We start from the raw sequence: 72,089 nt of genomic DNA, 5'->3' as shown, positions 1-72,089 counted from the left end.
GAAGGGAGAGAGAAACACGGGGCACGAGCGGGGGTGGGGTTTAAGGGGAGAGACACACGGGGCATGAGCATGGGGTGGCGCAGAGAGACACACGGGGCATGAGAGCGGGGTGTGGGGGGGAAGGGGAGAGACACACGGGGCATGAGCGGGGGGAAAGGGGAGAGAGACACGGGGCATGAGCGGGGGGGGGGGTAAGGGGAGAGAGACACGGGGCATGAGTGGGGGTGCGGGGGAAGGGGAGAGACACACGGGGCATGAGCGGGGGTTGCAGAGGAAGGGGAGAGACACACGGGGCATGAGCGGGGGGTGGGGGGAAGGTGAGACACACAGGGCATGAGCGGGTGGTGAGGGGGAAAGGGAGAGACACACAGGGCATGAGCGGGGGGTGGGGGGAAAGGGAGAGACACACAGGGCATGAGCGGGGGTTCGGGGGAAGGGGAGAGACATGGGAAATGAGCGGGGTGTGGGGGGTAACACAAGGGAGACACGGGGCATGAGTGGGGGGTGTGGGGTAACAGGGGAGACAGGGCATGGGTGGGGGGTAACACAAGGGAGACACGGGGCATGAGCGGGGGTGGGGGGTAACACGAGGGAGACACATGGTATGAGCAGGGGGTGGGGGTAACACAAGGAAGACACAGAGCATGAGCTGGGGGTAGGGGGTAACACAAGGGAGACACGGGCATGAGCGGGCGGTGGGGGGGGAACAGAGGAGACACGGGGCATGAGCGGGGGGTGGGGGAAAGGGGAGAGAGACACGGGGCATGAGCGGGGGTGGGGGGAAGGGGAGAGAGACACGGGGCATGAGTGGGTGGTGCAGGGGAAGGGGATAGACACACGGGGCATGAGCGGGGGTTGCGGAGGAAGGGGAGAGACACACGGGGCATGAGCGGGTGATGGGGGGGAAAGGGAGAGACACACAGGGCATGAGCGGGGGGTGGGGGGAAAGGAGAGAGACACGGGGCATGAGCGGGGGGTTCAGGGGAAGGGGAGAGACACGGGGAATGAGCGGGGAGTGGGGGGTACACAAGGGAGACACGGGGCATGAACGGGGGTGGGGGGGTAACACGAGGGAGACACGTGGCATGAGCAGGGGGTGGGGTAACACAAGGAAGACACAGAGCATGAGCTTGGGGTAGGGCAGGGAGTGGGGGGTAACATAAGGGAGACACGGGGCATGAACGGGGGTGGGGGGGTAACACGAGGGAGACACGTGGCATGAGCAGGGGGTGGGGGGTAACACAAGGAAGACACAGAGCATGAGCTTGGGGTAGGGGGGTAACACAAGGGAGACACGGGAATGAGCGGGCGGTGGGGGTAACAGGGGAGACAGGTCATGAGGGGGGGTGGGGGGGAACAGAGGAGACACGGGGCATGACCGGGGGTGGGGGGGAAGTGGAGAGAGACACAGGGAATGAGCGGGGTGTGGGGGAACAGTAGGGAGACATGGGGCATGAGCGGGGGGTGGGGGAAGGGGAGAGACACACGGGGCATGAGCGGGGGGTGGGGGAAAGGGGAGAGAGACACGGGGCATGAGCTGGGGGTGGGGGAAGGGGAGAGAGACACGGGGCATGAGTGGGGGTTGCAGGGGAAGGGAAGAGACACACGGGGCTTGAGCGGGGGTTGCGGAGGAAGGGGAGAGACACACGGGGCATGAGCGGGGGGTGGGGGGGAAGGGCAGAGACACACAGGGCATGAGCGGGTGGTGAGGGGAAAGGGAGAGACACACAGGGCATGAGCGGGGGTGGGGGGAAAGGAGAGAGACACGGGGCATGAGCAGGGGTTCGGGGGAAGGGGAGAGACACGGGGAATGAGCGGGGGGGTGGGGGGTAACACAGGGGAGACACGGGGCATGAGCGGGGGGTGTGGGGTAACAGGGAGACAGGGCATGGGTGGGGGGGTAACACAAGGGAGACACGGGGCATGAACGGGGGTGGGGGGTAACACGAGGGAGACACGTGGCATGAGCAGGGGGTGGGTGGTAACACAAGGAAGACACAGAGCATGAGCTGGGGGTAGGGGGTAACACAAGGGAGACACGGGAATGAGCAGGCAGTGGGGGTAACAGGGGAGACAAGTCATGAGCGGGGTGTGGGGGGAACAGAGGAGACACGGGGCATGAGCGGGGGGTGGGGGGGAAGTGGAGAGAGACACAGGGAATGAGCGGGGTGTGGGGGAACAGTAGGGAGACACGGAGCATGAGCGGGGGGTGGGGGGAAGGGGATAGACACACGGGGCATGAGCGGGGGGTGGGGGCGAAAGGGAGAGACACTCAGGGCTTGAACGGGGTGTAGGGGGAAGGGGAGAGACACTCAGGGCATGAGCGGGCGGTGGAGGGGAGGGGAGAGACACACGGGGCATGAGAGCGGGGTGTGGGGGGAAGGGGAGAGACACACGGGGCATGAGCGGGTGGTGGGGGGCAAAGGGAGAGACACACAGGGCATGAGCGGGGGTGGGGAGAAAGGAGAGAGACACGGGGCATGAGCGGGGGTTTTGGGGGAAGGGGAGAGACACGGGGAATGAGCGGGGGTGGGGGGTAACACAAGGGAGACACGGGGCATGAGCGGGGGGTGTGGGGTAACAGGGGAGACACGGCATGGGTGGGGGTAACACAAGGGAGACACGGGGCATGAGCGGGGCTGGGGGGGTAACACGAGGGAGACACGTGGCATGAGCAGGGGGTGGGGGTAACACAAGGAAGACACAGAGCATGAGCTGGGGGTAGGGGGTAACACAAGGGAGACACGGGCATGGGCGGGCGGGGGGCTAACAGGGAGACAGGTCATGAGCGGGGGGTGGGGAAGAACAGAGCAGACACGGGGCATGAGCGGGGGTGGGGGGAAGTGGAGAGAGACACGGGGAATGAGTGGGGTGTGGGGGAACAGTAGGGAGACACGGGGCATGAGCGGGGGGTGGGGGGAAGGGGAGAGACACACGGGGCATGAGCGGGGGATGGGGGACGGGGAGAGACACTCAGGGCTTGAGCGGGGGGTAGGGGGAAGGGGAGAGACACACAGGGCATGAGCGGGGGGTGGAGGGGAGGGGAGAGACACACGGGGCATGAGCGGAGGGTGGGGGGAAAGGAGGGAGACACGGGCATGAGCAGGGGGGTGGGGGGAAAGGAGGGAGACACGGGGCATGAGCCGGGGTGGGGGGAAGGGGAGAGACACACGGGGCATGAACGGGGGGTGGGGGAAGTGGAGAGAGACACGGGGAATGAGTGGGGTGTGGGGGAACAGTAGGGAGACACGGGGCATGAGCGGGGGGTGGGGGGAAGGGGAGAGACACACGGGGCATGAGCGGGGGTTGGGGGGGAAGGGGAGAGACACTCAGGGCTTGAGCGGGGGAAGGGGAGAGACACACAGGGCATGAGCGGGGGGTGGAGGGGAGGGGAGAGACACACGGGGCATGAGCGGAGGGTGGGGGGAAAGGAGGGAGACACGGGGCATGAGCAGGGGGGTGGGGGGAAAGGAGGGAGACACGGGGCATGAGCGGGGGTGGGGGGAAGGGGAGAGACACACGGAGCATGAGCGGGGGGTGAGGGGAAGGGGAGAGACACACGGGGCATGAGCGGGGGGTGGGGGAAGGGGAGAGAGACACGGGGCATGAGTGGGGGGTGGGGGGAAGGGGAGAGAGACACAGGGTATGAGCGAAGGGGTGGGGGGAAGGGGAGAGACACACAGGGCAGGAGCGGGGGTGGGGGAACAGTAGAGAGACACGGGGCATGAGCGGGGGTGGGGGGGTAACACAAGGGAGACACGGGGCATGAGCAGGGGTGGGGGGGTAACAGGGGAGACAGGGCATGGGTGGGGGTAAAACAAGGGAGACACGTGGCATGAGCAGGGGGTGGGGGGTAACACAAGGAAGACACTGGCATGAGCGGGCAGGGGGGGGTAACAGGGGAGACATGTATGAGCGGGGGGTGGGAGGGAACAGAGGAGACACGGGGCATGAGTGGGGGTGGGGGGGAAGTGGAGAGAGACACGGGGAATGAGTGGGGTGTGGGGGAACAGTAGGGAAACACGGGGCATGAGCGGGGGGTGGGGGGAAGGGGAGAGACACACGGGTCATGAGCGGGGGATGGGGGAAGGGGAGAGAGACACTCGGGGATTGAGCGGGGGGTAGGGGGAAGGGGAGAGACACACAGGGCATGAGCGGGGGGTGGAGGGGAGGGGAGAGACACACGGGGCATGAGCGGAGGGTGGGGGAAAGGAGAGAGACACGGGGCATGAGCGGGGCGTGGGGGGAACAGTAGGGAGACACGGGGCGTGAGCAGGTGGTGGGGGCGAAGGGGAGAGACACACGGGGCATGAGCGGGGTGTGGGGGGAAAGGGGAGCGACACATGGGGCATGAGCGGGGGGTGGGGTTGAAGGGGAGAGACACACAGGGCATAAGCGGGGGATGGGGGGCAGGGGAGAGACACACGGGGCATGAGCGGGGGGTGGGGGGAATGGAGGGAGACACAGGGCATGAGCGGGGGGTTGGGGAGAAAGGAGGGAGACACGGGGTATGAGTGGGGGGTGGGGGGAAGGGGGAGAGACACACGAGGCATGAGCAGGGTGTGGGGGGAAAGGGAGAGACATATGGGACATGAGCGGGGGTGGGGGGGAAGGGGAGAGACACACAGGGCATAAGTGGGGGCTGGGGGGAGGGGAGAGACACACGGGGCATGAGCAGGGGGTGGGGGGAAAGGAGGGAGACACGGGGCATGAGCGGGGGGTTGGGGGAAGGAGGGAGACACGGGGCATGAGCAGGGGGTGTGGGGTAACAGGGGAGACAGGGCATGGGTGGGGGGGTAAGACAAGGGAGACACGGGGCATAAGCAGGGGGGTGAGGGGAAAAGAGGGAGACACGGAGCATGAGCGGGGGTGGGGGAAGGGGAGAGACACACGGGGCATGAGCGGGGGGTGGGGGGAAGGGGAGAGACACACGGGGCATGAGCGAGGGGATGGGGGAAGGGGAGAGACACACAGGGCAGGAGCGGGGGTAGGGGAACAGTAGAGAGACACGGGGCATGAGCGGGGGGTGGGGGGTAACACAAGGGAGACACGGGGCATGAGCGGGGGTGGGGGGGTAACAGGGGAGACAGGGCATGGGTGGGGGGTAACACAAGGGAGACACGGGGCATGAGTGGGGGTGTGGGTGTAACAGGGGAGACAGGGCATGGGTGGGGGGTAACACAAGGGAGACACGGGGCATGAGCGGGGATGGGGGAACAGTAGGGAGACATGGGGCATGAGCGGGGGGTGGGGGGAAGGGGAGAGACACACGGGGCATGAGCGGGGGTGGGGGGAAGGGGAGAGACACATAGGGTATGAGCAGGGGGTGGGTGGGAAGGGGAGAGACACACAAGGCATAAGCCGGGGGTGGGGGAACAGTAGAGAGATATGGGGCATGAGCGGGTGGTGGGGGGTAACACAAGGGAGACACAGGGCATGAGTGGGGGTGGGGGGGCAACAGGGGAGACAGGGCATGGGTGGGGGGTGGGGGGTAACACAAGGGAGACACGGGGCATGAGAGGGGGGTGGGGGTAACACAAGGGAGACACGGGGAATGAGCTGGGGGAGGGGGTAACATAAGGGAGACATGGGGCATGAGCGGGCGGTGAGGGGTAACAGGGGAGACAGGTCATGAGTGGGGGATGGGGGAACAGGGGAGACACGGGGCATGAGCGGGGGTTGGGGGAAGTGGAGAGAGACACAGGGCATGAGCGGGTGGTGGGGGGAACAGTAGGGAGACACGGGGCATGAGCGGGGGGTGGGGGCGAAGGGGAGAGACACACGGGCATGAGCGGGGTGTGGGAGGGAAGGGGAGAGACACATGGGGCATGAGCGGGGGGTGGTGTTGAAGGGGTGAGACACACAGGGAATAAGCAGGGGGTGGGGGGGAGGAGAGAGACACACGGGGCATGAGCAGGGGGTGAGGGGAAAGGGGGGAGACGCAGGACATGAGCGGGGGGTTGGGGAGAAAGGAGGGAGACACGGGGCATGAGTGGGGGGTGGGGGAAGGGGAGAGACACACAGGGCATGAGCGGGGTGTGGGGGGGAAGGGGAGAGACACATGGGGCATGAGTGGGGGTGGGGGGAAGGGGAGAGACACACAGGGCATAAGTGGGGGCCGGGCGGAGGGGAGAGACACACGGGGCATGAGCAGGGGGTTGGGGGAAGGAGGGAGACACGGGGCATGAGCAGGGGGTGTGGGGTAACAGGGGAGACAGGGCATGGGTGGGGGGGTAAGACAAGGGAGACACGGGGCATAAGCAGGGGGGTGAGGGGAAAAGAGGGAGACACGGAGCATGAGCGGGGGTGGGGGAAGGGGAGAGACACACGGGGCATGAGCGGGGGGTGGGGGGAAGGGGAGAGACACACGGGGCATGAGCGAGGGGATGGGGGAAGGGGAGAGACACACAGGGCAGGAGCGGGGGGTAGGGGAACAGTAGAGAGACACGGGGCATGAGCGGGGGGTGGGGGGTAACACAAGGGAGACACGGGGCATGAGCGGGGGTGGGGGGGTAACAGGGGAGACAGGGCATGGGTGGGGGGTAACACAAGGGAGACACGGGGCATGAGTGGGGGTGTGGGTGTAACAGGGGAGACAGGGCATGGGTGGGGGGTAACACAAGGGAGACACGGGGCATGAGCGGGGATGGGGGAACAGTAGGGAGACATGGGGCATGAGCGGGGGGTGGGGGGAAGGGGAGAGACACACGGGGCATGAGCGGGGGTGGGGGGAAGGGGAGAGACACATAGGGTATGAGCAGGGGGTGGGTGGGAAGGGGAGAGACACACAAGGCATAAGCCGGGGGTGGGGGAACAGTAGAGAGATATGGGGCATGAGCGGGTGGTGGGGGGTAACACAAGGGAGACACAGGGCATGAGTGGGGGTGGGGGGGCAACAGGGGAGACAGGGCATGGGTGGTGGGTGGGGGGTAACACAAGGGAGACACGGGGCATGAGAGGGGGGTGGGGGTAACACAAGGGAGACACGGGGAATGAGCTGGGGGAGGGGGTAACATAAGGAGACATGGGGCATGAGCGGGCGGTGAGGGGTAACAGGGGAGACAGGTCATGAGTGGGGGATGGGGGAACAGGGGAGACACGGGGCATGAGCGGGGGTTGGGGGAAGTGGAGAGAGACACAGGGCATGAGCGGGTGGTGGGGGGAACAGTAGGGAGACACGGGGCATGAGCGGGGGGTGGGGGCGAAGGGGAGAGACACACGGGCATGAGCGGGGTGTGGGAGGGAAGGGGAGAGACACATGGGGCATGAGCGGGGGGTGGTGTTGAAGGGGTGAGACACACAGGGCATAAGCAGGGGGTGGGGGGGAGGAGAGAGACACACGGGGCATGAGCAGGGGGTGGGGGGAAAGGAGGGAGACGCAGGACATGAGCGGGGGGTTGGGGAGAAAGGAGGGAGACACGGGGCATGAGTGGGGGGTGGGGGGAAGGGGAGAGACACACAGGGCATGAGCGGGGTGTGGGGGGGAAGGGGAGAGACACATGGGGCATGAGTGGGGGTGGGGGGAAGGGGAGAGACACACAGGGCATAAGTGGGGGCCGGGCGGAGGGGAGAGACACACGGGGCATGAGCAGGGGGTGGGGAGAAAGGAGGGAGACACGGGGCATGAGCAGGGGGTGTGGGGTAAAAGGGGAGACAGGGCATGGGTGGGGGGGTAACACAAGGGAGACACGGGGCATGAGCAGGGGGTGGGGGGTAACATGAGGGAGACACGGGGCATGAGCGGGGGGTGGGGGGTAACACAAGGGAGACACGGGGCATGAGCAGGGGGTGGGGGGGTAACACAAGGGAGACACGGGGCATGAGCTGGGGGTGGGGGGTTACACAAGTGAGGCACGGGCATGAGCGGGTGGTGGGGGTAACAGGGGAGACAGGTCATGAGCGGGGGGTAGGGGGGAACAGAGGAGACATGGGGCATGAGCGGCAGGTGGGGGGAAGTGGAGAGAGACACGGGGCATGAGTGGGGAGTGGGGGAACAGTAGGGAGACAAGGGGCATGACCGGGATGTGGGGGGAAGGGGAGAGACACACGTTGGGTGGGGGAAGGGGAGAGACACACAGGACATGGGCGGGGGGTGGGGGGGAAGGGGAGAGACACACGGGGCATGAGCGGGGGTTGGGGGGGAGGGGAGAGACACACGGGGCATGAGCAGGGGGTGGGGGGAAAGGAGGGAGACACGGGGCATGAGTAGGGGGTTGGGGGGGAAGGAGGGAGACACAGGGCATGAGCGGGGGTTGGGGGGAAGGGGAGAGACACACGGGGCATGAGCAGGGGGTGGGGGAAGGGGAGAGAGACACGGGGCATGAGCGGGGGGTGTGGGGAAGGGGAGAGAGACACGGGGTATGAGTGGGGCATAGGGGGAAAGGGAGAGACACAGAGGGCATGAGCGGGGGTGGAGGAACAGTAGAGAGACATGAGGCATGAGCGGGGGGTGGGGGGTAACACAAGGGAGACACGGGGCATGAGCGGGGTTGGGGGGCAACAGGGGAGAGAGGGCATGGGTGGGGGGTAACACAAGGGAGACACGGGGCATGAGCTGGGGGTGGGGGGTAACACGAGGGAGACACGGGCCATGAGCGGTGGGGGAGGGGATAACACAAGGGAGACACGGGGCATGAGCTGGCGGTGGGGGGTAACAGGGGAGACAGGTCATGAGCGGGGGTGGGGGAAACAGGGGAGACACGGGGCAGCAGCTGGGATTGGGGGGAAGTGGAGAGAGACACGGGTCATGAGCGGGGGGTGGGGGGAACAGTAGGGAGACATGGGGCATGAGCGGGGGGTCGGGGCAAAGGGGAGAGACACATGGGGCATGAGCAGGGTGTGGGGGGAAGGGGAGAGACACATGGGGCATGAGTGGGGGGTGGGGGAAGGGGAGAGACACACAGGGCATAAGCGGGGGGTGGAGGGGAGGGGAGAGACACACAGGGCATGAGCAGGGGGTGGGGGGAAAGGAGGGAGACATGGGGCATGAGAGGGGCCTTGGGGGGAAAGGAGGGAGGCACGCGCCATGAGCGGGGGGTGGCAGGGAAGGGAGAGACACACGGGGCATGAGCAGGGGGTGGGGGGGAAGGGGAGAGAGACACTGCGCATGAGCAGGGGGTGGGGGAAGGGGAGAGACACACGGGGCATGAGCGGGAGTGGGGAGATGGGGAGAGAGACACGGGCATGAGCGGGGGGAGGGGGGAAGGGGAGAGAGACACGGCCATAAGCGGGGGGAGGGGGGAAGGGGAGAGAGACACGGGGCATGAGCGGGGGGTGGGGGAAGGGGAGAGACACACGGGGTGCGAGCGGGTGGTGGGGGGAACAGTAGAGAGACATGGGGCATGAGCGGGGGGTGGGGGGAACAGAAGGGAGACACGGGGCATGAGCGGGGGGTGGGGGGAAGGGGAGAGACACATGGGGCATGAGCGGGGGGTGGGGGGAATGGGAGAGAGACACGGGGCATGAGCGGGGGGTGGGGGAAAGGGGAGAGAGACAGGGCATTAGCAGGGTGTGGGGGGAGGGGAGTGACACACGGGGCATGAGCGGGGGGTGGGGGGAAAGGAGGGAGAAACGGGTCATGAGCGGGGGTGGGGGGGAAGGGGAGAGAGACATGGGGCATGAGCGGCGGGTGGGGGAAGGGGATAGACACACGGGGCATGAGCGGGGGTGGGGGGAACAGTAGGGAGACACGGGGTATGAGTGGGGGGTGGGGGAAGGGGTGAGACACACGGGGCTTGAGCGGGGGGGTGGGGAGAAGGGGAGAGACACACAGGGCATAAGCGAGGTGGGGGGAGGGGAGAGACACATGGTGCATGAGCGTGGGGTAGGGGGAAAGGAGGGAGACACAGGGCATGAGTAGGGGGTTGGGGGAAAGGAGTGAGACACGGGGCATGAGCGGGGGGTGTGGGGTAACAGGGGAGACAGGGCATGGGTGGGGGGTAACACAAGGGAGACATGGGGCATGAGCGGGGGTGGGGGGTAACATTAGGGAGATGAGGGGCATGAGCGGGGGTGGGGGGTAACACAAGGGAGACACGGGGCATGAGCAGGGGGTGGCGGGGTAACACAAGTGAGACAGGTACTGAGTGGGGGGTGGGGGTAGCAGGGGAGACACGGGGCATGAGCGGGTGGTGGGGGGAAGTGGAGAGAGACACGGGGCATGAGCGGGGGGAGGGAGAACAGTAGGGAGACACAGGGCATTAGCGGGGTGTGGGGGGAGGGGAGTGACACATGGGGCATGAGCGGGGGGTGGAGGGGAAGGGGAGAGACACACGGCGCATGAGCGGGGGGTGGGGGGAGGGGAGAGAGACATGGGGCATGAGCGGCTGGTGGGGGGAAGGGGAGAGACACACGGGGCATGGGTGGGGGGGAAGGTGAGAGAGACAAAGGGGCATGAGCGGGGGTGGGGGGAACAGTAGGGAGACACGGGGTATGAGCGGGGGTGGGGGAAGGGGTGAGACACACGGGGCATGAGCGGGGGGTGGGGGGAAGGGGAGAGACACACAGGGCATGAGCGGGGGGTGGGGGGGAAGGGGAGATACACACAGGGCATAAGCGGGGTGGGTGAGAGACACACGGGGCATGAGCAGGGGGTTGGGGGGAAAGGAGTGAGACACGGGGCATGAGCGGGGGGTGTGGGGTAACAGGGGAGACAGGGCATGGCTGGGGGGTAACACAAGGGAGACATGGGGCATGAGCGGGGGTGGGCGGTAACATAAGGGAGACACGGGGCATGAGCGGGGGTGGGGGGTAACACAAGGGAGACACGGGGCATGAGCAGGGGATGGGGGGTAACACAAGGGAGACAGGTCATGAGCGTGGGGTGGGGGGGAACAGGGGAGACACGAGGCATGATCGGCGGGTGGGGGAAGTGGAGAGAGACACGGGGCATGAGTAGGGGGTGGGGGGAAGGGGAGAGACACATGGGGCATGAGTGGGGGGTTGAGGGGAGGGTAGAGACACACGGGGCATGAGCGGGGGTGGGGGGGAAGGGGAGAGACACACGAACATGAGCGGGGGTGGGCGAAGGGGAGAGAGACAAGGGGCATGAGCGGGGGTAGGGGGAATGGGAGAGAGACACGGGGTATGAGCAGGTCGTGGGAGGAAGGGGAGAGACACACGGGGCATGAGCGGGGGGTGGGGGAACAGTAGAGACACAGGGCATGAGCAGGGGGTGGGGGGTAACACAAGGGAGACAAGGGGCATGACCGGGGGTGGGGGGTAACAGGGGAGACAGGGCATGGGTGGGGGGTAACACAAGGGAGACACGGGGCATGAGCGGGGGGATGGGGGGTAACATGAGGGAGACACGGGGCATGAGCAGGGGGTGGGGGGTAACACAAGGGAGACACGGGGCATGAGCTGGGGGAGGGTGTAACACAAGGGAGACAAGGGGCATAAGTGGGCGGTGGGGGGTAACAGGGGAGACAGATCATGAGCGGGGGGTAGGGGGAACAGGGGAGATACGGGGCATGAGCGGGGGTTGGTGGGAACAGTAGGGAGACACGGGGCATGAGCGGGGGGTGGGGGCAAAGGGGAGAGACACACAGGGCATGTGCCGGGTGTGGGGGGGAAGTGGAGAGACACATGGGGCATGAGCAGGGGGGTGGGGGGAAGGGGAGAGACACACAGGGCATAAGCAGGGGGTGGGGGGGAAAGACACACGGGGCATGAGCGGGGGGTGGGGGGACAGGAGGGAGACTGGGGCATGAGCGGGGAATTGGGGGGAAAGGAGGGAGACACGGGGGGTGGGGGAAGGGAGAAACACACGGGGCATGAGCGGGGGTGGGGGGAGGGCAGAGACACACAGGGCATGAGCGGCGGTGGGGGGAAGGGGAGAGAGACACAGGGCATGAGCGGGGGAGGGGGGAAGGAGAGAGAGACAATGGGCATGAGCGGGGGGTGGGGGAAGGGGAGAGACACAAGGGGTAGTGAGCGGGGGGTGGGGGGAAGAGTAGAGAGACATGGGGCATGAGCGGGGGGTGGGGGGAACAGTAGGGAGACACGAGGCATGAGCAGGGGTGGGGGAAGGGGAGAGACACACGAGGCATGAGCGGGGGGTGAGGGGGAAGGGGTGAGACACACAGGGCATGAGTGGGGGGTGGGTGGGAAGGGGAGAGACACACGGGGCATGAGCGGGGGTGGGGGGAACAGTAGGGAGACATGGGGTATGAGCGGGGGGAAGGGGTGAGACACACGGGGCATGAGCGGGGGGTGGAGGAAGGGGAGAGACACATGGGCATGAGCGGGTGGTGGGGGGGAAGGGGAGAGACATGGGGCATTAGCGCAGGGTGGGGGGCAGGGGAGAGACACACGGGGTATGAGCGGGGGGTGGGGGGAAGGGGAGAGACACACGTGGCATGAGCAGAGGGTGGGGGGAAGGGGAGAGACACACGGGGCATGAGCGGGGGGTGGGGGGGAAGGGGAGAGAGACACGGGGCATGAGCAGGGGTGGGGGGAACAGTAGGGAGACACGGGGTATGAGCGGGGGGGTGGGGGAAGGGGTGAGACACACCGGGCATGTGCGGGGTGATGGGGGCCAAGGGGAGAGACACAAGGTGCATGAGAGGGGGGTGGGGGGAAGGGGAGAGAGACATGGGGCATCAGCGGGGGGTGGGGGGGAAGTTGAGAGACACACGGGGCATGAGTGGGGGGTTGGAGGGAAGGGGAGAGAGACACGGGGCATGAGTGGGTGGTGCGGGGGAAGGGGAGAGACACACAGGGCATGAGCGGGGGGTGGGGGAAGGGGAGAGACACACATGGGCATGAGCGGAGGGTGAGGGAAAGGAGGGAGACACGGGGCATGAGCAGGGGGGTGGGGGGAAAGGAGGGAGACACGGGGCATGAGCGGGGGGTTAGGGGGAAGGAGGGAGACACGGGGCATGAGCAGGGGGTGTGGGGTAACAGGGGAGACATGGCATGGGTGGGTGGTAACACAAGGGAGACAGGGGGCATGAGCGGGGGTGGGGGATAGGGGAGAGAGACACGGGGCATGAGCGGGGGGTGGGGGGAAGGGGAGAGACACACGGGGCATGAGCGGGGGGTGGGGGGAAGGGAGAGACACACGGGGAGGGGGGAGACACACGGGTTGGGGGGTGGGGGAAAGGAGGGAGACACGGGGCATGAGTGGGGGGAAGGGGAGAGACACACAGGGCATGAGCGGGGGGTGGGGGGGAAGGGGAGAGACACATGAGGCATGAGCGGAGGGTGGGGGGGAAGGGGAGAGAGACACGGGGCATGAGCAGTGGGGTGGGGGAACAGTAGGGAGACATGGGGCATGAGTGGGGTGTGGGGGGAAGGGGAGAGACACACGGGGCATGAGCGGGGGGTGGAGCAGAGAGACACACGAGGCATGAGCGGGGGTGGGGGAAGGGGAGAGACACACGGGGCATGAGCAGGGGGTTAGGGAAAGGAGGGAGACATGGGGCATGAGTGGGGGGTGGGGGGAAGGGGAGAGAAACACGGGGCACGAGCGGGGGGTGGGGTTTAAGGGGAGAGACACACGGGGCTTGAGCAGGGGGTGGTGCAGAGAGACACACGGGGCATGAGAGCGGGGTGTGGGGGGGAAGGGGAGAGACACATGGGGCATGAGCGGGGGGGACGGGGAGAGAGACACGGGGCATGAGCGGGGGGTGGGGGGAAGGGGAGAGAGACACGGGGCATGAGTGGGGGGTGCGGGGGAAGGGGAGAGACACGCATGAGCAGGGGTTGTGGAGGAAGTGGAGAGACACACGGTGCATGAATGGAGGGTGGGGGGAAGGGGAGAGACACACAGGGCATGAGCGGGTGGTGGGGGGGAAATGAGAGACACACAGGGCATGAGCGGGGGGTGGGGGGAAAGGAGAGAGACACGGGCATGAGCGGGGGGTTCAGGGGAAGGGGAGAGATACGGGGAATGAGTGGGGGGTGGGGGGGTAACACAAGGGAGACACAGGGCATGAGCGGGGGGTGTGGGGTAACAGGGGAGACAGGGCATGGGTGGGTGGGTAACACAAGGGAGACACAGGGCATGAGCGGGGGTGGGGGGGTGACACAAGGGAGACACGTGGCATGAGCAGGGGGTGGGGGGTAACACAAGGAAGACACAGAGCATGAGCTGGGGGTATGGGGTAACACAAGGGAGACACGGGCATGAGCGGGTGGTGGGGGGTAACAGGGGAGACAGTTCATGAGCGGGGGTGGGGGGGAACAGAGGAGACACGGGGCATGAACGGGGGTGGGGGGAAGTGGAGAGAGACACGGGGAATGAGCGGGGTGTGGGGGAACAGTAGGGAGACACGGGGCATGAGCGGGGGGTGGGGGGAAGGGGAGAGACACACGGGGCATGAGCGGGGGGTGGGGAGGAAGGGGAGAGACACTCAGGGCTTGAGCGGGGGTAGGGGGAAGGGGAGAGACACACAGGGCATGAGCGGGGGTGGGGGGGAGGGGAGAGACACACGGGGCATGAGCGGAGGGTGGGGGGAAAGGAGGGAGACACGGGGCATGAGCAGGGGGGTGGGGGGAAAGGAGAGAGACACGGGCATGAGCGGGGGTGGGGGGAAGGGTAGAGTGTTAGGCGGAAACCTGTGCAGTTCCCTCTGGGACCACTGCAAAAGATTTAGGACTACAGGTGTTTGGCGGTGAACCCACTTGGTAGCAGTCTGTACCACACAGATTCACTTGGTAGCTGTGGCTGAGCAGTTAGACTTCCCTCAAGAAGAGTTGAGCAGTATGTGGAGTATACAAAATAGGGGAATCCTTCACAGCAAGACAAGTAAACACGCAACGAGGCTTAGTGTAAAGATATTAAGGTATCTATTTATAACAAAACGTCTTGGAAAAACAATATGGCACTTTCACGGCAAACAAATCAAACACAATTACTCTACGAAGAAGAAACGATCAATCCCCCTAGGAATATCTCGACAAGTCTAGGTTCTACCGGCACCACTTATTTACAGACAGAGGTGTATACCCCAACCTAGATGACACTCGAATATTAGTTAGGACGGGAGAGAAAAAGATAGGCAGGTTACGAAATCAACGCAGTTCAATACTTCGCGGGTAAAATGCACGGCAAGAAGGCAAGAATCACAATAGATCATAAAGTTCAGAGGCCAGGCCCACTCGGAGAGAGGCAAGGCGCTATGTCCCAAAAAAGTCTCTAGTGGAGATGTATTCAAGTCTTTGTAGCAAATTGTTATCGGCAGATTGAACCAGTTCAGAACAATGAATGAGAAAAGCTTGGAGGCGACCCAACGGAAAGGAGAGGATTAAGACACCTCACTCGAACCGATCGAAAGGGAAGCCAGGCAGACACGGTACCTTGTTGTGGAGGGCAGCTCCGGCGGGGGCAGTTGTTCCTGGTGGTGGATGCACGTCGGGTCTTTGCCAAGAGAAGGGAGGTTCTCGTCGTCGAAGAAAGTGAAGTCAGGTGCACCACCAGGGAAGAGACCAGCTGCGGAGTGCTCCGTCACAAGGCACCACCTTTTGGTCACGGTAAAGGGGTAGTGGCTATCCGGTTGTCGAGGTGCGCTGCACGGGCAATTCGACCACTGCGTCCTGAGGCGAATAAAAAGCAAAGGGGACTGGTTGTTCCCACCAGTCAGGGGAAGAGACTCTCCGGCAGGGAGATCTCCTCTGTCGTCGGGAAGTGGTGAGTCGGCTCAGCAGGGCTCCACCGGAGATGTCGTCGTTGCAGGTCGGCTCAGCGTTCCCCTCGTCGGATTTTAGGTCCTGTGGCAGCTTCTCAAGATCCAGTCCCAAAAGCCCTGCTTTTATGCAGAAAACCCCCATTCATTCAGCCTAGCTGTCAATCAACACATGCTAAGTGGTGAGCGGGAAGGCTCACCACTTGGGCCAATCACTCCAGAGTGCGACCGGAGTTGGCAAGGCAACTCGGTCCAGGGTGCCTAAACCCCCTCCCACACCCCTGTGGTAACCCAGACAGAATGGCACCACTTTGGAGGGTCTCTGTACAGAGCCCGCCAAAAGTGGAACAAAGGGCTCAACCTTTGGTTTCGGAGTCACAGAGACGAACACAGACGCCATTTTACAAACTGAGTTCTGGCAGGAAATACCATCCGATAAACCTATTTAAGATAAGTAGATCGGTGGTACGTTAGAGATTGACGAGAAAAAGTATCAATCTCCAACAATGGGACGAATCCCATAGGGTTAGGTTCGGGGTCGAACTTAACAAGTAGTTTCCACTGCCACCAGCCAAAACTCGACGAGGGGAGACGAGACAGTGCCCCCTCGAGAAACAGGTCCAGGAGTAATCGAATTACCCCTACTAGTACGTCCACAATAAGATGGTTTGTACTAGTACTGTTAGTAAATTTAGGTCTAGTAAAGCCAATGGTGACTTTACATGCCCGGGGAGACAGTAGTCAGTCCCCGGGTATGGAGTCTATGGTGGAGGTCTGCTAGGACGCCCCAGTGTTACGGCACGTAGGGTGCAGTGTAACACACATAGAAAAACATATGAGACCCTATGGAGTAAAAGACCCCATAGCCCATAGAACACATTGACATTCAAAGGGATTACACACATACATGTCCAAGAGTGGGAGGAAAAGGGTCTCACTCTTGGCAGGATGGAAAAAAAACAAACTCCCGAAATCCAGCAAAGCTGCTGGGGGACTCACTATGTTAGGAAATTCAGCCTAAACAGAGAATTCTCCCTAACACTCGCCCCCCCCAGACTAAGGGACAGGAGGATTTAATCCACTCCTGGATGAATCTCACACCTCTAGTCGATGACATACATCCTAGAGAGACCATCAGCATTTTGGTGGTGACATCCTGACCTGTGCTCAATGGTGAAATCAAACCCTTGCAGGCAGATCGACCATCTCAACAGTTTTGGGTTTTCCCCTTTCATTTGCATTAACCATCTCAAGGGTTGGTGGTCAGTCTGAATGACAAAAGTAGAACCATACAAGTACGGCCTAAACTTCTTCAGCGCCCACACGATAGCAAAGCACTCTCTTTCGATTTTTGCCCACCTTGTTTCAGGATCCTCCAGCTTGCGGCTGATGAAGCAAGCGGGTTGCTCCCTACCTTTCCCATCCAGTTGACTGAGTACGGCACCTATTCCTACATTTGAAGCATCTGTCTGCACAATGAAGTGTTGGTGGTAATCAGGAGCTCTGAGTACTGGGGCTTGGCAAAGAGCCTTTTTCAGGTTTTCAAAAGCCTGATTGCACTCCTCTTTCCATCTAACCTTCTTAGGAAATTTGGGCGAGGAGATGACATTCAGTGGAGAAGCTATGGTCCCATAGTTCTCTATGAAATTCCTGTAATACCCAGTGAGGCCTAGGAAGGCTCTCACCTGGGTTTGAGTAGTAGGTGTTGTCCAATTTTGCACAGCTTCAATTTTACTGAGCAAAGGCCTTATTTCTCCACCGCCTACCTCATGCCCAAAATAGACTACCTTACTCTGTCCAATTTGGCATTTGCTCGCCTTTATGGTCAGATTGGCTCGTCCAAGAGCCTGCAAAACATCTCTCAGGTGGGTTACATGTTCTTCCCAGGAATTGCTGAACACTGCGATGTCATCCAAGTATGCCATGCAGAAGTCCTCCATCCCATTCAGAACCTGGTTTACCATCCGTTGAAACGAAGCAGGTGCATTCTTCAATCCGAACGGCATTACCTTAAACTGGTATAAGCCAACGGGGGTAGAAAATGCAGTTTTCTCCTTGGCATGGGCTGTCAGAGCTATTTGCCAATAGCCTGACATCAAGTCAAATGTGCTGAGGAACTTGGCGGCGCCAAGTTTATCCACCAACTCATCTGTTCTTGGCAAAGGGTGGGCATCAGTCTTGGTGACTGCATTAAGAGCTCTATAATCCACGCAGAATCTAAGTTCTTTAGATCCGGCCTTTGGTATTAACACAATTGGGCTAGACCATGGACTAGTAGAGGGCTCTATTACCCCGAGATCAAGCATCTTGCTGACCTCACCTTTGATGTGGGTTCGTACGCTTTCTGACATGCGGTATCCTCTGCTTTTGACTGGCAGACAGTCACCAGTGAGTATGTCGTGCTGGCCCCAAGGGGTCAAGCCTGGTGAAAGCGAGAACAGAGAGGCAAACTGATTCAACATAGATTTGCACTCTTCTTGTTGCTCGGGTGTCAGATTGGAGGAGAGATTTACTCCTTCGATTTTTTCATCTAAAGGTAAGCCTCTGAGGAGATCCGGAAGAGCTTCACTCTCTTCTTCTTCCTCGGATGACGCTAGAAGCGACGCTCCTTCATTAGGTCGCGAGACATACGCTTTAAGTCGGTTGGTGTGAAAGACTGTCGGAGCCTCCTTGGGATTGCCCAAGTCCACCAGATAGTTAACCTCTCCGAGTTTACCCACGACTCGGAAGGGTCCCATCCACTTATCTTGCAATGCCCTCTGCCTTGTTGGGATCATAACGAGAACGAGCTGGTCTTGAGCAAACTCAACCATGTTAGCCTTTTGCTTGTGCCAGTGTTTGACCAATGCTTGTCCAGCTTTCAAGTTATCGCTTGCTTCCGTCATCATGTGTGACATTCTCCTCCGGAGACCTATCACATAGTCAGTCACTCTGACTGGCTTGGGGGAAGGAGCACTCTCCAACCCCTCCTTAATCAGGGCCAATGGACCTCTGACGGGATGACCATAGAGTAGTTCGAAGGGCGAGTAACCTACGTCCTCCTGAGGGACTTTTCTATAAGCAAAGAGAAGGCATGGCAGTAGAAGGTCCCACTTACGCTTAAGAGGTTCCTCTAAAGCACCTATCATGCTCTTCATGGTTCGGTTGAACCGTTCTACCAACCCATTGGTTTGTGGGTGGTAAGCTGTTGAGGACTTGTAAGTAACTCCACAGGTTTTCCACATGGCTTTCATGTAGTTGGATATAAAGTTTGACCCCCTGTCAGAGATTACTTCCTTAGGAAACCCGACCCTAGTAAAAATACCAAGGAGGGCCTTAGCCACAGCCGGAGCTGTAACAGTCCTCATAGGAATTGCCTCAGGATACCTAGTAGCATGGTCTACTACAACAAGTATAAACCTGTTGCCTGAGGAGGTTGGAGGATCAAGGGGACCAACAATGTCAATCCCTACTCTCTCGAATGGGACTCCCACAACTGGGAGAGGCACTAAAGGTGCCACATTCTTGGAGCCAAACTTACCAGAGATCTGGCAGGTGTGGCAGCTGGTGGAGCTGAACTCCCGAAATCCAGCAAAGCTGCTGGGGGACTCACTATGTTAGGAAATTCAGCCTAAACAGAGAATTCTCCCTAACACTCGCCCCCCCCCCCAGACTAAGGGACAGGAGGATTTAATCCACTCCTGGATGAATCTCACACCTCTAGTCGATGACATACATCCTAGAGAGACCATCAGCATTTTGGTGGTGACATCCTGACCTGTGCTCAATGGTGAAATCAAACCCTTGCAGGCAGATCGACCATCTCAACAGTTTTGGGTTTTCCCCTTTCATTTGCATTAACCATCTCAAGGGTTGGTGGTCAGTCTGAATGACAAAAGTAGAACCATACAAGTACGGCCTAAACTTCTTCAGCGCCCACACGATAGCAAAGCACTCTCTTTCGATTGTTGCCCACCTTGTTTCAGGATCCTCCAGCTTGCGGCTGATGAAGCAAGCGGGTTGCTCCCTACCTTTCCCATCCAGTTGACTGAGTACGGCACCTATTCCTACATTTGAAGCATCTGTCTGCACAATGAAGTGTTGGTGGTAATCAGGAGCTCTGAGTACTGGGGCTTGGCAAAGAGCCTTTTTCAGGTTTTCAAAAGCCTGATTGCACTCCTCTTTCCATCTAACCTTCTTAGGAAATTTGGGCGAGGAGATGACATTCAGTGGAGAAGCTATGGTCCCATAGTTCTCTATGAAATTCCTGTAATACCCAGTGAGGCCTAGGAAGGCTCTCACCTGGGTTTGAGTAGTAGGTGTTGTCCAATTTTGCACAGCTTCAATTTTACTGAGCAAAGGCCTTATTTCTCCACCGCCTACCTCATGCCCAAAATAGACTACCTTACTCTGTCCAATTTGGCATTTGCTCGCCTTTATGGTCAGATTGGCTCGTCCAAGAGCCTGCAAAACATCTCTCAGGTGGGTTACATGTTCTTCCCAGGAATTGCTGAACACTGCGATGTAATCCAAGTATGCCATGCAGAAGTCCTCCATCCCATTCAGAACCTGGTTTACCATCCGTTGAAACGAAGCAGGTGCATTCTTCAATCCGAACGGCATTACCTTAAACTGGTATAAGCCAACGGGGGTAGAAAATGCAGTTTTCTCCTTGGCATGGTCTGTCAGGGCTATTTGCCAATAGCCTGACATCAAGTCAAATGTGCTGAGGAACTTGGCGGCGCCAAGTTTATCCACCAACTCATCTGTTCTTCGCAAAGGGTGGGCATCAGTCTTGGTGACTGCATTAAGAGCTCTATAATCCACGCAGAATCTAAGTTCTTTAGATCCGGCCTTTGATATTAACACAATTGGGCTAGACCATGGACTAGTAGAGGGCTCTATTACCCCGAGATCAAGCATCTTGCTGACCTCACCTTTGATGTGGGTTCGTACGCTTTCTGACATGCGGTATCCTCTGCTTTTGACTGGCAGACAGTGACCAGTGAGTATGTCGTGCTGGCCCCAAGGGGTCAAGCCTGGTGAAAGCGAGAACAGAGAGGCAAACTGATTCAACATAGATTTGCACTCTTCTTGTTGCTCGGGTGTCAGATTGGAGGAGAGATTTACTCCCTCGATTTTTTCATCTAAAGGTAAGCCTCTGAGGAGATCCGGAAGAGCTTCACTCTCTTCTTCTTCCTCGGATGACGCTAGAAGCAACGCTCCTACATCAGGTCGCGAGACATACACTTTAAGTCGGTTGGTGTGAAAGACTGTCGGAGCCTCCTTGGGATTGCCCAAGTCCACCAGATAGTTAACCTCTCCGAGTTTACCCACGACTCAGAAGGGTCCCATCCACTTATCTTGCAATGCCCTCTGCCTTGTTGGGATCATAACGAGAACGAGCTGGTCTTGAGCAAACTCAACCATGTTAGCCTTTTGCTCGTGCCAGTGCTTGACCAATGCTTGTCCAGCTTTCAAGTTATCGCTTGCTTCCGTCATCATGTATGACATTCTCCTCCGGAGACCTATCACATAGTCAGTCACTCTGACTGGCTTGGGGGAAGGAGCACTCTCCAATCCCTCCTTAATCAGGGCCAATGGACCTCTGACGGGATGACCATAGAGTAGTTCGAAGGGCGAGTAACCTACGTCCTCCTGAGGGACTTTTCTATAAGCAAAGAGAAGGCATGGCAGTAGAAGGTCCCACTTACGCTTAAGGGGTTCCTCTAAAGCACCTATCATGCTCTTCATGGTTCGGTTGAACCGTTCTACCAACCCATTGGTTTGTGGGTGGTAAGCTGTTGAGGACTTGTAAGTAACTCCACAGGTTTTCCACATGGCTTTCATGTAGTTGGATATAAAGTTTGACCCCCTGTCAGAGATTACTTCCTTAGGAAACCCGACCCTAGTAAAAATACCAAGGAGGGCCTTAGCCACAGCCGGAGCTGTAACAGTCCTCATAGGAATTGCCTCAGGATACCTAGTAGCATGGTCTACTACAACAAGTATAAACCTGTTGCCTGAGGAGGTTGGAGGATCAAGGGGACCAACAATGTCAATCCCTACTCTCTCGAATGGGACTCCCACAACTGGGAGAGGCACTAAAGGTGCCACATTCTTGGAGCCAAACTTACCAGAGATCTGGCAGGTGTGGCAGCTCCTGCAGTGTTTTTCTACTTCGGCCCCCATCTTCGGCCAATAGAAGTAGAGAGAGAGCCTTTCCTTAGTCTTCTTGAAACTCAAGTGACCAGCCAAAGGAATATCGTGGGCTAACTGCAAGAACTGTGGTCTGTTCTCTTGGGGTACTACAAGGCGTTTGTAGTCTCCAGGTGCAGACTCGGTCGGTTCACTGTAGAAGAGGCCATCTTCCCAGTGCAACCTGTATTTCCCAGGCTCTTGCCCTTCAGCCTGAGCTTCTGCCTTGTGGCGAAGACCTTCCAGAGTTGAACATTCTCTCTGTCCCTTACTGAAGTCTGCCCTGCTGGGTCCACCTTCTGCCAGTAAAGACTGCAGCTCAGGATGGTCAACAGGATCCAGATCTCCAATGAGTTCCTGGCCCTCCATTAGCTCTTCCTCAGGGTCTAATTCTACCACACAGGGTTGTACCTCCCTCTCAGCCTCGGCTGGAGGTGGAGTTACGGGTGTAACTTTGGACAACCGCGGGGAAGTCCGTGTTGGCTGCACTGGAATGCTGGCTGCTGGTTTCGGGATAGAAGCCTTAGGTTTCCCTTTCGCTTCTGCTTTCTTGGAGACAGCGGCCGACAATTCCAGTGGAGCAGGAGTGATTTCTTTCTTCATCATCTCCTGGAGAGTACCGCGCATGGTCCTCTCTCTTGCAGGTCTGGTTAGCTCCTGTAACCTTTTACTAGGAGGTCTGGGAGTATGCGATACAACTCCGAGAGTTTTCAAATCGTTACCCAACAGTACGTGTCCTGGTACCTCACTCTGTATGCTGACAGGTATCTTCACAGTCATGTCGTTACACTGGATGACAACTGGTAATTGGGGAAGCATCTGCACAGGCCCTCCAGCTAACTTGGTGAGGCGTTTGGGTGCCTTAGCAACATCCTCAGCCTGAAAAAACGATTTATCCACCACAGTTATGCTGGCCCCAGTGTCCCTAATGGCAGGAGTCTCCTGACCATTCACATGGACACTGTTCTTATAATACTCTTTAGCAATATCGGGGATAGAATTATAGACATCTAAATTCTGTTGTTCCCACAACACCAGAGATACTAAAGAAACGCTGGCCGAGACTGCAATGGGTTCGTCGACAAGCAGTAGAAAGTTTCCACTTGCCATTTGGACTTCCTCCTCTGGAGCGAAGGCTAAGGAGACAAGCTGGACCCCTGAAGGTTTGCCCTTACATCTGGGATCTCCTTTCACGTGATCAGTCGAGCCACAAACAAAGCATTTACCGAATGCTTTCTGGAATGGTGGCTTGTTCTGACCTCCTTCCGGTTTGGCACCAGAAGGCACACTATTCTGCGGTGGCTTTCCTTGTGGCTTACCCTTCTGGTTTTGTTTGGGGCCATCTTTGGAATGTGAGTTATTAGAATTCTCTTTTGAGTCTTTTTTAGGCTGTTTTCCCTCATCCTTTTTCTGAGTTGCCCCAGAATCCTTATGAGTAGCCCGGTTGGCAACCCATAAGTCAGCAGCCTTAGCTAGCTCCCGGGAATCCAATTCCTTCGAATCAGCCAAGTGCTGTCTGAGCTCAGGAGAACAGGCATCATAAATAGACTCCAACATAAAAAGATTCCTCATACCTTCATAAGTGTTCACTTTGTAACCCTTAATCCATCCCTCTAAGTTCTTCAACCCTTCACTCACCCAGGTAGCCCAAGGGGTACCATCATGCTTTTTGAGGGTTCTAAACCTCTTAAGATACTGGGAAGGGGTCTTCCCGAATCTAGCTATTAAAGCTAGTTTCACACTTTCGTAATCCGTTTTATCCGTCTCCCCCAACTCCATTACCACATCAGTCGCAACAGGAGGGAGCCTAGAGAACAACCAGGGAAGTAAAGCATTCCCGGTGATGTCCTGGAGCCCATGATTGTATTCAAACAGTTTCAACCAATCCAACACATCCAATCTCGGTTCATACATACCCACTAATTCCTTCGGCATCCGGGGTCTTTTGGGACTGGAGCTCCTGGAGGAACCAGAGGAGAGAGAAGCATTTTCCATAGACAACTTTTTCATCTCTAACTCCTGATTAAGTTCTATTTCCCTGAGTCTTAACTCAGCTTTTTTCTGCTCAGCCTGGGCATTCATCCATCTGAACTCGAGCTCTTGGTTTCGTTCAGATTGAGCCAAGAACCGTTTGTATTCTAATTCGAGCTTCATTTTTTCAAGTTCAAAATAAGCAGGGTTACTCGTGGGACCTGGTATGGGCCCCGTAGGCACAGCGGGTAAGGCGGGTAGAGGAGCCGGGGAGACAGTTTTGTTAGCCTCGCCGTCCTCGTCAGCCTCTTCATCGCTATCATCAGAATTATGATTTAGATCAACACCATTACTGTTATCTACATTTGCTGGAGAGCTTGGTTCCTCTGAACCAGTACCCAGACTTTGGTTCGCCAGCAATCTCTCGATTAGCTCTAACTTCTTGCCTCTTACAGAAAGGTTCTCTTGCCTACAGAGAGCTCGCAAACTCTCAGTATTTTCACCTGACAAAGACTCTTGACTGTAAGTTTCCATCGTAGACATGTTTTTTGAAAGTTGCTTTTTGTGCAAAGTTTTGTGGTTAGTTATCCTACAGTGTCGAAAAGCACTCTAAACTGTATACTCGATACAAATCCCACTGCTGTACACCAGTGTTAGGCGGAAACCTGTGCAGTTCCCTCTGGGACCACTGCAAAAGATTTAGGACTACAGCCGTTTGGCGGTGAACCCACTTGGTAGCAGTCTGCACCACACAGATTCACTTGGTAGCTGTGGCTGAGCAGTCAGACTTCCCTCAAGAAGAGTTGAGCAGTATGTGGAGTATACAAAATAGGGCAATTCTTCCCAGCAAGACAAGCAAACACGTAACGAGGCTTAGTGTCAAGATATTAAGGTATTTATTTATAACAAAACATCTATGGAAAACACTATGGCACTTTCACGGCAAACAAATCAAACACAATTACTCTACGAAGAAGAAATGATCAATCCCCCTAGCAATATTTCGACAAGTCTAGGTTCTACCGGCACCACTTATTTTCAGACAGAGGTGTATACCTCAACCTAGATGGCACTCATTAGTTAGGACGGGAGAGAAAAAGATAGGCAGGTTACGAAATCATCACAGTTCAATACTTCACGGGCAAAATGTACGGTAAGAAGGCAGAACCACAATAGATCATTAAGTTCAGAGGCCAGGCCCACTCGGAGAGAGGCAAGGCGATATGTCCCAGAAAGTCTCTAGTGGAGATGCATTCAAGTCTTTGTAGCAAATTGTTATCGGCAGGTTGAACCAGTTCAGAACAATAAATGAGAAAAGCTTGGAGGCGACCCAACGGAAAGGAGAGGATTAAGACACCTCACTCGAACCGATCGAAAGGGAAGCCAGGCGGACACGGTACCTTGTTGTGGAGGGCAGCTCTGGCGGAGGCAGTTGTTCCTGGTGGTGGATGCACGTCGGGTCTTTGCCAAGAGTAGAGAGGTTCTCGTCGTCGAGGAAAAGTGAAGTCCGGTGCACCACCAGGGAAGAGACCAGCCGCGGAGTGCTCCTTCACAAGGCACCACCTTTTGGTCGCGGTACAGGGGTAGTGGCTATCTGGTTGCCGAGGTGCGCTGCACGGGCAATTCGACCACTGCGTCCTGAGGCGAATAAAAAGCAAAGGGGACTGGTTGTTCCCACCAGTCAGGGGAAGAGACTCTCCGGCAGGGAGATCTCCTCTGTCGTCGGGAAGTGGTGAGTCGGCCCAGCAGGGCTCCACCGGAGGTGTCGTCGTTGCAGGTCGGCTCAGCGTTACCCTCGTCAGATTCTTAGGTCCTGTGGCGACTTCTGAAGATCCAGTCCCAAAAGCCCTGCTTTTATGCAGAAAACCCCCATTCATTCAGCCTAGCTGTCAATCAACACATGCTAAGTGGTGAGCGGGAAGGCTCACCACTTGGGCCAATCACTCCAGAGTGCGACCGGAGTTGGCAAGGCAACTCTGTCCAGGGTGCCTAAACCCCCTCCCACACCCCTGTGGTAACCCAGACAGAATGGCACCACTTTGGAGGGTCTCTGTACAGAGCCCGCCAAAAGTGGAACAAAGGGCTCAACCTTTGGTTTAGGAGTCACAGAGACGAACAGACGCCATTTTAAAAACCGAGTGTCATGATCTCTGCTTCCAAAAGGTCAGGGTTTTCCCAACTCCCTTGGAAGCAGATCCATAACCCAGGTTCCGAGGGCCAACCAGTTCCAATTGGGACCTTTTGGACCCAGTCCTGGCGCCAGTGGCACCAGGCTCATAAATATGCCTAGTCCCAGCGCTGAAAGCGCCGGGCTCATAATTCTTGGGTGGACTTACCTGCAGCAGACCATGCTGCTTACTTGCCTGCCAGCTGAGCCTCTGATCCTCTTCTGTTTGGAACTACTTTTCCTGTTGGGCGGGTGCAAGGGCCACTCCCTAGATTCAGAACACTGGAACTCTTCTGGAAAGCAGGAACTCTTTTCTTACCAAGGCGTGGCTGTGGAAGGAGACCCCTAAGCACTACAGGAGGCTATTTAAACCACACCCGGTGGATGAATCTTGCTTTGCGTTATTCTGCATCCTCTGCAGCAGAACGCTCATCGTGTCTTCTGCATCGGATCCTGGGCCTAAGGAAAAAGGCTTACCATCCTGAATCCAGTCTTCAGCAACACCTATAAAGACAAGAAAGAACAGGTTAGCATTCCGGCATCTGAAAGACAAAGGCTTACCTACTCTTCGTGCGCTCCGGAGGTCTTCACACTGCATTCCGGCATCTGAAAGACAAAAGCTTACCAACTCTTCGCACGCTCCGGAGGCCTTCGGCGCTGCATCCTGCATCTGAAAGACAAAACAAGGTGCGTTTAAAGACATTGGGGAACTTTAATACTCACGTGCCATTACTCTAACCCAGTGGGTATTCCGGCACCCTGCAGCCGCTCCGAACTCGTACCTGCAAAATAAAAGACAGTTAGAGCACATCGTGAAGCAGGCAACAAGCGCTTACTTACGTGCTTCCAGGTGCTTCGATTCATCACACGAACTCCATCTTCAACTCACTTCAGCCCGTCATCCGCCATCGCCGGAACCTGCAAAACAAGAGACATCATTACTAAAGACTTTAAAGACAATAGAATTACTCGAAACTTACCGTTCGTGCAGTAAACGACGGACAGCAGTCCTCTGAAGTCAAGAGGCCTGCGCTACCGATCCAGTGAAGAAACTGGTTACAGCACCCTGCCCCGAGGCAGATGGAGAGCTCGGCATTCACTTACCTAAGGTGAGAGCGTTAACCTTTGGGGGTCTACAGGAGAGCAAAAAAGGAAAGAGATAGGGACACCCAATAACCCCAGTTCATTAATCCCATATTTTCTATCTGCAGACATCTTACTCTTGAAGTCAGGCATACAGTGTACAGAGGTCCAGCCCAAAGAGCCAACCGGGTGCTACACATCACCATTGAAGATACGGTAGTCGCCCAGTCAAGACCGGCGCCTCTGCGAGAATCAGGTGAGCTTTACAGAACGCAAAGCCTACCGCAAAACTCTCGCCCAGGCGCTATGGAAACCTCGGATACTGACCACCTAGCCCGGTTACTTGGGGAACTAAGGGCGGAAGTGCATGCAGCTCGTCAGGAAACGAATGCTCTAAGAAGGGAACTAATTATTTCCAAGGAGAGAACAGACGGTCTTGCTAGACAATTGCTACAGTCACAAGCCGGACAAACCCCGTTACCCGCATCAGGGGCAAATCTTCCTTCAACATCCTCTATGAATCTAGTGCAGATCAACCTACCTGGGAATGTACCTCTGGCTCCGCCCGAACGATTTTCTGGTGACCCAAAGAGGTTTGCAGTATTTATCAATCAGTGCCGGTTACACTTCTTATGCCGGCCAGCAGCCTTTCCAACTGATCAAGCTAAAGTAGCTTTTGTACTTTCGTACCTTAGTGGCAATGCGGCAGACTGGTCGATCCCTCTAGTTAATCAAGATGATCCGGTTCTCCATGATTTTCAAGCCTTTCAGCTTAGTATGGAAAAACTGTTCGCAAGACATTCACAGGGGCAGGCCTTGGACAATGAGCTTCTTTCGTTGCGACAGGGTAATCAAGAACTTTTGGCTTATATTGCATCTTTCAATAGACTAATAGTGGAAACTCAATGGCCTGAGGACAAAAGGATTACGCTGTTTTATAGAGGTCTACGTGGAGAGCTCAAAGACGTTTTAGCCCAAGTAGTGAATCCCCCACAAGACTGTTCGGATTATATAGACTTGGTCGTTCAAATAGATCATAGACTGCAGAACAGGAAGGCCGACCGTTCCAAGTTTGATGCTCGAGTATTTTCCAAACTGCCAACTCCTTCCAAAGGAGTAGACTCCGGGGAACCCATGCAAATAGGGGGTCTGAAAGGTCCTCTAACACAAAAGGAGCGGGAAAGGAGAAAACAGTTGCAATTATGCCTATATTGCGGAAACTCAGGGCACTTTCTTCGAGAATGTCCGGTGAAACCTGCCAAGAAGGCAGAAGGAGCTGCAGTTACCAAAGTTACAAACTCTGAGCAGGGAAACGACCTCGCCCGACAAGAATAGAAGTCCTCTTGCCGAGCGTGAAAACCAGTTCCGTGACCTTGCATTTCGTGATACCTATGGTCCTCATTAGCCCTGATAATCCGGATCGATTACATGCAATTGAAGCTTACGTCGACAGCGGTGCCATCAGCAATTATGTGGATCATGAAATGGTTTTGAGGATGAATCTAACTCTTTGTCCCAAGGCTGTAAAGGACGTCATTACTACAGTGGATGGTACGGAGATAGCCTCCGGGCCTGTAACGCATACCACTCAAGAGGTGACGCTAGTAAGTCAAGATGGACACCATGAGAAGATCGTGTTCGATGTGATCAAGGCCCCTCAGTTTCAGATTATTCTAGGAATACCTTGGTTAGAGAAACACAATCCTCTGATCGATTGGCGAGCAAGAACGGTCCAGTTTCCAGAATGTGTCTCTACTTGTCACCCTCCACCTGGTGTTGCACTGGCAGCAATTTCTTCAGAGACTCCCCAGTTACCTCCCGAATACCTTGAATACCAAGATGTTTTCCGGAAGGATCAGGCTAACACTCTACCTCCTCATAGGTCTTATGACTGCCAGATAGACCTGATACCTGGATCTACTCCTCCTTGTAGTAGAATGTATGCCCTCACCGAGCCTGAGAACCTTCACCTTCGACAATACCTGGATCAATACCTGGCGAATGGGTTTATTCGTCCTTCCAAGTCCCCTGCTTCTTCAGCTTTGTTCTTCGTTCCAAAAAAGGAAGGAGACCTTAGAACTTGTATCGATTATCGCTCCCTGAACCAGATCACCGTTAAGAATAGATATCCGTTACCTTTGATCCCTGAACTCCTGGACCAAGTCAGAAAAGCATGCATATATACAAAGCTGGATCTTAGAGGAGCTTACCACTTGGTACGAGTAAAAGAGAGCGATGAATGGAAGACTGCCTTCCGCACCAAGTATGGGCTATTTGAATATCAGGTCATGCCCTTCGGACTTTGCAATGCCCCCGCCGCCTTTCAATATTTTATGAACGATGTCCTCAGAGAGCTCATAGATGTGTGTGTTGTTGTTTACATTGACGACATCCTCGTTTATTCTTCATCGGAATCTGAACATCGAAAACACGTGAAAATGGTCCTCGAAAGATTGCGTCAACACAAACTTTTTGCTAAGTTGGAAAAATGTGTTTTCAACGTGACTGAAGTTGAATTCTTGGGATTCATATTATCACCTGGCGGAGTACGTATGGATTCAAAGGTCGATGCAGTTCTCAAATGGCCATCACCATCCTCCGTAAAAGGTGTGCAAAGCATGTTAGGCTTCGCTAACTTTTACCGCAGGTTTATCCCCGAATTCTCTCGAATAGTCCAGCCCATCACTGCCTTGTTAAAGAAAAACAAACATTTTGAATGGTCTACCGAGGCGGAACAAGCTTCCCAGGATTTTAAGACTAAATTTATCTCCGCACCAATCTTAAAACACCCTTGCCCCGAACTCCCCTACATCGTGGAAACTGATGCTTCAAGCCTTGCCATGGGGGCAGTTCTATCACAAAAGGACCCGGTAACCAATCAGTTGCATCCCGTGGCATTTTGGTCCCGCAAATTCTCGCCTCCTGAAATCAATTACACGATTACTGACAAGGAACTTCTGGCTATCAAGTCTGCCTTTAAAGCTTGGCGGCATTATCTGCTGGGGGCCCGACACACCGTTACTGTGATTACGGATCACCGAAACCTGCAATATTTGAAAACCGCAAAAGCCCAATCCTCTAGACAACTCCGTTGGGCATTATTCTTCGCCGAGTTCGACTTCATAATTACCTATCGACCTGGTACAAAGAACGGTAAAGCTGATGCCCTTTCTCGGATGGGAGTGGAAGAACACTTGATCAACCCTAAACCTGTACCAATCATTCCCGAACAAAGAATTCTGGGTGTAATCGCCACAGAATCCATAGAGGAAGTTAAGGATAAAGCCAGGCAATTTGTAACTCCAGCAGACATACAGAATTGGCATCTGCAGGGAAAGGACTTTGCAGTAAAGGACAACTTATTGTATTTCCAAGAACGATTATACCTACCCAGCACAGATTTACAGAAAAAAGTAATCTCCTGTTATCACGATTCTTTAATGGAAGGTCATCCCGGTATGGCCAAGACCTCAGAAAAGATCAAGCGCTACTTCTGGTGGCCGTCTTGGAAAAAAGATATCAGAGACTTTATAATGTCCTGTGGAGTATGCGCCCAAAACAAGAGTCAAAAGGAAAGACCAGCAGGCCTCTTACGCCCTATTGACATCCCACCTCGCCCTTGGCATACGCTTTCTATGGACTTCATCACCGATCTACCTCCATGCTCCGGATACAATACGATTCTAGTAATCGTGGACTTATTCTCCAAGATGGCGCATTTCATTCCGCTCAAAGGCTTGCCAACAGCAGCAACTCTGGCCCGAGAATTTCTTGAAAACATCGTCCGACTACACGGTTTTCCTTCGGTTCTAATTTCGGATCGAGGTAGTCAATTTATTTCTCATTTTTGGCGAAGTTGCTGTCGGTCGGCTCAAATTGATGTGAGACTATCGACCAGTCACCACCCTCAGACCGACGGACAAACCGAGAGGACCAATCAAACTCTGGAACAGTATTTACGCTGCATGCTGCAACAAACTGAAAAAACTTGGAAAGACATCCTTTGGATAGCCGAATATGCCTACAATAACTCTGTCCATTCGGGAACTGGGAAAACACCGTTTTTTCTTTTGTACGGCAGTCACCCTCGAACCTCGGAGTTGGATCCCCTCCAAGATCTTGAAACACCAGCAGTAGACTACCTGCATTCTACAATCACCCAAGCCTTTAAGGAAGCTGTTTCTCACCTTCAAAGGGCTAAAGAACAATACAAGAAAGGAGCAGATCAACATCGGAAGGAAGCCCCTCAATATCAAGTAGGGGACCAAGTCTGGTTATCCACCAAATATCTACCTCTAAAAGGGCCACGCACGTTCAACCCAAGATACCTTGGTCCCTATTCCATCACTACCATAGTAAACCCAGTAGCGGTCAAGTTGGACTTGCCCCCGCACATGAAGATACATCCGGTCTTCCACGTCTCTCTATTAAAACCCGTGCAACCTCAAACCCGACTAACTAAATCTCCAAAACCCATCCTAGTTGATGGAGAACTCGAGTTTGAAGTCAAAAGCATTCTGGACTCCAAGATCTCCAAATCTAAACTATTTTACCTAATTGACTGGAAAGGCTACGGCCCCCAAGAGAGATCCTGGGAACCTGCTGAATATGTCCACGCTCCTCGCCTAATCAAAAGATTTCACCGAACATTTCCTGACAAGCCAAAACCCCCGGAGAAGCCCGGTTTGGGAGGGGCCTTGAGGGGGGGTACTGTCATGATCTCTGCTTCCAAAAGGTCAGGGTTTTCCCAACTCCCTTGGAAGCAGATCCATAACCCAGGTTCCGAGGGCCAACCAGTCCCAATTGGGACCTTTTGGACCCAGTCCTGGCGCCAGTGGCACCAGGCTCATAAATATGCCCAGTCCCAGCGCTGGAAGCGCCGGGCTCATAATGCTTGGGTGGACTTACCTGCAGCAGACCATGCTGCTTACTTGCCTGCCAGCTGAGCCTCTGATCCTCTTCTGTTTGGAACTACTTTTCCTGTTGGGCGGGTGCAAGGGCCACTCCCTAGATTCAGAACACTGGAACTCTTCTGGAAAGCAGGAACTCTTTTCTTACCAAGGCGTGGCTGTGGAAGGAGACACCTAAGCACTACAAGAGGCTATTTAAACCACACCCGGTGGATGAATCTTGCTTTGCGTTATTCTGCATCCTCTGCAGCAGAACGCTCATCGTGTCTTCTGCATCGGATCCTGGGCCTAAGGAAAAAGGCTTACCATCCTGAATCCAGTCTTCAGCAACACCTATAAAGACAAGAAAGAACAGGTTAGCATTCCGGCATCTGAAAGACAAAGGCTTACCTACTCTTCGTGCGCTCCGGAGGTCTTCACACTGCATTCCGGCATCTGAAAGACAAAAGCTTACCAACTCTTCGCACGCTCCGGAGGCCTTCGGCGCTGCATCCTGCATCTGAAAGACAAAACAAGGTGCGTTTAAAGACATTGGGGAACTTTAATACTCACGTGCCATTACTCTAACCCAGTGGGTATTCCGGCACCCTGCAGCCGCTCCGAACTCGTACCTGCAAAATAAAAGACAGTTAGAGCGCATCGTGAAGCAGGCAACAAGCGCTTACTTACGTGCTTCCAGGCGCTTCTATTCATCACACAAACTCCATCTTCAACTCACTTCAGCCCGTCATCCGCCATCGCCGGTACCTGCAAAACAAGAGACATCATTACTAAAGACTTTAAAGACAATAGAATTACTCGAAACTTACCGTTCGTGCAGTAAACGACGGACAGCAGTCCTCTGAAGTCAAGAGGCCTGCGCTACCGATCCAGTGAAGAAACTGGTTACAGCACCCTGCCCCGAGGCAGATGGAGAGCTCGGCATTAACTTACCTAAGGTGAGAGCGTTAACCTTTGGGGGTCTACAGGAGAGCAAAAAAGGAAAGAGATAGGGACACCCAATAACCCCAGTTCATTAATCCCATATTTTCTATCTGCAGACATCTTACTCTTGAAGTCAGGCATACAGTGTACAGAGGTCCAGCCCAAAGAGCCAACCGGGTGCTACACATCACCATTGAAGATACGGTAGTCGCCCAGTCAAGACCGGCGCCTCTGCGAGAATCAGGTGAGCGTTACACCGAGTTCTGGCAGAAAATACCATCCGATAAACTTATTTACGATAAGCAGACAGGTGGTATGTTAGAGATTAACGAGGAAAAGTATCAATCTCCAACAATGGGACGAACCCCATAGGGTTAGGTTCGGGGTCGAACCTAACAAGTAGTTTCCACTGCCACCAGCCAAAACTTGAAGAGGGGGGACGGGACAGTGCCCCCTCGAGTAACAGATCCAGGAGTAATCGAATTACCCCTACTAGTACGTCCACAATAAGATGGTTTGTACTAGTTCTGTTAGTAAATTTAGGTCTAGTAAAGCCAATGGTGACTTTACATGCCCGGGGAGACAGTAGTCAGTCCCCGGGTATGGAGTCTATGGTGGAGGTCCGCTAGGACGCCCCAGTGCTACGGCACATAGGGTGCGGTGTAACACACATAGAAAAACATATGAGACCCTATGGAGTAAAAGACCCCATAGCCCATAGAGCACATTGACATTCAAAGGAATTACACACATACATGTCCAAGAGTGGGAGAAAGGAGTCTCACTCTTGGCAGGATGTAAAAAAACAAACTCCCGAAATCCAGCAAAACTGCTGGGGGACTCACTAGGTTAGGAAATTCAGCCTAAACAGAGAATTCTCCCTAACAGGCGGTAACATGAGGGAGACACGGGGCATGAGCGGGGGTGGGGGTAACACAAGGGAGACAGGGGGCATGAGCAGGGGATGGGGGGGGTAACAAAAGGGAGACAGGTCATGAGCGGGGGGTGGGGGGAACAGGGGAGACACAGGGCATGAGCGGCGGGTGGGGGAAGTGGAGAGAGACACGGGGCATGAGCGGGGGAGGGGGAACAGTAGGGAGACACGGGGCATGAGCGGGGGGTGGGGGGGGAAGGGGAGAGACACACAGGGCATGAGCAGGGGGTGGGTGGAAGGGGAGAGACACATGGGGCATGAGTGGGGGGTTGAGGGGAGGGGAGAGACACACGGGGCATGAACGGGGGGTGGGGGGAAAGGAGGGACACGGCCATGAGCAGGGGTGTGGGGGGAAAGGAGGGAGACATTGGGCATGAGCGGGGGGTGGGGGGAAAGGGGAGAGAGACACGGGGCATGAGCGGGGGTAGGGGGAACGGGAGAGAGACAAGGGGTATGAGCGGGTCGTGGGAGGAAGGGGATAGACACACGGGGCATGAGCGGGGGTGGGGGAACAGTAGAGAGACACAGGGCATGAGCGGGGGTGGGGGATAACAGGGGAGACAGGGCATGGGTGGGGGGTAACACAAGGGAGACACCGGGCATGAGCGGGGGGATGGAGGGGTAACATGAGGGAGACACGGGGCATGAGCAGGGGGTGGGGGGAAACACAAGGGAGATACGGGCATGAGCTGGGGGTGGGGGTAACACAAGGGAGACAAGGGGCATGAGCGGGTGGTGGGGGGTAACAGGGGAGACAGATCATGAGCGGGGGGTGGGGGGAACAGGGGAGACACGGGGTATGAGCGGGGGTTGGGGGGGAGTGGAGAGAGAGGCGGGGCATGAGCGGGGGGTGGGGGGAACAGTATGGAGACACGGGGCATGAGCAGGGGGTGGGGGGAAGGGGAGAGACACACGGGGCATGAGCGGGGGGTGGGGGCGAAGGGGAGAGATACACGGGGCATGTACCGAGTGTGGGGGGGAAGCGGAGAGACACACAGGGCATAAGCGGGGGGTGGGGGGAGAAAGCACACGGGGCATGAGCGGGGGGTGGGGGGAAAGGAGGGAGACTGGGGCATGAGCGGGGAATTGGGGGGAAAGGAGGGAGACACGGGGCATGAGCGGGGGTTGGGGGGAAGGGAGAGACACACGGGGCATGAGCGGGGGGTGGGGGGAGGGGAGAGACACACAGGGCATGAGCGGGGGGAGGGGGGAAGGGGAGAGAGACACGGGGCATGAGCGGGGTGTGGGGGGAAGGGGAGAGACACAAGGGGTAGTGAGCGGGGGGTGGGGGAAGAGTAGAGAGACATGGGGCAAGAGCGGGGGGTGGGGGGAACAGTAGGGAGACACGAGGCATGAGCAGGGGTGGGGGGGAAGGGGAGAGACACACGAGGCATGAGCGGGGGTGGGGAGGAAGGGGTGAGACACACGGGGCATGAGCGGGGGTGGGTGGGAAGGGGAGAGACACACGGGGCATGAGCAGGGGTGGGGGGAACAGTAGGGAGACACGGGGTATGAGCGGGGGGGTGGGGGAAGGGATGAGACACACGGGGCATGAGCAGGGGGTGGGGGGAAGGGGAGAGACACATGGGGCATGAGCGGGGGGTGGGGGAAGGGGTAATACACACCGGACATGTGCGGGGTGATGGGGGCCAAGGGGAAAGACACATGGTGCATGAGCGGGGGGTGGGGGGAAGGGGAGAGAGACATGGGGCATCAGCGGTGGGTGGGGGGGAAGTTGAGAGACACACGGGGCATGAGCGGGGGGTCAGGGGGAAGGGGAGAGAGACACGGGGCATGAGCGGGGGTGGGGGAACAGTAGGGAGACATGGGATATGATCGGGGTGGGGGAAGGGGTGAGACACACGGGGCATGAGCGGGGGGTGGGGGAAGGGGAGAGACACATGGAGCATGAGAGGGGGTGGGGGGAAGGGGAGAGACATGGGGCATTATTGCAGGGTGGGGGTGAGTGGAGAGACACACGGGGTATGAGCAGAGGGTGGGGGGAAGGGGAGAGACACACGTGGCATGAGCAGAGGGTGGGGGGGAAGGGGAGAGACACGTGGGGCATGAGCGGGGGTGGGGGGGAGGGGAGAGACACACGGTGCATGAGCGGGGGGTGGGGGGAAGGGGAGAGAGACACAGGGCATGAGCGGGGGGTGGGTGGTAAGGGGAGAGACACACGGGGCATGAGCAGGGGGTGGGGGGGAAGGGGAGAGAGACATGGGGCATGAGCGGGGGGTGGGAGGAACAGTAGGGGGACACGGGGTATGAGCAGTGTGTGGGGGGTAAGGGGTGAGATACACAGGGCATGAGCGGGGGATGTGGGTGAAGGGGAGAGACACACGGGGCATGAGCGGGGGTGGGGGGGAAGGGGAGAGAGACACGGTGCATGAGCGGGGCTTGGGTGGGAAGGGGAAAGACACACGGGGCATGAGCGGGGGGTGGGGGGAAGGGGAGAGAGACATGGGACATGAGTGGGGGTTGGGGGAAAGGAGGGAGACACGGGGCATGAGCGGGGAGTGGGGGGAAGGGGAGAGACACACGGGCATGAGCGGGGGGTAAGGGGGAAAGGGGAGAGACACACGGGCATGAGCGGGGGTGGGGGGAAGGGGGGAAGGGGAGAGAGACACGGGGCAGAAGCAGGGGGGTGGGGGAACAGTAGGGAGACACAGGGCATGAGGGGGGGTGGGGCGGAAGGGGAAAGACACACGGGGCATGAGTGTGGGGTTCAGCAGAGAGACACACGGGGCATGTGCGGGTGTGAGGGGAAGGGGAGAGACACACGGGGCATGAGCGGGGGGTGGGGAGAAAAGAAAGAGGGAGACATGGGGCATGAGCGGGGGGTGGGGGGAAGGGGAGAGAAACACGGAGCACGAGCAGGGGGTGGGGGGAAGGGAAGAGACACACGGGGCATGAGCGGGGGGTGGGGGGAAGGGGAGAGAGACACAGGGCATGAGCAGGGGGTGGGGGGAAGGGGAGAGAGACACGGGGCATGAGCGGGGGGTGGGGGGAAGGGGAGAGAGACAAAAGGCATGAGCGGGGGCTAGGGGGAGGGGAGAGAGACACGGGGCATGAGCAGAGGTGGGGGAACAGTAGGGAGACACGGGGTATGAGCAGGGGGTGGGGGGAAGGGGAGAGAGACACGGGCATGAGCAGTGGGTGGGGGAAGGGGAGAGACACATGGGGCATGAGCGGGGGGAAGGGGGAAGGGGAGAGACACACCGGGCATAAGCGGGGGTTGCGGGAGAAGGGGAGAGACACACGGGGCATGAGCGGGGGGTGGGGGGGAAGGGGAGAGACACACAGGGCATGAGCGGGGGGTGGGGGTAAGGGGAGAGACACACAGTGCATGAGCGCAGGGTGGGGGGAAAGGAGAGAGACACAGGGCATGAGCGGGGGGTTCGGGGGACGGGGAGAGACACAGGGCATGAGCAGGGGGTGGTGGGGTAACACAAGGGAGACTCGGGGCATGAGCGGGGGGTTGGGTGGTAACAGGGGAGACAGGGCATCGGTGGGGGAGTAACACAAGAGAGACACAGGGCATTAGCGGAGTTGGGGGGGCAACACGAGGGAGACACGGGGCATGAGCGGGTGTAGGGGGGGTAACACAAGGGAGATACGGGGCATAAGTGGGGGTGGGGGGTAACGCAAGGGAGACACTGGGCATGAGCGGGGGTGGGGGGGTAACACGAGGGAGACACGGGGCATTTCGCGCTTTGAAACACTTGTGTATAGTCGCGTTATAAATGCTGTCTCATATCATATTGTAGACACACGCGGCATAAGTGGGGTGTGGGGGCGAGAGACACACGGGGCATGAGCGGGTGGTGGGGGGAAAGCAGGGAGACACGGGGCATCAGCGGGGGGTTGGGGGGAAAGGAGGGAGACACAGAGAATGAGTGCAGGGTGGGAGGAAGAGGAGAGACACACGGGGCATGAGCGGGGGTGGGGGGGAAGGGGAGAGAGACACGGGGCATGAGCAGGGGGTGGGGGGAGAGACACACGGGGCATGAGCGGGGGGTGGGGGGAAGGGGAGAGAGACACAGGGCATGAGCGGGGGTGGGGGGAAGGGGAGAGACACATGGGGCATGTGGGGGGGTGGGGGGAAGGGGAGAGACACACGGGGCATGAGCGGGGGTGGGAGGGAAGGGGAGAGAGACACGGGGCATGAGCAGGGGGTGGGAGGAACAGTAGGGAGACACGGGGTATGAGCGGGGGTGGGGGGAAGGGGGGAGAGACACTGGGCATGAGCGGGGGTGAGGGGAAGAGGAGAGACACACGGGGCATGAGCGGGGGTGGGGGAACAGTAGAGAGACACGGGGCATGAGTGGGGGATGGGGGAAGGAGGGAGACACGGGACATGAGCGGGGGGAACGCGAAAGAGAAACGGAGCATGAGCGGGAGTGGGAGGAACACACGGAGAATCAGCGAGGGGGGGGCATGGGAGACACGGGCCATGAGCAGGGGGTGGGGGGAACAAGAGAGAGACACGAGGGCCTGTGCCGCACCACCTTTTTGTGGCCGACGCAGCCCACATCTACACTGTGCAGGCAGCAGATCCCGCTCCAATAAACAAAGATGGCGGGCGTCTCTGAAAATAGACGCACCGCACGCTTCACGGCAGCCAATAGAAAAGCACGTCAGATGTCCGCGGGCATCACGCAAGCTGCTTGCCCAATCACCGTCCTGTCTGCGGAGCGAACAGGGAAGTGTGTCCGCCAAGCGAACACAAATATCACTAATTTTTTCTGACCTACTTTTTGGTCATTTAAAAAAAAAACTACTGGACGGATTTTCACCAAATTTGCAAAAGCACGCTTTCGGGACCAAGCCGCTGCTCCTGGTCCAAATTTGGCGAAAATCTGTCCAGCGGTTTGGGCTGTAGGCGCGAGCAAAAACATTTTCCCATTTAGTCTATGGGGAAAAAAGAAGTTTTGGGACTCCCCCTATAACTTTGCCCCCCCTGGACGAATCCTCACCAAACTACGCAAAATAATTCATAGTGGGCCATACACTTTTTTTGCAAGGTTTGGTGAGGATTCGCCCAGGGGGAGCAAAGTTATAAGCCGCCCAAGAAAGTGCTCTTTCTATGGAAACATCAACTTAACCATAACTACATGGCCAGCAGTAGAAGTGTGGGGTGGAGACCGAGTTATTATGTTGTTTGACTTGTGAGGAATGTCCATACCATGCTAATACCTTTACAGGTTTGTCATGCCTTTAATTCCTGGTTATGGCCTTTCTATGCCTCGCTATTCCATGTTATACTTTGCGCTATGTAGATTCTTTATTGTGTGCACTCCTCACTAACCTTTCTACCATTCTGTTTCCCACCTTGCACTATATTAATCCCTGGCTCCACATTGTGATTCGCTCATTAGTTGTCCCACTGATTTTGCTCTAATGTGTGCCATTGTGGTTTTGCTTCAACGTTCCTGACTGCATTTCTGCTCACTTTGATTTGCCAGAAATGTTTCCAATGTGTCCCACTGTAATTATGAACAAGTATGATTTTGTTCATAGGAATATACTCTAAATTTGCTCTGTTGTGATTTTTCTTCAATGTTTCCAACTCTAATTTTCCCATTATAAATTTGCTAACCGTTATCCCACTGAAATCCACTCATAGGTGTCCCTATGGGGATTGTTTTGCCTTTGGTTAATTCAGTCCACTTTAGACTCTGTGCCTGCTCCCATTTGTTGTTCTGCACCTTTCTCCACTGTGGTTAAGGTCCAGGCACTGGTGGCCTTCCACAGCTTAGAAGCCCAGCTCATAGCATAGCACCTCAAGATATCTCCACAAAATTACCTTTCCCGTGGTGTATCAATAGCACAAAATCGACAGATTCCCAACGGATCTACGTACCAAAGGCCCACCAAGTTCTCCACTGACTAAGCCCCACACTTATAAGCCCAAGTTATAATTTACTTCATACAATGTGTGTACCAACTAAGCATACTGCCCATGGCAATTGATTATCTCTCCCAATAAAGATCAGACAACCAAACACTTCACCTCCCCAAAAGCATTTGTATCACCATCCCAACCAACACACTCTGTGGCACACGAGACTTGCCTCCGGGCACAAATATCTCAAGTGCTCTTCACACACACCATTTGGAATAGACACACAGCTCCTGGTTCATTCTGTACTGCACATAATTAGTACTACAGCAATGCCATATTCTCTCTTTCCCCAGTAACCAAACCCAGTCCCTCTCTCTTAAAATCCACTATCGTGCTAAGAGTCCATTGAAGTGGAAGCACAGTGTGGTAGAAAACACAGCACCATAACATAATACATTTTGATAACAACATTATTGATAACAGTGGGCACAATATGAGATGGTTCTGACAACGTCTAGATATATCAATTACAGAAAGGTGCATGACAGGATTAGGGGGCAGGAAACCAGATAATATTCTTAGGAGGGCTTATTTGACACCGTATTTTTTTAAGTTGGTAACACAGTGATTTTAATGGCAGTAGAAAATAAATCATATTGCAAATGAGGGCATTTATAGGTGAGCAATTATGTATATTTTAACTCTAAAACAGATACATTTTTGTAATCCATGCTTCTTTGCAAGTAGTAATTGATGCACAGTAAAAGACGCATTTTTACCTCAAAGTTCTTCTTCAGATCACGCAGCAGTAAGACACATCATTCCTTTTTTCTAAATTTCCATGGCTTCCTCTCAATCCAACATTATGAAGCTGCTTGAGTCAAAGTAGGAGACACATTCCGTTGACTCCACTTTTTTGGGAGCATTTCTACTCCTTTGTTTCTGTTGAGAGTATGTGTCTGTTTTTAGGGAGTAAAAGTATCTGTTGCCCCAATTATGTTGTAGGCCTGTTAGGGGGGGGGGGGGTCTACAGGATGATCTAGAAGCCATGATTTGGCCGTTAATTCAGATATATGTGCAGACTCGGTTGAATCCTTTTCCGCGTATGGCCCCAAATAATCACAACCTTTACTGCATGAATCAGCAAATTCATTATGCAAAGGTGATGGGAGGCAGGATAAAAAGACCCTGGCAGATATGGGCCTCATTATGCTTAACAAGCTGTGGGTAATTACACCAAGTACATCAAGGATCACCACCTTCGAATCAAATGGCAAAGGACTAAAATGAGGCAGTTTCCATAATGACAGTGATTACTTCACTCCCATTATCCAGAGGTGGACACTCCCCTGCCACTTAACCTTCATCTTGCACATGCTAAATCCTAAACGGGCCATCCTCTTCAGAGGTAAATAATTTCTGCCACCATCCAACCCCATCTAATGACATTGTAACACGCGCAATGTTAATTATTTGCACGTTTTACAACAAAGGCTTTGTCGAAGCAGTGTTTGTCTCACTTACGCTCACCAGACGAGCTTTTACCATATGATGCACTATGCTGCAATGTCAGACCTTTACTGAGCATCTAGCCACAGACTTTGGACAGCATCAGATAAAAAGTGCATGTGATGGATGAATGAATGTTCAATTAAGCTAATCTGAAGAAACAAATTGACATCCTAAAGATTTCGAAGAGATTAGGAAATGCACAATTATGCAAACGACCTACCGCATTCCAGGTCCGGGATCTCGGAATAAGGACTTCCCGCTTAATTCCAACCTTGGAGGACCCGGTGAGTCCCCATTCTGAGAACCATTCCCCATTCCCATTCGAGCCTCCAAAGGGCTCCACGGGGATGGGGATGGAGCTAATAACGGGCCCTTAGATCCCGGGTCCCTTAGCGGCTCCTGCTAAGGGACCTCGTAATGCGGCGGTATGGGGTTAACGGCAACGGCACCCTTACCTTTGCCGTTAACCCCTTACCGCCAACCTTGTAATGAGGCCCAATGTATTTGGAAAATTGGGATAATATAACCCTATATAAATCCAAGTCAAAGTTTTGAAGTCTATCAAGACATTTAACCCAAGTGCAGAAGGTTGATTTGTTTACTTTAAAAATAATTATGTTCAGAAGCAGATGAATACATCACTGAGATATAGGGAGAGTCCTCAGGACAAGGGTGCAGTGGTGTTGAGCTCCCGCAGGGGCTTACAGTTTTTCTTCTGTTCTGTTCGTGTTGCTGCCCTCTGGTCATGCCTCCTACACTCCCCAGTATACTAAAGTACTTGCGAGCACCCACGGGACAAGGGCGTGGGGGTGAGGGGGGATGTTGAGCTTCCACATGGGGGTGTTAAGTGCCTGAAGGGGGATCCCGCTCGCTATACCCCGCTGCAACCCCTGCCTATCAAAAAGAGAAAGGCTGCTGAACTTTATCAGGACTCTACCAGGATAAGGACAAGGTGAGGAGCGAGAAAGGGGGAGCAGGCCCAACCTGAACTGTTATCTCTATTTACGCACTTTTGAATTGGTTGTATTTCCAATTCCCCTGCTTTCTTGTAGCATATTACTCCTTACTGGTCCCCAGTGTGGCGACGGTAACAGCCGTCAAGGAGGAACCGCTGTCCTTCCCTCAGAACGAAGCCCCCTTCATATTTGGCCTGTTCAAGAGGAAGACTTTAACTGTCAAACGACGGTTGCTGGCCCAGCCACATACTTGCCAACCCTACTGATTTAGGCAGTAGGCTACTGCTTTTTTATCAATCCTACGGCCTACAGATTTGGGCGACAGATCCTACTCCTTTTTACAGTGGCAGGTAATTTATGTGACTTTAAGGCAATTAATATGTCTGTGCAGTGGGTGGGTAAATGATACATTTGAATGATGGGCTTAGATCAATCCACTGACCTGACACATGACTCTGCCCTGCACTCTTGCAGGGACAGACCTTACGTGAACCACCAGTGAAGGCAAGTGGCAGAGCATACCACAATCACACAGCATCTACCTATCAGACTGAGGAGGGTATCAGTGTCTCCATGCTGTTCAGTGTGCAACCTGCACTGCAGGAACAAATATGTACTGCCCAGGCTGCTGCCACAGAGCAGTGGCAAACGTTGCCTACCAACCCTGTGTGATTATTTTCTGTGAAGTTAGGTAATTGAATTTGGTGTTAACTTACCATTCACAGTTATACATTTTAAACATTTGAGCATCTTTCCATGTGGTGCTGCTTGATGGGTTGCGCATTTTAAAATGCTCCAGTGGTGCCAACAATTTATGTTTTGTAATTTCCTGTGATGTCATTTGTTATCCTAAGTATTATTTTTGAAACTTGGAAAATCCTACATCTTTTTCGTCATAGAATGTTGACAAGTATGCAGCCATCCTCAGGCATTCTAATGCAGCACAGGTGGCTCCAAGGCTCGGGGTGGCAGTCACAGGGCCTCATTACACGGTAGAAGGTAACCATGGCGCTATCAGCGCCATGGTTGCCGCCGTTATTTTACCGTGTCCGCTTTGGTGGATGGCGGTATCACCGCCCTACTCCAAGGTGAGCGGGGGCGGTAATTCCCCATTCACCAAGGCACTTCCCCATTCCCATTTTTGCCCCCATAGGGCTCAATGGGAATGGGGAAGGCGCTAATTACGGTACTGCAAATTGGGGTACCGTAATTAGCACCAAGGTCCCTTTGCGGGCCCGTTCCTTAACGGCTGGTAAAACCAGCTGTTAAGGTCGGGTCCCGCAAAGGGACCTTGTAGTAAGGCGGTAAGGGTTTACTTAAGTTTGGTGTTAACTTACCATTCAGTTATTCATTTTAAACATTTGAGCATCTTTCCATGTTGTGCTGCTTTATGGGTTGCGCATTTTAAAATGCTCCAGTGGTGCCAACAATTTATGTTTTGTAATTTCCTGTGATGTAATTTGTTATCCTAAGTATTATTTTTGATAATCCTACATCTTTTTCGTCATAGAATGTTGACAAGTATGCAGCCATCCTCAGGCATTCTAATGCAGCACAGGTGGCTTCAAGGCTCGGGGTAGCAGTCACAGGGCCTCATTACACGGTAGAAGGTAACCATGGCGCTATTAGCGCCATGGTTGCCGCCGGTATTTTACCGTGTCCACCTTGGTGGATGGCGGTATCACCGCCCTACTCCAAGGTGAGCGGGGGCAGTAATTCCCCATTCACCAAGGCACTTCCCCATTCCCATTTTTGCCCCCATAGGGCTCAATGGGAATGGGGAAGGCGCTAATTACGGTACTGCAAATTGGGGTACCGTAATTAGCACCAAGGTCCCTTTGCGGGCCCGTTCCTTAACGGCTGGTAAAACCAGCTGTTAAGGTCGGGTCCCGCAAAGGGACCTTGTAGTAAGGCGGTAAGGGTTTACCGGTACCGGTGCCCTTACCGGTTACCGGTCAACCCTTAACGCCTACCCTGTAATGAGGCCCACAGTCCCGTTAGGGTTACTGGTGAAGCTTACAACTTGATCAAGGAAATGAATAGCTTCTTGCAAGGTGCCCCAATTATCATGGGGAGTAGTGCAAGCACAGTAGCCAATATAAGTGGCTATTCCATAGAGGGCAACCTTGACATGTATGGCAATAGAAAAGACCATGTAGCAGGCCCCGCGATAAGCACTGCACCCTCACTAGATATGCCGAGCCGAGGAGGGCTTGATTTGGCCACGCATCTGAATATGGACCTCCTGGAATTATTGAATACCCTCTGCATTTCCTGTTGTAGCCGACCACCCCCCATCCCCACCAGTTCCTGTGTCACTCTCTTTGAGGGGATATCCTGAAAATAAGCCCCTGGTGACACGTAATAACGCCTCTAGCAATGTAGAATCAGAGTATGTGCAACTTCCACTCCAGAGGGAACGAATCATGCTGCCCTTCTGAATGCAATACCTCATCTCTTAGAAGCAGGGTCACAGGGGAGGAGGGCGGGGCTGCCAAGGTCTAGCCCCTAACATCTTAGAAAGAACCCCCACACTACAAAGCAGATGCTGGAGAAGGGTATCCCACCATGCACTAACATCTTCAATGCAATCATTCCCCATGATATCACCCCCATCTCTGCAGCCCCTGTTTTTTCCACTTCTGATGAACCAGTACAGGATTGTAAGTGTGCCCATGTTCTAACTGAATTGGCAGCTGTGAAGAAGTTGCTATTGCAGATCCTTGAAAATTCTAGAAGCACAAAAGAAGGGCCCTTGGGAGAGGTGCACCAAAATAATGAGGCCAACACAAGGAAGCCTGAATTAGCAATGGACAAATGCCATGGCACTCTTAAACTGGACATGCCCCAACGTGATATGAATGGTTCTACCACCCATACAGAAGTTCCATGAAAAAAGGGGCCATGGAAACAATTCAAACATGCTACCCGCCCTTTAAATAACAATCGGCAGAATCATCTAGCACATAGGCCCTGGCGGGGTGTCTACAAAGAGGATGATCATGTGAGCCAGAACAATAAACGGGGCGGCTAGTTGGGTGGCGGGGCTGAAGCGGTGGCTCACAGAGTGGACCCTGATCTAGCTACTCCTAGTGTCCCAAACCGACATACTGTAGACAGCCAAGCCATGGAGAGTGGACAGTTGAGGGGCTTCGAAAAGGGAGTGTAGTATTCTTGCATAGAGTCCCCAAATATCCCAGTGATCAGTCTGAAGCTAGTGATTCCCCCATAAACACCCACTGGTTAAGATCAGTCTATGGGTGACGCTCTCTAATTAGAGAGGACATTGTAAGTTGCAGAAGATCATGCTATAATGAGGGAAGCCTGCATGACCCCATTTGTATGGAACTAAGGGACCCAAGATTAGCTACGGTCATACTGGTAATTGGAATGAAACGAGGCCCTCCGCCAAGTAGCGCGATTTAACTTTGTGCTCCCCCCCTTTTAAGAATGTCCATTCCCTCTGAAACACATACACTTCCTGAATTAGACCCCACTATCCACCGCTTTCTGGAGCAAGCATAGTCCCTGAGGGTCGTACTTATGGACGTAGGAGCACTATATAAGGCCAATTTAGTACCGACCATCCCATTGGATGTTGCTGATATTAGAACTTGCCCACGTTTGACATTATTATGGCTATTGTTGCATGACATGGGCAATTGGGTGGCACTTGTTACTATTATGTTTATGGTTGGTGTGTCATGGTCATAATGTATATGCGTATTTTGATGGCCTCATAGATGAATAAAGTTAAATGATGATGATAAACAAATATCTAAAATGCATCAAATAAGAACAACAATACACATTCTAGTTGGAAAAGCGGAAAATCACCTGAATATCCACAAATAAATACATGCATGGGAGATAAGTAAATATTGTGGCACAGGGGGCAGACTAGAGGCAATAGTTTGAGAGAATCATGGCATTACCATTTAGAATGAGCTTCAGGCGATTCAATAAATATGACGAACCGAAAAGTGTAAATATATCTCTCTTTGAAATGTATCCTTAATGTTTAATCCTTGTCATTATTTTACCCTATCACAGCAACGCCGTATTGTACATCAAACCATTGCTACCCAGATAGCTGTGCGCTCTAGAGAAGTTAATGCATGCATGCATATAGGAGCTTCCAATCTGTACCTATTCGTAAAGGACTCTGATGTGGGGAGACCTAGATTCACAGGGAGAGTGTTGTGTTCAGAAGCTGTAACCTAGATTCATTGCTTTCTGTATCTGCATCTGATAGAGCAAAGGCAGTAAACAAAAACAGAAAAAGCTTTGTTGTCCAGCACCTCTGGAAATGCTATTTAACTATCTTTGGAGGCTAGATAAGCAAAGTTCAGCACAGCATAGAGCCTACACATGGCAGACTGCCAGAAGGTTTTGCTATCTGACATTTTAGCTATGGTTTTTATCTTTCTGCCCCAGGGATATCCAACATTTGACTACCCAGAAAATGTCATTATCTGCCACCATGGGATTCATATTGGCGCCGGATAACCAAGCATTTACAGTAGCTCCGCTTGATAAAGCAATATCTATTGTTGGACACATAATGAAGAAATTGGTGTCTTTTAAGTTTAGTAGTGAAATACTAACTGGATGGAAGACAATACTCCACAGGTATAATCCTTTTTTTCACATCCTATGATATGACAGGAGAAGTGAGCATATAAGACATTATGAACATTTAGCTACACCCTGCATTATCAAGAAATGTTTTCCATTGAAAGCTTTTGCAACCAGTTGTTAGGATGGATTTCTAAAACTCGGCTGGTGGATAGATGTAAGGAAGACACCCTAGTTATATTGAACAGAGGAACTCGAGACTTTAGCCAAACAAATCAAGGTAAGCATGGAGAGTGGTCAATGCTAAGTCTCAGGAGAGGTAGGTGGGGTCTGGTGACAACAATGAGCCCACACAGTGAAATACACAATGATTATACTTAGACAGGTAAGTACAAAAAATACTCTATTATAGGTCCAAAAACACATTATATAAAGCAGGTAATATTATCACAAAGCACTCTAAATATAAAACATATATACAATCACAGTTGGTTAATGCAATTCATACAATTTGCCATACACCTGCAAGGAAAGGTAAATAGTTAGCAATTGTCTAACCAGTCCACAGGAATAGAAGCCCGAACTGTATGAGTCCAACCCTAAGTTGAGTGGGGCCTTTAGAAGACAGGACAACTTTAGGAAATGTTACTGTGGTGTGGGGATTTTTCCAGAAGTGGTTCGAATGGATTTACAGTTAAGTAAAACATTTGTCCCAGCTTCTAGAGCAGTTTTTCCCAAAATGTTTTTTTAATAAATGGAATGGAATATGAACTTTATAATGGAGGCGATAGGGGAACCGGTAAGTATTGCGAATACTCACCACTCTTACTCCGATTTTCCCAAAGGACTTGGCAGATCGAATGTGGGTCGCTGCAGGTAAGTTTCCCTAAAGCTGGATCCAGTAGACAACATCCTGGAGCTGTGGGTCTAAGGAAGTTTCAGGTCAGGCCCAGGAGCTGAGTACAATCCTTTCCAGCAGAGAAAAGCACACTCTACCAGACGTGGGGTAGGTTGGTTCCAGCGATAGTCACTGCACATGGGCAACAGCAGGGGGTCTCACCCGTCGCAAACAAAGGAAGCCTTCCAGAACAGGACCTGTTGGTGCTAGGATGCTGCACACTTAGCAGGAAGGGGACTTGTAGGACTAGCTGGAGACCACTGAAATTCTGGGTACAAATTTGGAACCGTGATGCTTCTGGAACGGTAGACCAAAACGAAGCTGGTCAGTCCACCAGTTGATCCAAGGACACTTCCAAAGGTTCCAGGCTACAAGATCATAAGAAGACATCAAAACTGGTTGGTCCCACCAGTCCAAAGGTTTGAAGCACCAATAGGGGTCTTCTGGGTTTGGGTAGTCCAGCAGGACTTCAACAGGACAACAGCAAGAGTCATCACCAGGCCTTTACAGGATTCATCCTCAGGGTTCTGTCATCTGCAAAGCTACACAGGATACTTGGCTCCTCGTCTGATCTGCGGGAATGGCTGCAGGACTCCTTACCCTCCAATAGCAATGATGTGAAACACTCATGCACACTAGCAATAATCAGAGACCACTGTGGGGCTGATTCATGCATGCACACTAAACTCACTAGCACCACTTTGTGGATTGGGACCTGACATTCCCAGCCTACTTCCTGGAGCCATACACACATGGCATGCACTAGCCCGACAAAACAGCAGCTTTCCTGGGCAAATGCAAGATCATAAAAGGAAATGCCTGACTTGAGAAGGCAGGAAGAAGGCCAAAGAACAAGATGGCCAAAGAACAAGCAAAAAATGTTGTGGCACGGCCATCTTGAGCTACTAGCCACTGTTAGTAGCCAAACATGGTAAACGCAAATGTGATAACTAAAAATATAGCAACAATGGTAGAAATGTAACTGCTTCAATTAGCTTGTCTTTAAGCACATTTAAAAGTAACCAAAAATCCCTTTGGAATACGTCTAGGGTGATACAAAATTATCCGCATTGCACTGCATTGGATGATGATGTGTGCAATGTGAAAAAGTTACCCAAACAGGTAACCTGTCAAAAGACAAAATGGATACTTAGCTTCCCTGTACTGACAGTCTGAAGGACTGGTCAGTTTCCCCAAAACAAATGAGCAAAAGGCCAGTGAAGTAAAACGGAATGCTTCACTTCTCTGCAAAGAACATGGTTCAAAACAAAAGAAAAATGTTTGAGGGCCCATAGAATATGGAGGGAAAGTTGCCAATAAGAGAAATCTTTCCTAACACGTGGGCATCTGTTTTTTTCATAGTGGCACAAAACTAGAAAATGTATAATTTAGCACTTTCAAGCAATACTTACCTCTTTTTTTATTTGGTATCTGCTATGACCCGCCAAAGTCCAAACCTCTTAATCTCTATATCATTAAAACCAGCTGCTGCTTCGCTGCCATATTAGAACCCAATATTCTAGGGACAAACTTCTACCTGTAGAAGACCACAGACACTGTCTCCTACTACCAATTTCTCAGAATGTGATTACCCGTGATAAGAAAGAGTTTTGTCACAACATATGGGCTGAAGAGACTGGCAAGACCTCAAACGACCAAGAGAGGTCATACTTGGATTTTATGGTCTAACACATTAGAAAATACATTATCAGCATTTGCGTAAATGGGGTCGCAATGGTGGGCACATTCCCATCCACATCCAGAGAGCACACTGCCATCAAAGGTGTGCCTTAGTTTCTGTGTTTGCATGATAGCACATAAAATTAATTTGAAGACAGCTGACTGCAAGAATTTCTGTATGGCAGTGGTCTTCAAACATGGGGGGCGATGGGTGGCCCGGGGGGGGGGCATGAGGCCCTTCCAAAAGGAAGTATGGTGACTGATTTTAATAGAAAATATAGGCAGAAATTACATGTAGGGGGCTCAAGCAGATTTATTTCTACTCAAGGGGGGGAGGGGCTTGGTAACAACATTGTTACAAAATAGGGGCTCAACATAAAAAAGTCTTAATACCACTGCTGTAAGGGCTGTTGGCAGAACACCTGCTTCATTCATCTTGCTGGAAAAACATCAGTACCCATCGTAGCTGGTCCCTGTGCAATGGTAGCACTCCACAGCAAGTTGTGCATGAAATTGTTTGTATACAATTTTGCAAAACATTTGCATCATTATAGATTTCTTATACATGTAATACATTTTCTGCATGGTCTTCACACACCTAGAAAACATTGTCATATTGTTGATTACAATTGGGACAATGATTTTAATGTGTTGAGCTGTTTGGAAGCATTTACTGCTGAATGGTGTAAAGGCTTGAAGGGGCTATCTGTACTTCTGCCCCCTATATTGTAGTGTAAAGGTACAGAACAATCCCACCAAGGCTCTCAATTTAGTAGCTATGCACAGCAGCTAGGCTTAAACCTTCAGGAGGTGATGCAGGTAGGTTCTTAAGTATAGTGGATCCCCAAAGAACCCACAAAGGAATGTCCACACAGTATGTTAGGTGATAACATTGCTTAATATATTAAAAAAAAGAGTTCAGGAACATATAAGTATAACAGTACTAACACATTGTAATTGGAATACTTTTTAAAAGAATGGTAAATATATACACTCTATGTGGTACCACACAAGACTTAAATCCAGTAATATATGCACTAAACAGTTTTAAATAGGCAGGTGGATTCTTAAGTTAGGTGAAACAGCACAGAATAAGGAACAAATGTGGGTTAGTTGTGAATAGTTGCAGAATACTTTCTGTAGTTTAGATAAATCATTCTGAGCGAGAATCCCCCCACCTGGGCAACCAAAGTCTTTTGGAATGGCAGCAGTTTGGCTCTTCGTGGTGCTCTCATTTGGTCGACAATTTCTCTGACTGTAGAAGTCCTGTGAAGAAGAAACTTGCTGTGGTCTCCTTAAAGGCTTAGCAGATGTAGATAAGATCTCTAAGGACCCTTAATGGCTTCAGGCAGCGATGGGTGCATAGATCACTTTTGGTGTCATGTTTCCGAATATCACGGTTTTCTGACTTTTGGTTCTTTGGTGCTGCAGCAGCAGCACAGACCACTGGATGACTTCTGGCAATCTGGACTCGACCACTGGAGTCGACCTCAGAAAATCACCAAATTTGGACCCGTGGGACATCTTTTTTAGCTTCTGGTAGTGGGAACCCCACCAGTGGAACATCCGCTGCACCCAACGACCATGGGCTCTCTCTGTTGGAAAAAAGTAGACAGTGGTGACTGCAAGGATGTACTTTCAAATGTTCTTAGGCAGTTTAGAACTTTTGCAGCCCTGGGTGTATAGCAGCACTATGCCAGGGTACTTACCCATCTGGGCGATAGACAACAATGGCTTCCAGCAATCACACAATGCTCCCCCGGACCCTGGGCACCACCAATTGACTTCTGTGGCTCGAGGTGTCCAGCACTCTTATTCTGGACATCGAAGACGCCCTATCTGGGTGGCAGGCACACAGGACTGGCTTCCAGTGTATATCCATGAAGAGTAGCAGATTTGCACGATGGTCCCTCGTAGCTCGGGATAGGTCTCCTTTGCAGGTCCTCTCTGGATCATTCCTTAGGAGACACAACAGCTTTCGGATTGTTGAATGAATGCTGCAGCAGAGTTCTCTTCCAGCTGGGCTTCAAGGTGCAGCTTCTTCTTGCTAAGTTTCGACTACGGCTACTGAACAAATTGGTAAGTGAGAGATCCCCAGATATACACATCTGTCCCTCATTCACTCTGGTGGAGCCAGGCTCAGTCAGCCAATCACACAATATGATATGATATGATACGGCATTTATAACGCGCCTATACACAAGTGTTTCAAGGCGCGACGAGGCAAGGGAGGGGAACAAAGGGAGGACAGACAACGATCATACTACGCCAGGTGTCATTCAGATCGCGCAAGTGCATAGGGCATTCATTCAGGCAGGCAGCCAATCAGGCTCACAGGCATTCGGGCCATTCACTCCACCCAGACACCCATTACAACAGAATGTGGATTGGTACTGAAGTGGGAGAATGGGATAATAACCTCCCCCCAATCTCATCCAGACCATGGCCTAGGGGATCACGGCCCAGACACCCTCCACGAGACGAATTTGCCTACCTGCCAGATGACAAAATACCCTGGTTCAAGGACTTACACATAAGTGGAGTATGCCCACCAGTACGACTAACACCAGCCCACACGGCTGATGATGACATCTGTGGCATGGATGAACTCGACTAGAACAACGACTACAAGTATCCACATCGTTAGAGATGCCATGACGACATAGCTAACAGACAAGAGCACACACCAATCTACATGAAGAACATACTCAGTGCTATGACGTCGCGGACTGTCACACCCACGGACGTGCATCGTTTTTATTTTTCACATGGGCCTTCTACAGCACTGCAGAAACGCAAGACGCCTGAAGAGATCGTGTATATGCTTGCTGATGCTTCCTCGCCACCTATCTCTATGAGACGCCATCATGTATATCTAGTGATGCATATGATGATTTGTCATTCCGCTACCACCGTACTATGGATTATGTACCGCCACCCATGAACTAGGCCCGAGTAGGCTGCGATCAAGAGTCCCTAGGCCGAGGCCTCGCAAACGAAAACCCTCTTAGAACGAAATACAAGTGCTGACATGCAGAACAAGCCCCTAACGAGGGCCTGCAGCCAAGGCCACGATGTTGCAACCCGCATGCCGAGAGCCCAGCGCCAAGGTTACACCTGCAAATGCCAAGCTCCCAGACATCGAATACAAAATCAAATGCTCATAATTCTGCTCCAGCTACGGTATCTCTACACGTGACCAAGCCGAACTGACAAGGTGCCAAGCCTACGAGACAGAGAAGCCGCCAGGGTCTCATTGGTTCAACAACGAAGCAGCAAGATGGACACCTACAGCGATGGGAACGACTCGCTTATGAGCCTATGAGCAGACCTGTCCGTTGTCTGCACAAACACATAGTTGCACATTGTTGCTAATGACAGGTACACTGCGAGCTGGGAACAACGATGGTCCCAGGCTTGGGGGCTCACGGGAGAACCAATCAGAACACAGGGGGGCTCACTACAGACGCCATTACTCATAGCCAATCACTGAGGGTCCCCGTGTTGCAATTCTGAAGTAACAAATGTTAGGGACAGCCCAAGTATACCACCTGATCTGGTTCCTTCCAATAACCTACGTCTCTATATGCTAACCATACTAACCCTACCACTCGAAGGACCAATCCTGAGTGGCAATAGGTTTTTGTATTAACTTTCCCTGGTGACGTGGGTAGCGCGTCATAATGTAGTAAAAAGGGCCTGCGAGCCCCTCTGAGAGGTTAGGTGCGCTTTCTCGGATGCATACGAGAAACCCATCCCTGCCGTCGAAATAAACAGCAGTCTCAGCTTTGCTCCTTGTGTGTGTCTCATACTCATTTTTGGGGACACGGGAGGAGTTGGGGCCTCCCCAGCCCGGAGGTCCACGGACGGCTCTGCCGACCCCGAGATAATCACCCCGACAGTACAAGTACCCAGCCTTTCAGCACAATACACTGCATTCATGTCAGTTTCAGTCATGGCTCTCATTCATTATGTCACACACACAGAAATCAGACACCCACAACAGAAAATGTGAGTTGACTCCCAACTCCATCCCACACCTAGGTTGTACCCCCAGCACACACCACCTGGGAATGCTCCAGTCAGTCTGACAGGAGGCAGCCCCAGAGCCATGCATGGTATTTCCACCCAACAGCCTGTCAGAGGGAAAGGGAACAACAAAGACATATATGGTGTTTCCACCCAACACCCATTTAGGAGGAAGAGACAGAATCAGGGCTTCCCACGACTTTGGGAAACAAGGTAAGATGCAATCGGAATCAAGAGGCCACATGCAATCGGAACCAAGAGGCCACAAGGGCCATCTTGCCTTCTGTCAGGAATTCACTGATTCCTATAGCAGGGCGTGAGTATTCCAAAGTGGGGGTACTCAGAACCACTGTCAAGTCCCCATGTAGCTGCCACCAGCCCATACCCTGCTCTGTGGACAACACGCAGTTGCCCAAAAACACCCCTAATGGTTACAAGGGTATACCTGCACCCATGGGTGCCATACGGGTATCAAATGGGTTTTGTTCACAAAACGATACAATTAAGAGATGCACATCCAGAGGTCCAGGCAGGACCTCAGTGACAGAAAACATAGAGAAAACACACACAGAGAAGTTGTAGAACTAGGAGGCCCTTTCACTCCATAAGGCATTTCCAGCATCACAGGCGGCAAAGTTGCATTGAAGCTTGTTATTAACATATATTAAAATGCTCCAAACCAGTACTCCTAATTCATTGTAATTAACTAGAATAAACATCTGAATAAACATCAATTCTTTCTTTTTTTTGCAGCAAGCTCCGAATATCATCCATCCAAATCACGGACGGAACTGATATTTATTGGAATTGGTACCAAACAGACTAGCTTCTGTGTTTTCCACATTCATGGTGTTCTAAGCAAACTTATTATTATTATTATTATTATTATTATTATTATTATTATTATTATTATTATTATTATTATTATTATTATTATTATTATTATTATTATTAACCTTCAAAAGGTAAGGTATTAAATTCCCTGTAACAAACCTCTATGTGGTGTGGAACATCTACCCTTGTTCAAACTATTTCCTCATGTATTATAGCAAAATTAACTTCTCCCCTATATATACTTATTAAACATTATTAAGGCACCTTGAAACTATTATAATGACGTGTGTGCTGTTATGTGAAATGTACACTGACTAGCTCTATTTCTAGGGCGTAGAAGAACTTTTTAATATCCCTCATTATGTTGAAGGGTGGAACTTCTAGAATTAATAGCTGGAAGATGTAGAGATTTATTGGTGAATAACCTTTCATACTGTGCAACAAATTAATATTCACCCTAGTGGCTCAGACATCCTGGAGGGTCGGAACAGAACAGTAAACTTCTAGAATTGAAAGCACACTCTTTAATTAAGTCATTGTACTGCAAGTGTAATCTTTTAAATGGACATTTCTGACACGTAGACATCAGCACTTATTAAAGTTCTCAACATTTCTCATTTTTCCACAGTGAGTTCCTGCGCAACATTGGCGGATTGTTAAAGTAATTGGATGATTGGCACCAGTGTTTTTAGTGCGGTGGTCAAAAGATGAACATGGACCAGATATTGTTTAGCACATTATGTGCCGGATTCATGGCATTTTTTGCACGGTTGTAAGTGACTTTGCCCTGCTGAAAAGTGACTGCACTGCCGACAAAAATCCTGACTTATGGAACTTTGCAAAGTATCTTTTTGCAGTTTGCAGTGCAAAGTCGGTACAAAGTCATTTTTGCACTGCAAACATAAATACATTGGACATAAATGGGTGAAGGTTAGCACACAGTCACAGAATGCCAGGTTGTGGCAGCTAGTCTGATGTCGACCTGTCCACTAAACAGGTAACTGCCATGCAGATGTCCTAATACTTGACACGACTATGCTGAGTGTGAGGAACCCTTTTACTTGAGCTTTCCCATGTCTATTACGCCATCCCATGTCTTATTTTGGATTTACGAAGTTACAGCATATAGCCAGCATTCAGAAGCAAGTGGAATTCTGCAAACACAACCAATCATTTCTTCATGGATCAGCATTTTCAAAAAATAAATATGCAACCAACATGCACACATGCAACTTTTGCACACTCCATGATCAAAATGTCCCAGATTAACAACCACAATTTCATCCAAAATTGAAGTAGCAGCTGCCATAACACATAATTCACCAAGTATGTGCAACACCAACAACATCTCTATGTAGAAGTTAATGTACCCCACACCTCACTCCCATGGCAAAGTCTGTCCAGCGGGCAGACTCCCTCCATATAGTGATGCTATGCAAGTAAAGAAAGTGCAAGAACTACAGTATGGGATGAACCCTTTTCTGTGCTGCCAGTCGAGGATGTACACATGAGCTACATGCTCCTGTAGAGCGTCGTATGTGTTTTATTACTGGCTCAATCAGATGTGACATGCCAATTCAACATTCCCGTTGATTCAATCCCACCTCCCAATTCTGGGAAAGCAACAGACATTGTGTTATTCAAGAATCGAAATGTATTTAAAGAATAATGTAATATCAGCTAAATTGGTCTCATCCTTTTCACATGGAGACCAACACAATATATGCATACCAAATCTCACATCAACACAATTGAAATCAAATTACATCCTTAACTCTGTCTATAGAATATTGTATTTTAAACACAACTAGACATTCTAAACCTTTCTAGTATACATTTGCTTTATTCTAAATGCCAAGACATTTTTCAAAGACAGTGTTTCAACCATAACTAAGTGTGTTAAAAAAAAAGTTGATTTTCTCCAGTATCAAAACAAGTATGTTAACAGAGAAAACATATTTAAATCAATAAAATACATTCCTATATTTTAAACTTAACTCCCCTATACATGTATATAGGCTGTGTGTAAACCATTTATTTTTCAAACAATGAGCAGTTTGTATTTTCCACCAAGAGGTTAGAATTCAAAATAATACTTTCTTGGATGTGATGATTCTATAACTTAACTCACATGCATTCTGTCTTCTCAAAATACGTGGATGGTGCTTTCACGCAAGATTTATGTGCAACTTTTATTATGCATGAGTGTGTTACTTGCAGTCGGTACCTGTGTGCAATGTTCCCTCTAATTCTTTTTCTCTGAGTGAGGAAATGGCTAGCTATCGTGCACATGTTATTTTCCATATGCGCAACTGACTAACAAGGTAAGCTATTTTGTGATCCTGAATAGATAGTGAGCTATCATCTCTGAATTTGGAGGGGAATTTCACCCCACCTCAACCTCTGCAATTCTTTACATCTAAGTGTAAAAGGTTAATCTAACCTTAATCTCCCTCAGGGTCAGTTGTTTTTCAAAGAAACAAGCTGAGGGTAGATCTCTATCTTCGGCTGGGGCCTCCCTCTGGAACAGCCTTCCTGCCACTCTAAAAATTGAGGAGAACCATCTCCGGAAGCACCTCAAAACCTTCCTCTTTGCTTCTGCCTTCGCTCCCCTTCTCCCCTGCTGATCTGCTCTCTTGGCACTGTGCGCCAGGCCACCCTCTGTCCCCTGGGCCCAGGTACCTGCTCACCCTGCTATCTTCCTGCACTGCCTCCTGGCCACCCCTTGCACTGGGGACTGTATCTGTACCCATACAGCCCCCCCCCATGTTTCTTCCTTTTCTGCACTTATTCAGACTTACCCAGTCTGCTGTCTTAAACACAGCACTTCCCACTTGCTGGCTGCACTACCACAGTTTGCCTCAATTTTCTATTTATTGTATTTGTCTGCGCTCCTCGGCTTCTGCACTTTCCACTCTCTCCCTTCCATGCACTTTTTCCCTTTTCCCCTTTCCCATGCACGTGCACGTGCTCAATGTCACTGGGCCTAGTAAGATCGTTTTTATGTTGTGCTGTGTTCTCCCTTGTTCCCCTCCCTTGCCTAGTCGCGCTCTGAAACACTTGTGTACGAGCGAGATACAAATAAAATATCATATTATATCATATCATATCATATCATATCATATCATATCATATCATATCATATAATAATCTTACAGAAAGGTTTCCGAAGAAATCCATTTGGCCAAACAGAACTCATTCAATAAGCGTATATCCAATGCCAATTCAAGCATGAGGGAACTGTTCACCATCCTCAAGGAATTAGAGTCACCCACCCCCATTCCAGATATATGCTCCAAAGATAAAACTTAGTGCTCTGATATTCAACAAGCCTTATCAAATAAAATCTTCTTAAGTCAAACGAAAATAGCCAAAAAGAAAGCCTCCCTTACACAACCATCTAAGACTCACAACCCAATTATAGACCTTGTTCCAAAGGTACAAGACCCAGCTGCACGATTTATGTTCTCCAAAACTTCTATCCTTGAGGTGGAGAAAGTCATCCTCTCTCTCAAGCAGTCAAATTGTCAGGGCGATACCTGCCCTGCCCAGCTCATAAAAGATGCTGCTAGGGATCTTTCCCCGTTTATTGCAAAACTTGTCAACTCCTCATTCACGTCCAGCATTGTGCCCACCAATCTAAAACAATCTTGGGTACTAGCACTGCTCAAAAAGCAAACGCTAGACCTCTTATACCCACGAACTACCGCCCCATCACAACAGTCCCCTTTCTGCTTAAAATCCTGGATAAGATTGCCTATAATCAAATCAAAAGTTTTCTGGAACAACGCAAACTCTTAGGAGAGCGCCAATCAGGAGTCCGTCCCCAACATGTCACAGAGACTGCCCTCATTGATCTGAAGGCACAAATAGATGAAATAAGAGATGAAGGAAAAATGTCTCTCCTCTTGCTGCTGGACCTCTTGGCAGCATTTGACCTCGTGGACCATGGGGTACTTTGTAGCCATTTAGACTCTGCCGTACATTTTTCCAGAGAGGCCATAACTTGGATTGAATCCTTTCTTAGCGATAGGACCATGAGGGTGTTCTCCCCATCGGCAGTGGCGGACCCAATCCCCATCTTGTGCGGAGTTCCTGAGGGCTCTTGTGTCTCCCCGACTCTATACAACATATTTACTAAGCCCCTTTTTGATGGTCTGGACCTTCTCGGTATACACTAACCATGCAGATGATACCCAGATTCTCCTTCCACTTTACGGGGATTATAGAAAGGATTTAGCCTTGGTAAATAGGGTGTATATCATTGTCCAGGCATGGATGGCAACCCACGGTCTATGCCTGAACAATGATTAAACAGAGCTTATTATCCCAGGGACTCATTCTAACCTCAAAAAACTAAGCCAGGACTACACCTCATTTGAAATTGATGGTAATATCATCAAGGTGTTTTAAGAGGTGAAGACACTTGGTTTCTATCTGGATGCCACCCTCTCCTTCGACAAACAGGTGAAATCTTTGGCTTCGGCCACCGCTTACACATGCAAGCTCATTAGAGCAGGCAAACACTTTCTCTCTGATAACAACTGCCTCATCTTAGCGAGAACTTTAATCCTCTCGAGGCTCGACTTTTGTAATGCCCTCTACATTGGAGCCAATAAATCTATCACCCATTAAATTCAAATCTTACAAAATAATGCCTTGCGAGCTGCCCTCGGTGTGTCTAAAAGATGGCATATTTCAAAGATCAGGCGCCAAAACAACTGGCTGTCCACCCAAAATAAAATCCACTTAAAAGTAGCGCCCCTTGTTCACAAAGCCCTGAACAATGCCGCACCAAGATATATCACTAACAAACTCACAAAAAGAAACCACACGCGCCCAGCTAGTACCTATAATGCTAATAGCCTCATCATACCAAGATTTAGGCTAACCAAGGCGGGGGGTGGCAGCTTCCAGGTTCGAGCGGCCCAATTATGGAACTCACTGCCCCACCCTCTACGCGAGCAGCAGCCCTTTCCGAAATTCAGATCCAACTACATTAATCTGCTGAGGTCTGCTAATGATTAGCCCATTAGCGCCCACTCATCCCCACGAAACCTTAGCATAGACACATTACTATCCTGCTTTTTTTGCACTTATGGACCTCCTCACTCTGCCCACCTAGCCGATGAGCTATTGTCCATTTAGTGCCTGTACATATAATGTCCTTATTGTACTTTACACTCATTTTGCCTGTTTGTAAACTGCAGTTGCTGTCTACCTGAATACATTGTATTTTGTATCTTATTCTCTGTGTGTAACCCATGACCTTAACCTGTAACTTAAGCTTTGCATTTTCTGTACTGCTGCGCCTGGCTACATTTGGGTCTAGTGCGCATTATAAGTGAATAAAACAAACAAACAATAGGCTAAAAATGTTTTGTGTGTCATTATAAAGAGAGCTTATCAACCAGTCCAAGACTTGAAGATCTGCCACAGTAACTAGCAAATATACTCCTATGCACAGAAAAATATGTGTTTACATGAAAAAGAAATATTGTATGCTCAGTATAGACAATACTTTTAGTTGCGGCTAGTAATTTGTTGACACTGCTCAGAGACAATGCAGAACGTGTTCTATGCCATTGGAAAAAAACACGTGTGTATTACAAAAACAAATGTTGCTTGGCTATCAAAAAATTCAGACATGACACACTATTTTCAAGATGAAGCAATGGTAGCTAAATGGAGTGTGCCAGAAAACATGCCAATACATAAGAGTTAATGTGCCACTTTCAGTAATAGATGGGCAAGGAGGACATAGCTCTCAAAAGGCGTGTCAGGCTGATAACTGCATCAGAATAACTACACCACAGAGTATGATAATCACAATTCCTGTGCCACTGCTTACCGTCAACATTAGATTTTCCTTTGAACAGAGCAGTGACAACACTTACACAAAACCAGCCTTAAAGATGGGAGGTAAACATACCACCCAACCTCACTCTCAAAAAACAGGGAGACAAATAAGGGCAACAAAAGAAATGTGAAACAATGAACAAATTGAAGCCTACCTCCTGCTTCTACCCATGAAGTTCCAGTGATATTTTCGAATCAGTGTCCAGAAGATCTGGGGCGTAGGAGGGAGCTCTATTAATGGTACTGCTTGATCTCAAGAGAAATTCCAAGGGTAAAGAACTTCTTTTAAAGAGTATAAAGTATCCCCTTTGGCAAAGCTAATTACTTTTTTACTCCCTAAAAGATCATTTTATTTCAAGTAAGGAGTAAAACCTGATCATATACTTGCTTGTAACCCTTACTTTCAAAGTAAAATTACTGGGCACATGATATAGCCAATATTTTTTTTTCCCCACCCTTCCTCACACAACCTAGACAAAAGCCAGTGAGAGCCTCACTAAGGTTTTTATGGTGCCCTTTGAAGAAAATCACAAAAACATGCCTTTTAATCTAATAGAAGCAGTGCTCAAAGGTACAACATATTGAGTGCCTTCTTTTGTAACCAGGGGACTCTCTTCTGCACATCACTGCTCTGAGTTAAGCATCCGGATGCTAGAGACACTAAACACAGAAAACTTAATTGTATTGATCCCTCATCAGCTAAACATAGAAGGAACAGATTGTGCAGTTTCCTTGACTGTTACTAGAGTTTACTATCCTTTCATGCAAATACACAACACATTCATTAACTTTACTATGCTTCCCAAACATCTAACTGAGATATTTACAATGTGCTGTCATGTTCTTTACCACCAGGAGTGTTCTCCTGTGCCCTTCCCCTTTTGCTCCAAGAACCTGTGCTGGCCTCCAATACTAATTGACAGATCTCTGTAAAAGTCGAGGGACACTAGCAGTAAAACACTCTCTGGAATGTTTGCGGTTCTATGTCAAAAGACTTTTTTTTAAAGGTCTCAAGAGACAAAGACCAATTTACATTGACCGATTTTCTTTTGATCAGCAAACTGGTGTGCTAAAGGTCTTTTTCTCGTGAGACCTTTAACATGCTGTTTTGCTTTTTTTCTTTATAAAAAGATCTTTTCACTTAGGACCATATTTTCATACCCATAGTATTTTGCAAGCAAAACATATTTTAAAAATCACCATGAGATTATGGGCAGTTTAAGAAAATTTCATGAGCATGCATACACACAAATATTTTTCAGTTCAGACCAGATTGTTTTCAACATCCCCTAATATTGTTTGGTAGGATTATACAAGTGCTCAGTGAAACCATTTTTGTATAGAAGAGAATTACCCTAACATTTGTTAAGGTCTATGTCCAATGGAACTCTGAAAACTTGTAAAGCATGCATGTTGCATGAAAAGCAATGTAGCTGTTTGAATATTAATTGCCCTAATGCTCTGTATGATTAGTGACAGGCATAGTCCATACCCATAATCGCTTGAGCACCAAGTAGATGATATTGTAATGTTGCTCTCCACTGATAGGGTAACATCAGCAATTCTAAAGTAGAAGAAGGTGAGCATGATTTTCAAATACTCAAAAACCTTAAAGGGCAAATTAATAGTTGAGTTTTATAATGTGTTAACTTGCAAAAGTATCCCTTCAAAGCACCTGCGTGGCATATGTACAAAGAATAGGAATCATGGTATGAGGTTACACAATCAAGTGGCCAGATTACATACAGTCAGTATCTGATATTGAAAGTGACAGTTTGGTTACATAGTCTGGGCGATGCTTTTGCTAAGGCAACATTGGCTATAGAAATTCTGGTGCTTTAATGTTATACATATTACAACCACCATAGAACTGCTGTGGCTTGTTCTTTTTTAGTTCTTGAGAAGGTGGGAATGTCTGTGTGTGCTGCTAAAACCCTTCTGAGCGGCACCCTGGGAGAAGCTGGGCAAGTGCACATGTACACAGCTTAGAGGGAACATTGTGTTGTGTGTGTTGTGTGTACTGTGAATACAGCCATGTATGCAGCTTTAAGTTCACTTGTGTGTGTGTGTGTGTTTGCGCTGTTTTTAAGCTACTCATGTGTGCATCTTCCAATATGCGTAGGTCTGAATAACGTTAATTCATCTGTGTGTGGGTATCAGCCTACAAGTATTTTGAGGCTGACATAATGATATTCCTCCGTAACATTTGCAATGTTAAAAAATAAAGATTCCCCTTCACATTAAAGCTGCATCTACATTGCTGTTCAAAGGGAAAGGAATGCAGATATTTGCACTTTGCACTATTCTTAATAATTGTAATTAATTCTCTCAGTGTGCATTATGTTGTGCAAACAACTTATACAGAACTATGGCTTTCAAAGGCTTCATTAAGTGCATCATATTGCCCCACACTATGCATATCACAACTTCATCATGACCCAAATGACTTTACTTACATCTCAAATAGTACTAAACTTTACAAAGGCTATTCCACATTAAAGCAGCATCAACATAAATTCAGTTTTACATTTCATTTTTCAATGCAAAGTAGACTGTTAGATATAGAAAAACAACACACTATTTAATATAGATAGGGGAACAGAAGACATTGAAATATTAACACATGTGGCCCGGTTTTGTGATTAATTGCATTCCCTGCAGTTGCTTTTCCTTTTTCATCAAAGATTTTACCATGGTCAATCTATCTGGACAATGTGGGGTTGAGTCAGGTTTAAATTTACCTTTGAAGAATTAACTTCTGACTGTATTTTAAGAGCCAATAGGGGACTCAGCCAGACATAATTCATTCATCAAACCCTCTGTTCAGGTGGCTTATTTAGAAATCAATCTCCAAGTTGAGACTGTTCTTGATTCTATGGGTTCTACTCCTATCTGCATGGGGTCAGTCCTTCATGCTCTGTTCTGCCATCTCCAGTTCCAATTCTTACTGTTCGTCTCTCCTTATTCCACAATCTTCTCCTTTTCCTTTATGCTTACTTATTCCTCCTTTATTAATCAGTCCATATCGCCTTTGTGCATCAAAATGTATATGGGACTAGCTCCACCTCTGTCGTGTGAAAGAGGTGGGGTTTCCCAGGCCTAAAGTTGGGAGAGAAAACTGCCCCGTTGAAGAGGTGCACATTTTTTATTTTGCTGTAGCTTTTGATTAAAATATGCAAGCTTAAACAAAATCATATTAGCATGTTCTGCAAGTCAGTGGCTACATTTAGAGACTTTTAAAGATTGGATTCTGATACAGGTTCTTGCCATATTCAGAACAAGGCACCCTATATTTGTATCACATTTTCTGATATATATTACTCCTATCTACACAGTGTCCAATTTAGTGTCATTCAGCGCTTGTTGGGAGACAGCGCTCAATTTAGGGATTACACATTAGGTCTGAGATGTTCTTTCTTGTTAATATAAATTAGGTTTTCTAGTGTGCAACTGTAGACATTTTCCATCAATTTACAGGGTCAGTACCTTCCCTAAAGATTACCTTTTCTATGTTATCTATGTGTATCCAGAGCAGACATTTTTCTTTGCCAAACATACATTCCATAGCCTTCCACTTTAGTGTGTTCAGAACCAATGTCTGCTTGCTGTACATGTAGAGTTCAGTAAGCTTTCACTTGACCTCTTGGGATAATTCAGTTTTCACAAGATGCCTGATCCCGTGACCAAATCATGACAGCACATTTGAATTCGAAATCCTGAGATCCTATTAAAGACATCTGGAAATGGGTCTGTATTTATAATTGTTGGAACTATCCCAAACAAGTATTCAAAGGCCTTTCTATGTGCTCTTCATGGATTGTGCTTGTGGATTCCTCATCTGGGTATGTGTGAGAAACCTGAAGGTGTCTCCCTAGCTAGTTCCCTTGGATCTATCATCCAGGTGGCCAGGACCCAGCCATCGCTATTGGATCCAGTTCCTGGCGGTGGACCAGTGAAGGAGGATCACCTGGATGGGGGGTCCTCGGGGAGTGGGAGTGGGGCACCGATGGGTGAGACACGGTATCACCCTTCTTTCAACACCTTTTCCCCATCCAACCATGTAGGACATTCAAAACCACTGCCCCCACCTTTTCCAACACAAACACTTTAACACGACACACCAGAGAAAAGACTAAAACCAGAGCCATTTACCTGATATGTCCCACTACAAGGATCAGACAAAGTCAGGCAATTGATCAGAATTACACCCACCTGAAAGCCCTTTCCCTTCCCCAGAGGGATAAAAGGTGGCGCAAGAGAGAACAGTATGAGCAAGGTAGACTGCACAATGAGACAGATTCCCAGACCCTGCAGTTCAAGAGGAGGAGAAATGTGGAAAATATCGAGAGGCTGATGAGGAGAGGTACATCCTTGCCCTTTTCTACAAAACCCCATGAATCCTCTGCAGAGAGAAACGTAAGACCAAGGACAATAGACCAAGTGTGCTGCAGCATATGTCAATGTTATACAGAACGTATCGATGCGGATAAGCCGGAACAAGGGTGTCTCTTACCTCCATGGTACCAACCGTGACTCCAGTAAAGAGGAAAACCAAGTGGTTCATCACAGCCGGTGAGCCGAGGGGAGAGCCGATAAGAACCAGTCTGTGATGAATGAAAGTTGCAAAGTGAGAAAGTTCAAAGAACTGTAAAAGGGGAGACTAGCTGCAGATGGGGAACGGCACCATGTGGATTGATCCCCACCTGAGTAAAACTACAGAAACCAGAAGGCCATAGGAGAACCACCAAGATTGGTGAAAGTGGTCAGGCAGGAGGTCAAGCAAAATCCCTGTACAGTCGAAAGCCTTTGATCTACGAACTATAAAGAAAGCAAGGGAAGTGCATCATGCCACACGAGAAAGCAAGGGGAGTGAATCCCCAATACTTTGAAAGTTGTAAAGATGAAGTTGGCAAGGGTGAACCCGGCTGAGGAATGCTGACAAGAAAGGGACAAACTCTGAAGTCCCAAGAAACAGTGGGGGTCATAACGAGATTGGAGGCTGCCTCCAAATCAGGGTCTGGGTCCGGTCTCACTGAATGGGGACTTACCGGGACATTCCAACCTTGGAGGACCCAGTAAGTCCCCATTCATTAACCATTCCCCATTCCCATTGAGCTCCGATAGGGCTCAATGGGAATGGAGGATGAGCAAATAACGGGCCTGCTAATAACGGGCCCGTTATTTGCTCCAAGGTCCCTTAACAGGTCCCGCTAGGAACGGCTGGTCAGACCAGTCATTCCTGCTGGGACCTGCTAAGGGACTTCAGAATATAGCGGTAGGGGCTTAACGACACTGCCATCCTTAACGGTGCCGTTAAGCCCCTATTGTCATACTCGTAATGGCCCCCAGTGTGTTGACAAAGGTGAACCCGGCTGAGGGATATTGCCTGGAACAGTTTAAAAAGACATTAAGATTTGTGAGCAAAGGAAATGCCATAGTGAACCCAGAGGAGGGATGCTTAATGTATAGAGGCATCAGTGCACAGAAGAGGGGGGCCGCGGGGTGAACAATCCTCACCCAAAGTAAATCCAGGAAACAAACTTTCATTGTTTTGAAGGAAATTTTATTTTGTTATTGAATACGTCATGCCCTCGAAGACAAGAGACTTTCAAGAGGAACGAGACTTGGCCATTGACAGTCCTGATAGCTGCAAATGGAACTGGCAACTCGTGCTGGGAACGCATGAGTGTGCACTGTGATCCAATATCCCATTTTACGTGGGGAGGGGAAATCCAAGCTACCGCGCATCCTGACAAATTATTTGGGAACACTTCTTTCTTTTCTTGAAAACCATCCCACACCCTGTTATGTATTAGTTGTAAGGTTGGCAATAGGTTTCTTAGTTTAGGCCCTTTGTATTTTACACAACCCCACAAGGACTGCCTTATTTTCATTTGATGGTCGATGCTTTCTGCCATCCCAGATTTAGGTTTAGATTAGACGTTTTTCCAAACTGCATACAGTTTAATAAACACCTTTGAACTGTGATTACTTTACTGTTGCCATCATGATTTCCTTACAGTAGGCCTGGAAATGTAAATATACAAAATGTTTCAAGTTCTTCTTTCAAGCATTTTTAAGCCTCATCTTTTCAATAACCAGACTTAAGCAGGTCACTTTAAATCTCAATGCAAGGATTCTAATCAAAGTATACATTTTAGAACAAAATGATGTGTAATGTTGATTCCTATATGGCTCATAATTATATTATTTTAGGGAGAACTACATGCATGCAAATACAGTCGCAAGAAAAAGTATTACATTTTCTGTATCATACAAGTGTAATTGCCATTTAGATTTCTTGTGCTTGATGCTTGAGGCTTATGAAATGTGTCTATGGTTGGCATTACAATTAACAATCTGGGTGCTCCAAAATATTTAAAATATGGTAATTGCATTGGAAATACATTTTCACTGTAGGTATACCCCATGATGTAAGTTTACTGCAATAGATGAGACTGGTTCTTGTTTGATTCTCAGCTTTGTCATTTTGTATTTTCATACATTGGCTGAAATGAAATATGTCATGTAGATTATTGGCTTTAAATGTGAAGTCCTGCCTCAAAAATGATGGCAAACTGAAGGTCACTTACACCATATGTACAATGTTATTGGGTACGTACATTTGAGTGTGTTGTCTTGTATGTACATGGCACCATTTATGTCCTAACAGTGAGCAAGAGGCTCACATTTCCAATAAATCACACACTGGGCAACTAGTCTCATTCTCTTCCTAGGGGCCTTTTTCAACTATTTTTTTTATTTTGGGCCTGAATTTTGCTGTAGTAGTCTTTAAACTGTCCACTTCATATCTTCCTTGAAACAGTGGCAGATGAATCAGATTATCTCACCTATCCACTGTATGCTCACTTGATTTAGTGACTCATTCATAACCAAACTAGATTTTCTTGTTAAAATATTGGGCCACAGCAGTCACATCAGACATATTTCATACATGTTAAATCAGGGCCGTTCACTTAGTCCTGGATCTGATAATTGCATCTGTTTGCAACCACATATTCATGTGATGGAAAGAACAATCCAGTCAAGTGGTTCCTCAACAATTCTTTTATAGTGGTTTGATGCCTATCTTGCTAGGTTTTTTTAATTACACCCATTTTCCAAACATGTGTGAGTTCCTCTACTGAGAATGAGCAAGGCCAAAATGCATGTAATAAATAATGGTGCCCACTCATGAAGTTCCACATCGTGTTTTAGCTCGCTCTAGCTCAATAGAAGACACATATGCATAGTCATAACAGTCTTATATAGCCAAAAATGATAGTCCTTTACCAAAATACTTGGAAACATGCTGAAGAAGACTACCAACAGTAACCTGAGACACATCCTTCTGCCTTGGTTGGCAGCATCAGTGAAATGCTGCCGATTTACAGAGTCTGTCCAGGCCCAAAGATTGTCGGGTTGGGTCTGTATCATCCTTACTTACTTAGGGTTAACTGCAAAGCATTTGAACATTTTCCCAAAATGTATGTGCACCCAGGTTTCCCTTGTTACCATTTGGCAATAGAAAGCAAATATGTTCCTCTACAGGAGGCATTGCCATTTTATCCATGTACAGTGTGAGTTGGATGCTCACACCATTATGCAGAATAACAAAGACAAATGTCTGTATTGTGCTTATACATTGTATAAGTCTCATAAGTCTTATTTACTTGCACTTGGTAGACACTGATTAAAAACTGATCACTATGAGGATCTGTGCCTTCATAGTTAAACAAATGCAGAATGCACACAAGAGGTATTGTTCTGACTTGAGTGTCGTGTAGACCGTTGAGACCTCCGTCCCCAAGTGACGCACAGGGGAACCAAAAGAAACCCGCTGTGTGACCTTTGGGGCCACAGGTGGGAGATGTTACTTCCCGGATCCACGGAACCTCTGGAACACTGATGCTGCTGCAAAAAGAACGAGGTTAAGTACCAGGCAAATACAATATATATCACAAGAACCAAAGGATCTGAATAGTCTTACCTATCCGGTGTTTGGAAAACCCGGGAAACCTAGAAGGGAGGTTCGAGACTCAGATGAGAGGCGGTTCCCAGAACAAGAGGGAACACAGACAAGCGTGGATACAGGATGAGCCACCTGTAGAGCTGAAGGCGTAACTAGAATTCCAAAAAGGGCAATGGCGTAGAAGTTCAACAAAGTACCAAGGGATGATCCGAAGGCAGGTGGGGGTCGTGTCGAGATTCAGCAATGGGTAAGCAGTTCCAAGCAAAGGTACAAAAGGATAATCCGAGGGAGTCCAAGTGAGAGTTCCAAGATCAAGGTAAACCAGTAGAGTTATCAAACATAGCGCCAAACAGGGTCTGAAGACAGCTGAGAAGCGATGAGTGCTCCGTGCATCAGGCTTTATATACTGTGCGCTTCGGGGTCATGTGACGTCCACCAAGGTCACGTGGGAAACGCCGCTCTGAATCACGTGAGCAAATGAACGATCTACGCGGAGGTGTTCCGCCGCCCCTTCTGCTGTATGTTCTCCATGGCAACTGCCAATGCAGAAAGGGCTGCAACCGAGCCCGTAAGTTGTACCTGGTACGGAACTTTCGGTCCTTTGGGTAAACCAAATCACATGAGTCTCGAACCCTGGAGGGAATCGTGTGGGAACCCGAGGAAGGTGTTGTGGAGATGTTAGCAGTGTTCTGATGTGCAGAGGATCGTCTAACAGGTATACACGTGGGCTCACTGGCTTTCTTCATCTACTATTCTGCAGTGTATGCACTACAAAATCTGCTAACAGCATTTGAGCACCTGTAACACAATTGCTAAATATTCCATGTGGGATATGATGACTGGGTGATCCAAAATGTACGCCTTTGTGAGCTGTCGGGGCCAACATGCATTGTTTAAATGTATATATCTATTGAATTTATGAAGCACAAAACTTGATGGGAAGCAACTAAGCCCTATACAAAGGGGACACACCCAAGAGCATCAGGGAAAGCAGAGGAGCTGGGATAGGTGAGGGGGAATGGATAAAATAGGGTTCAGTGGATTGATGAGCAATTGGCAAGATGTTTATCTGTTGGCAATTTTTGAGATGCCAACTTGCAAATATGTACTGGAAATCATCCATCCTAGTTGCATTAGAGAAAAGAACATTAATTGAAAAATGCAAGAGAAAGTGGATTGCCCTAAAAACACACCACAATACACATGTTGAAACAGAAACAGAGAAAAGCACAAAAATGGCATAATATGGGTATATAATGATTGAAATATGTGTCTCTCACCATTGTTTGGAAGGTCAATTGCTCTCTCCTCTCTATCTCTTTGCCCCCCTGTGTCCTTCTCCCCTTACTCGCCCCTACTGAAACCAATATCTCACAGACTCTCACTCACACTTTCTCTGCATGAATATACTCCTCATTTGACATATCACCTAGGGCTCTGCTGACGAGTCAGCCATGCAGAAAAAAGTTGGAGAATCCGTTGACTAGGAGTCTACGGACTTCGTGGTTGGTCTTGAATGAATGTTTGGGTTTCATTGCATTGAGAGATCCAAGTGCTTCAATTTGGCTGAATCCGAGTGTTACACATGAAGGGAAAGTTTTGATCTGGCATGATTGGTTCCTTGCTGGGGTTCAGTGGATTTGGGTCATTTTTAATGGTACGACTTGGATGACTGCTCGGGAATTACGGATGAAGTTTGATATTCCTACTTTTGTCTGGTGGATTATCGGAAGATCAGGAGGGCGGTGGGTGATGTAAATGTGGAAACTGGAATCAATGTGGATTTGCTTGGTTGGAACCCGTGGGTGAATGGTTGTGGCCTAGCTAGCTACGTTTATAAACAAATTGTGTCTAACTTCAAGGCAAATGATGCTGTGAAACTGGATTGGAACCGGAGGATTGGTGAAGACATTGCAGAAGATCACTGGTCGCGAATTTGTGAGAATGTGAAATTGTATTCTTTGAGTCTTGTTGAAAGACTGCGTCAGATCAAGATTTTGCATAGAACCTATTGGACGCCTGAGAGACTGATGGAAAGGGGTATGAGTGACAACTCCGAATGTTGGGCATGTGTACATGAGGTGGGCACCTTTGAACATATGTTGTGGGAATGTTCAACGGTGAGAGGTATGTGGTTCGAATTTGACCAGCTTTGTGAGAAGGTTCTTGATGAAAGAATTCACATGGATTATAAAACCATTCTGGGCAGTGCTGATGACCTGGATGACTTGAGTACTTCCCAGAGAAAATGTATCAATGGTGGGGAAGAAACTGAGTTTGAGAAATTGGAAAACATCTGCTCCAGTTACAATTAAGATGTGGATTGCAGAGATGCATATTCTGGCTGATATAGAAAGGGTTTTGTATCAAAGGGAGAGGAAGAGTGCATTATTCAACAAGATCTGGGGTACATTTCTTTTATTGTATTAGGCCTGATATAGAATAGGATGTGACTCTGTGGGTGGGGGTTTGTATGTAGTTGGATCTTGGATGTTCCTTGTAGTGATTTATGTATATTGCTTTTTGTTCTTCGTGCTTTCTCAATACTGGAAATTTTGAAAATAAAAATTACAAAAAAAAACGAACAAAAAAAATATTATGCTCACTGCTTGGTATGAATTTCATATGCATATCTCTATGTTGCTGCATTCATGAGTTAATGAGTTGATTGGTTAATAAGCCAGAATCTGTATACATAAATGGAACGCATGTACTACTCAGCATTGTCTGGGTATGTGGTGTCAACCCATCTATTTTAAATGCTTAATTAGATTCTGGCAAAGGCTTCCATGTCTTTACATCAGCGCAACACATGTGTAAGTCCCACTGATTGCACGCCTGATCTGCTCACACCAATGCTAAGACATACTGATGTCTTAGCACCAATTTATAGATGTGTCAAGTTGGCAAAGCCTAAAAGCTCAGTATTGGTATGCTGTTCAGACCGGGCCTGAAGACTTCATGTGCAAAAACAGGAACATGCAACTTGTGTGTGGGTCTTAATGACTGTATGACACATTTTAATGTTGCTACATAACAATGTTGATTCACAATATCATCATACATTGTCCCTGTGACCTTAAGTACTCAGTTCATGCAAATAATATAATATAATTATAAATAAAAATGGTTATCATGAATTTCAAAAATAGATTCATCGATTCATACATGTAGGATGTTTTAATTGGGTGACAACTTGTTCGGGGGGAATTTCCCACCAAACCCAAATTAGGAGTGCACAATTTGTGTTTATTGAAAAAAGCTATTTTTATGAACATGAGGCTACCAATATAACAATAGTAATTCCCTACAGCCTCCCTCCCCTATGGGGACAAGAACCACACAGGGTTGCAGAGAAGCCCTGTATATTAATAAAATAGAAATAACTGATTTAATTTAAATATAAACAAATTATATATATTTAAAATGTCCAAGTCAATTGTGCCGCCCTTCAAAATGAACAATACACTAGTTGCCTCCATTTTCAATGCTACATGTACAGAAATAGAGAGATTTTAACCAACCTCACCATATATACATTTGTTTTATCCTGTGACCACATCCACCATAAATTAAAAAGTTTATGAGGTGCAGGATAAAGCTGTCTTTTTATAGAAAACCAAATTAACTCATAACTTCCCCACGTTACTAAGTTGTTCAGCTTATTTGTAATAAACATAAACGTATCCCCTCTATCCAATAGACTTGTGAGCATCATAAACAGCATTCCAGTAACTCTATTTAAACACATACTACTTAACAATCCCACATGTACATTATTGTTTTTCCCTTTGCCTTTATACTTCATTAAGAGTTTATTTTTACTGTATTACAGAGAGTTGGGAGGCCTCTTAAGGACTGGTTCAATTTTCCCTCTTTAGGAACAGATGGACATCAGTTAGCAAATCGGGGTGGGATTCCCCCCAAAGCCTGGTCTCCATCTTTCTGTATAGCACCCACTATCTTTTCCACTTAAGAAGGCCTGTGACTGTAACTCCAGGTAGCCCTCACTCCAATGTACTGCTGGATTGCCAAAATGGGTCCAACTGGAAAGCAATTTATTTGATTCTCCTTTCTGTTGTTGCCAATTTTCCTGTCTCCTTCTTTCAGTCTGTCAATCAGTGCATC

The sequence above is a fragment of the Ambystoma mexicanum genome, chromosome 6q (assembly GCF_040938575.1).
Source record: "Ambystoma mexicanum isolate Mex_15411 chromosome 6q, UKY_AmexF1_1, whole genome shotgun sequence".
Classification (NCBI taxonomy): Eukaryota; Metazoa; Chordata; class Amphibia; order Caudata; family Ambystomatidae; genus Ambystoma; species Ambystoma mexicanum.
The sequence above is the reverse complement of the archived record's forward strand: the minus strand, read 5'-3'. Positions refer to the sequence as shown.